The sequence below is a fragment of the Schistocerca piceifrons genome, chromosome 4, assembly GCF_021461385.2.
Source record: "Schistocerca piceifrons isolate TAMUIC-IGC-003096 chromosome 4, iqSchPice1.1, whole genome shotgun sequence".
Classification (NCBI taxonomy): Eukaryota; Metazoa; Arthropoda; class Insecta; order Orthoptera; family Acrididae; genus Schistocerca; species Schistocerca piceifrons.
Genome location: NC_060141.1, coordinates 526,814,795 through 526,886,883, shown reverse-complemented (window position 1 = coordinate 526,886,883; position 72,089 = coordinate 526,814,795). Strand labels below are relative to the sequence as shown.

Here is a 72,089-nt window from a genome sequence, read left to right as displayed (position 1 = left end):
AAATACATGAATGCTAAAAACAGAAGACACACACAAGAATAGTGATGAAGGCATTCGTCGGAAGGCACTGGTTTCAGAAACAAGGTCCACAGTGCGCACAGACGAAGGTAATCAGTTTTACATTCGAACAAAGGAGTATACTGAAGACAACAATGACGCACAGAAACGAAGAAAACACTGTTGCATGAAACACTGGTGACGATCTTCTGCACAGAAAATACTGAACACACTTGACGAGATGGGAGGGGGGAGGGCTGCCACTGGGTGTAGGGGACAGGTAGGGGGGGAAGGAGGGGGGAAGAAGCCAGTGGGAGAAAATAAGGGAGAGGGGAGGGGAGAGGGGAGGGTGAGGTGTGGTAGCCTGGGGAGGGGTGGAAGGAAGTGGGAGAAATGGGAGGGGTGAGGTAGAAAGGATGGCGAGAATGAAGAGAGAGGGTGCCCTGGAGGAAAAGTGTGAAGGGGGAGAGGAAGGGGAAGATTAGATCAGATAGGAGGGCTATATGGAAGGAACGAGGACAACATCAGGGAGGGGGAGTTGGTGGAAGCCACCTTGGGCAAGGGTATGGAGAGTGTGAAGATGGAGAGCAGGTGGGCTGCAATGGTACAGGCATGGCAGTCGGGTGGGGTGGGAGAGGATGAGAGAGACAAGTGGGTAGGGAGGATCAAGCTTGCAGGAGGTGTAAAGGACCCATATCCGTTCAAGGAAGAGGAGGAGGTGTGGGAAGGGAATCAAGTAATATAGGATCCATGTGGGGGATGGGAGACGAGTGCAATAGGTGAGGCAGAGCACATGGTGTTCCAGAGTTTGGGGAGACTTGTAGTAAGTGGGAGGGGCGGAAATCCAGGTGGGGTGGGCATAGCAAAGGATGGGGTGGATGATGGATTTAAAAGTGTGGAGGATGGTGGAGGGGTCCAGGCCCCATGCATGGCCAGGCAGGAATTAAGGAGGGGGAGGCAGGTACATGCATAGGCTTGGACTGTCCGGAGATGGGGGTCCAGGCAAGGCTGCAGACGAGGGTGACACCAAGGTGCTTGAGGGTGGGGGTTAGGGCGATGGGACGGCCATATATGGTGAGGTCAAAATCCAGGAGATGGAAGGCAGGGACACTGTTGCCTATGATGATTGCCTGAGTTTTTGAAGGATTGACCTTGAGCAGCCACTGGTTGCACCAAGTGGTGAACTGTTCAAGGTGGGATTGGAGAGGGCATTGGGAGCGTTGGAGGGTGGGGGCGAGGTCAAGGAAGGCAGCGTCATCGGCATTTTGAAGGAGGTGGATGGGGGATTGGGGTTATGATATGTCCACCGTATAGAGGAGGTAGAGAAGAGGGGACGGGATGGAGCCTTGGGGCACGCTGACAGTGGATTGAAGGTATAGGAGTCTGCACTGTGGAGGGTAACATAGGAAGGACGATGAGAGAGGAAGGAGGCGATCAGACCGACGTAATTAATGGGAAGGGCGAAGGTTTGGAGCTCGAAATCCTCTGAAGATAGACGCCAAATACCCCGCAGATCTACTTACAAGAAAAAGTACGAAATGAAGACTCAAGGAACGTAATTCAGCCCCAACATATCCCTAGAGTAGGTACCGCGAAGACAAGATTATACAAAGGTCGTTCAGTAAGTAATGCAATAAATTTGTTTCTGGGCCGTTTTCGGATGAAAAAATGCAGAATTTGTTGTAGGACATCGTAGAATATTCCAACTTCAGCCCCTATGGTTTCATGAAGCTCCGATAGGTGGTGGCACTATATGTACCGTTGAAAATGGCGTCTGTGACGGAGGAGCGTTCCAAGCGGAGAGCTGTTATCGGGGTTCTTTCGGCGAAAATCCAGAGTATCGCTGGTATTCATAGACATTTACAGAATTTCTATGGAGATCTGGCAGTGAATTAAAAACTTGTCACTTCTCCCGGGTGCCTACCTGCCACATACAGGTGTGACTCCGACGATGTTGAAACTGACACACACTCTCATTCTAAGTGATCGATGGATCACAATCAGACGCCTCGCTGCTCAATTGGACGTCACTGTTGGTAGTGCTGACCCTCTCATCCACCAGTTGGGGTATTCGAAGTTGTAGCATACGAAGACCGTGTGCTGGCCAAAGAATCGTGGACGCGCCAACGCAAAATTCGAGAGGCGATGGAAATGTTATGTAACCTAGCAACATCAGTAGCGAAGACGGCTACAAACTTTCGGTGTCATGGATGCTAGATATCCGACTTCAGCGGGCCGTGAGTGGTCGCTGGGGCAGAAGCCTCACCGGGCACGCGCGCGACAGCCCAAACAAACAGCTACAGGGCAATTGTCAACGCATTTCCGCGCACACCAAGAAGAAAACTTGTCCATCTAAAAGCCGTGCGCTGATTCGCAGACGGTCGCCAGTCATTGACATGCCGGATACCCCACCAGCAGCTTCTTTCTGACCCTCCTCCTTCCACCATAACCTATTATATTTTAGGGACAGTAAAGTTTCAAAAATATGACTTATTGACGCCGATGGTCTAGACTAAATAGAGTCACCTTTCCTCCGCCAAAAACATTCTTGCCCTTGAGAACGGCCATGGAAATAGGGTCCAAACGTTTGTTTTATGTTTATAATTAAAGTATTTTATACAATAATGCAGTGCAACGTCCAGAAGAATTTGAAACATCATGAAACCGGCCTATGTTGCTATGTTCATACGCGTGTGTTACTGTTCTAAGAATGAGACTGGTCTGAGATCTTCAGTAACATTACCATTCTTGTTCCAAAAGCTGCACTGAAGAGTGCTTTCTTTTTTTTGGATCATCAGTCTTCTGACTGGTTTCATGTGGCCTGCGACGAATTCCTCTCCTGTGCCAACTTCTTCATCTCAGAGTAGCACTTGCAACGTACGTCCTCAATTATTTGCTGGGTCTATTCCAATCTCTGTCTTTGTCTACAGTTTTTGCCCTCTACAGGTCCCTCTAATACATCGGAAGTCATTCACTGATGTCTTGACATATGTCCTATCATCCTGTCCTTTCTCCTAGTCAGTGATTACCACATACTCCTTTCCTTTTCGATTCTGCGTAGAAGCTCCTCACTCCTTACCTTATCAGTCCACCCAATTTTCAACATTCGCTTCTAGCACCACAGCTCAAATGCTTCGATTCTTTTCTGTTCCTGTTTATCCACAGTCCAAGTTTCATTACCATACAATGCTGTACTCCAGACGTGGATCCTCAGAACTTTCTTCCTCAAATTAAGACCTATGTCTGATACTAGTAGACTTCTCTTGGCCAGGAACGCCCCCTTTTGCCAGGGCCAGTCTGCTTTTTATGTCCTCCTTGCTCCGTCTGTCATTGATACTTTGTTGCCTAGGTAGCAGAATTCCTTAACTTCATTCACTTCGTGACCATCAGTACTGATGTTAAGTTTATCGCAGTTGCCATTTCTCCTACTTCTCTTTCATCGATTTACTCTCAATCCATATTCTGCACTCACTGGATTGTTCATTCTATTCAGCATATCATGTAATTCACTTTCACTGAGGATGGCAATGTCATCAGCGAATCACATCATTCATATCCTTTCGCCCTGAATTTTAATTCCACTCCTGAACCTTTCTTTTATTTCCATAATTGCTTCTCCAGGGTACAGACTGAACAGCAGGGGAGCAAGACTACATCCATGTCTTATACCTTTTTTAATCCGAGCGCTTCGTTCTTATTGTACTTATTGTGTATTACCCGTCTCTCCCTATAGCTTACCCCTATTTTTCTCAGAATTTCGAACATCTTGCACCATTTTACGTTATCGAACGCTTTTTCCACGTCGTCAAATCCTAGGAACGTGTCTTGATTTTTCTTTAGTCTGGCTTCCATTATCAACCATTGCCTCTCTGGTACCTTCACCTTTCCTAAAGAGAAACTGATCGCCATCTAGCACATCCTCAATTTTCTTTTCCATACTTGTGTACATTATTCTTGACAGCAACTTGGATGCATGAGCTGTTAAGGCGATTGTGCGATAATTCTCGCACTTGTCAGCTCCTGCAGTCTTCGGAACTGTGTGAAAGATATTTTGCGAAAGTCAGATGGTACGTCGCCAGATTCACACGTAGGCCCTACTACAATTCAACGTGATTATTCGTTTTGTTGCCAATTCTTCCAATGATTTTAGAAATTCTGATGGAATGTTATCCATCCCTTCTGTCTTATTTGACCATAAGTCCTCCAAAGCTCTCTTAAATTCTGATTCCAATACTGGATCCCCTATCTCTTCTATATCGACTCCTGTGTCTTCTTTTATCATGTCGGACAAATCTTCCCTCTCATAGAGGCCTTTAATGTACTCTTTCCACCTATTCTCTTTCTCCTCTTCATTTAACAGTGGAGTTCCCGTTACACTCTTAATGTTATCATCCTAGGCTTTTTTGAATTTCCTATATGCTGAGCCAGTCCTTCCGACAATCATTTCGTTTTCGATTTCTTCACATTTTTCGTGCAGCCATTTCGTCTTTCTTCCCTGCACTTCCTCTTTATTTCATTCCTCAGCGACTTGTATTTCTGTATTCCTGAATTTTCTTGAAAATTTTTGTACGTCCTTCTTTCATCCATCAAGTGAAGTGTTTCTTCTGTTAGCCATGGTTTTTTCGCATTTACCTTCTTTTACCTATGTTCTTTCCAACTTCTGTGATTGCCCTTTTTAGAGATATCCATACCTCTTCAACTGCGCTGCCTACTGAGCTATTCTTTATTGCTGTATCTGTAGCCTTAGAGAACCATGCGTGTCTCGACATCCCTTAGTACTTCTGTACCCCAGTTCTTTGCGTATTGATTCTTCCTGACTAATCCCTTGAATTTCAGCCTACTCTTCTATTACATTGTGATCTGAGTTTATATCTGCTCCTGGGTATGCCTTACAATCCAATTCGATATCTCTGTCTCACCATGATGTCATCTAACTGAAATCTTCCCATATCACCCGGTCTTTTCCAAGTATACCTCCTCCTCTTGTGGTTCTTGAAGAGAGTATTCGCCATTCGCCATTACTAGCTGAAATTTATTACAGAACCCATCTAGTCTTTCTTCTCTCTCATTCCTTGTCCCAAGTCCATATTCGCCTGTAACGTTTTCTCCTACTCCTTCCCCTACAAGTACATTCCCTTCCCTCATGACCATTAGGATTTCGTCTCCCTTTACTTACTGTATTACCCCTTCAACATCCTCACACACTTTCTCTATCTCTTCATCTTCAGCTTGCGACTTCGGCATGTGTGCAAAACTATCGTTGGCGGTGTCAGTTTGCTGTCGATTCTGACAAGAACAAACCTATCACTGAACAGTTCACTCTAACACACTCTTTTCCCTACCTTTCTGTTTATAACGAATCCTACCCCAGTCGTAAAATTTCTGTTGCTGTTGATATTATCGTATACTGGTATGACCAGAATCCGTTTCACTTTACTGACCCCTCTCTATCTACATTGAGCCTTTGAATTTCCCTTTTCAGATCTTCTAGTTGCCCTACGATGTTCAAGCTCCTGACATTCCTCGCCCCGACTCGTCGAACGTTATCGTTTCGTTGGTTATTCAACCTTCTTCTCGTGGTCACCTCCCCCTTGGCAGTCCCCTCCTGGAGATCCGAATGGGGAACTATTCAGGAATCTTTTGCCAATGGAGAGATCATCATGACACTTTTGCAGTTATAGGCTACATGTCCTGTGGATACAAGTTATATGTCTTTAATGTAGTGATTTCCATTGCCATCTGCGTCCACACTCCGTGTATCATTGCTGATTCTTCCGCCTGTAGGGGCAGTTTACACTCCAAGGGCAAGAGTGTGCCCTGAACCTCCATCCGCTCCCACGCCCTCTTCATTACGAAACATAGAAGTGTAACTGACAAATGTAGTTAGGTAATTGTGCCACCGAAAGTGGCGGATGGCAGCAGAAATGACCAAAAGATGTACTGCTTTGCTTTCTTTTTTCAGTTGTGGCGAGAGGCGGAGATGATAAAAAACGATATAATCGTCGGACATGCAGGTGCCTCAACTGGTACACATCGACGAAATTTCGGCTCAGTGCGTCTCGGACATTATCAAGTACTAACTACCTGCCGGCGTCTGGTTGCTTGTTGCGTTCGTACATAGCTGTGGTGCCGCTAAGACGCCACCGAAGTGCAGTCCGTCTCCCTACGAAGCAACATTTCCATCGCGAGTTTGCCGCGCCGTTTGAACCTCGCGATGGTTCAAATGGCTCTGAGCACTATGGGACTTAACTACTGCGGTCATCAGTCCCCAAGAACTTAGAACTACTGAAACCTAACTAACCTAAGGACATCACACACATCCATGCCCGAGGTAGGATTCGAACCTGCGACCGCAGCAGTCGCGCGGTTCCGGACTGCGCGCCTAGAACCGCTAGACCACCGCGGCCGGCCGAACATCGCGATGGTCGTGTGCTGTACTCAGCTGCAACTTGCCTTGTTATTGACGATGTAATCAAATGGTCTGATGTCTATAGATTCTTTAATTACGCTATCCCACGAACGGTTGGACTTCTCGTTCTAAGAAGTGTCACTGAACGTAGTTATATGTCTGATGCTGATGCGCCGGCCGTTGTGGCCGCCCGGTTCTAGGCGCTTCAGTCCGGAACCGCGCTGCTGCTACGGTCGCAGGTTCGAATCCTGCCTCGGGCATGGATGTGCGTGATGTCCTTAGGTTAGTTAGGTTTAAATAGTTCTAAGTCTAGAGGACTGATGACCTCAGGTGTTAAGTCCCATAGTGCTTAGAGCCATTTGAATTTTACTGATGCATGTTTAGCTACGGCCGATTTCTGTGGACTCTTTAGAAACAAACGTGTCTCATGTTTGGTATGACGTTGTCTCTCGTATGTACGGCCTGCCTGACGTAGTACTGTCCATATTTACGAAGTAGGTCACGTAATGCAGCTGTCAGAATGTTACCATAACATGTTACGCAAATGTGAAATGTGTCTTCGACGTGGATCACGAACAGTGCTTTTTGTACAGTTTTTAATCCCTAGTACTTTGTATTTTTTTCCACATTCTTCGTAACATCAGAGATGGCTTAAGAATTACAGGTCTCATAAGTGATCTCTGGTTTTAATTCATCTAACAGAGATACTATTGAGCAAAGAAAGCAAATAAATTTCATTCTCTTCCCCCTACTTTTTCCCTAAAGGATGATGCTCATTAGACTTTCCACACTCTAATCACAATACAGTCCGCCGGCAGTCATTGCACAGAGCAAGCATGCATCAAATCATAGCCTCATAGGACACCAACATCACTCAGCACTACCTAACTTTTTGACATCTATCAAGAAAGTATACACAGCTGTAAATCAAATTCTCATATTGATCAAATATCATGATCAACAACATAAGAAATTTTTTCAACGTTTTCTATACTCTGCATTTCTACGTAAATACGTTTAACCTAAAATGGCTTTTGATTTCGACCGAATGTTAACTTTGTTGGTTCCTTCATAGTGCTGTAACATTTAATACATGTCCTATGATCTACTGTTATTAGAATAATGAATGGCGAAATTGATATAGAGTCATGTGTGATTGTGTACAGTTACGTGTCTTGTTCTGTAAATCCTTTCGTGAGCGAGAGTCTCCAGGGATGTGGTACAAGTAAAAGGCTGATACCATTACAAACCGATAAAATAAGTTAAGAATGCTGCAATTATCTGTTGCTTTTGTGCTCTCGTAACAAGATGGTGTGTACGTATGGAGTACGTGACGAGTGCTGAAACAACCCGTACAGGCTCATGCCACTTTTGTGCAGTTTATTAATTTTGATTGCTGCTGGAGTTTCAGCATGTGAGAAATTTTGTACATTCTTAAACCAGATTTTTCATGGATGTAGTGTAAAACACATTTTTGCCAATGGTGTGTCTAACCTTTACGTACGTGTTAATTGCAGGTATAATCACTTGACAGTGACATAAGGTCGAAATTTCAGATACGAATATTGTAATAAATATTACAGTCGATGTGTCTATGACATCATTTAAAAATTCCACGAGACTGACCGCGCAACAGATACAATTTTCTGTTACCGTGTACTTAATAATAGAACTAAGCTTCATGAAGGCTAGATTGATTTTAATTTGTGCCAAAAGAGTTCTTCCTTTCTTCATTACATTTTTAAACGTATATTAACGTGGTAGCAATCACACTTACGTACACTACTATTTTCACAAACATGTCTGCCATTTTAGTAAAATAAAATAAATGAAAATTTTTACGCTATCCGAAAGAACCGAGAATTGAAGAAGTGCCTCATCTGAAACGGGTGCGCTGATTGGTAATATTAATTCAGCTGATGCGTTTGGGTCACAGTCGTATATGTTAAACATGATTTTTATCCTTCAGCATCAGTTGAATAAACGTTACTTTTCAAAACAGTCGTTTACTAGAATTTTAATATTGCACAACGGCTCCCTCTGTTAATACGTGATACAGTTTCGGAATTAATCTAACGAGTGGGTCTCCCATGAAACCTGTAATGCTGTTATGGTCTTCAGTTGCTATACATCCTCTTTTCACGACAGAAAAATATGAAGTGACGAATTAAACTGGTTTTAACATTCAAAATATGGATATCTTACAGAAATCCTAAAATAGTTTCAGAAGCATTGTATAATGTCTACAAAATATGCAAGCAATCAATGTCGTGCTTTTGTTATAAATATATTATATATATAAGAAAAAAAACTGTATCTACTTGATGTAAATTTACGTTATGATGAAACAGTTTGATGCTAGGCGCTGCATCGACTTTTTTCGATAATGGATTATGAAATTATATCACATTTTCTACCTGTAAGCTTCCGCAGAACATAAATTTTGGACATGGTCGTCTAGCAGTTAAAAGTTTTCCTGGAAAGCGAAAGTTCCCGGGGGTCGAATCGCAGTCGGACCATGGATTTTTCAGTTTGTGTTTTAACCTAGCTTTTGCCTCTCAACGATGTGAGGAGTCGTCAGCAACGAGACTTGGTTCAAATGGTTCGAATGGCTCTGAACACTACGGGACTTAACATCTGAGGTAATCAGTCCCCTATAACTTAGAAGTACTTAAACCTAACCAACTTAAGGACATCACACACATCCATGCCCGAGGCAGGATTCGAACCTGCGTCCGTAGCGGTCGCGCGGTTCCAGACTGAAGCGCCTAGAACCGCTCGGCCACACTGGCCGGCAACGAGACTTGGTTCGGATTCCACGTTAAAGTGCGGGTCCTCTTCCCCCGGCTGAATAACTGGGGAAAATTAGGGACAGGCAAGTCGCCTAAGCGACGTCTAGTTGAAAGACTAGCGCCACGTGATTGAACACTAAATTACTATTATACGCCATTAGGAAAAACATATTCTGTAGTGCTATGCATGAAAGACTTCAACTGCAGTGATCTGTCTAATGCGAATTCATTAGGCTCGGACTGGGCAAGAATGGACAGAAAAGTGAACACAACTAGGAAGCACGATGTAAATTCATCTGCTCTTGGCACCTTGACATGATAGTAAATCCATGGAACGCTTTGAAGAAGGGGCACTAGAAACCAACAGGTTAAATCAACGTGTTTCTGACGGTACTTGGACGATGCTTCTGTGGTATGACCGTGCTAGTGTAACAGAGAGAAAGACGGTTACAGAGCTCTGGAAAGCAATAAAGTACGCGACGACATACAGCTTCTAACGCAATACCCGGACATCAAACGATATCCATACGCTCGAGGTATTTCTTAACCCCAGCGGAAAATAAATAAAAAAGTTTAGTAAATGAAAAGTTGTATTTAAAATATTTTCAGGCCGTGATCAAATAGTAAACAGTAGGCGTTACTGAGCACTGCTACAGACTGACCTCATGCATGCAACAGTTCGATCCAAATACGTCTTGTTTACACACGAGACGTCATGTTCATAAACGGCAGCAACTCCGTCGCATCCTTGACTTCTTGCGAAATCGCTATCGTATCTTCGGGCCACTGAAACTGGCTCTCCGAGATGACAGACTGACCACGGAGAAGGAAGGTCGGTTGGCATAACGAAACAGGCTTCGAGGCCAATAGAAAACTTCGTTTTCTGCAAGAATGTATGATCTGGTAGAGCAACACATTAACTACGACATTTTATAAGACGGCTACCAGAACCAAGTGAATAGTTCTCTCAGCCTAACGACAGAGATGGGGTTAGTATCAATAAAAAAATTTGTCTTATTGGTAGTTCCTATCAAATAACGTAACTTAAGTATCAGTTTGATACGAAATCTAGTTCTGTTTACGTGGATTTTTAATTTTGTTATGTTGTGTGCTTAGTTCAAATGTCAAAATTAAGCAGTGTGCAACCACAAAACAAAGTGAAAGTCGTGAATATACTCGACGCGTCTACATTGCTTTCATTCAAAATCTCGCTAATGTACACCCACATACCGACTGAAGAAACAATCAAAAAATTGAAAGACTAAGGCAGACTAACATTAAACTACAATTATAGACATAAGAAGTCTCAATCATAATGAAAGTAATCGCAGGGCAAAATTATTTCAAATTTAAAGATGGATTCTACATCCAGCTGAAAAAATCTCCACGGGATCACCCATAAGCAGTTAACTGGCCAATCACTTATACAATCATCTCGAAAACAAAATCCTTGAATAAATAATAGAACGCAAACAATATAATTTAATACGTTCGTACCAACTTGTTGATTACTCAAGTTCCCTGGCAGATGAAACACATGAATAAGTACTTCAGTTACACAGAGATATTAATACAGCCAACCCAAACATGCACTTCCTACTTGGAACCGAAACCGGCAAAAAAATGACTTCCTACATATCATAATAGAAGACAAACAACACAAACACAGACTTTCAACACACAGAAAACCTACGCTGATAAGTACACTAATACACAACAGCACTCAGCAAACAGACCAGCTTCAGATACCTCACACACAGACTGAACAGAATTGCAGTGGATAAAGAAGAATTAAAGATTATAAGGCTGCCACAGATAATGGTTACATAACGAACACGTTAGACAAATTGAACAAAAAAATAAAAACACAATTGACATCAAAAACACCCAACAGTATTACAGCACAACACACTAGTAATGATCACACAACAGAGGACATAGATAGTGCACAAAATGAAGGTACCACAAACAAGAGGCAAACATGACACACACTGAAATTTTACATCAAAATATCACACAGAACAGGAAACATTGTGAGAAAACAAGGACCACGTGTGGTGTACAGAACAAATAATGCACTGCGGGCAAGTCTAAAACACCCAACGCCAGAACAGATAAACTCAGAAAAGTAGATATGTACCAGTTAATCTGCAAAGATTGTGATTCAGTGTGTGCTGGACAGTCAAATAGAAATTTCAAAATAAGATAGTTGGAACATTTAAGAACACTGAAAAGCGACAGCAATCACTCCGCTGTTGCCGCTCCAACCCACTGAAAGCAACCTCCATCCTAGCGGCATAGAAACACTTAAGACCTTAAAACAAGATAATTATCTGTAGCAATTATTAACAATAAAAGAAAATTACCACGTCGAAAAAGCTATCATACAGGGTAAAAAAAGTCATGAATGGTCAACAGTACTCTGCAAGAAAATGTTATTCAACGTTATAAGCGATCTATCAAACAACACACAATTACACCCACTCTTTCACACACACACACACACACACACACACACACACACACACACACACGCACGCACACATACACACATGCACATTCACATACTCAAAATGAAAACACATCGATACAAATTAAATTTTCGTTGCTACCAATCAAAAGCGCATCTGAAACTTAACTTATGTAGTGAAACTTGTGTCTGAATCACAGTAACGTAATATGATCCATAATTCATCGATGAGCTAAAAAAACGTAAGTAATCTCTGTTAAAACACGCAACACAATGAATATACCACGACAAATAGTTCTTGATACTAAAGTCTCTCAAAAATTTTATCCATGTTCAGAGGCCATTTTAAATTAAAAAAAAGAACAACTTAAACAAGTTTAGCGGGTATATAAAAAGCAAGTACATCACAGAACAAGTCAAATGCAGCAATGGTAAACGTAAGAAAGAGGCATATACCACTGTCTTACCGCAATACATAGTTTAAAGGTTGTACATTAAACAAAAATTCAACGGAGGAGATTTGTGTTTAAAATCCCATTGAAAACAAGGTCATTAGAGACGGAGCACAAGCTCGGATTACAGATTACGACAAAGAAGGAAATCTACCATGCCCCTTCAAAGGAACTGTTCCGGAATTTGCCTTAAGCGATTTAGGGAAATCACGGAAAACCTAAACCAGGATGGCCGGATGCAGGTTTGAACAGTCGTCCACCCTCTGTGCTACCTCGGTCGCTACAGAAATTCAAATCCTACTATGCCATAACATACTTGTGTTTCAGATGTGTGGTTTATCAATTTAGGCCCGCAGATGATATTATGATTTATTTATTTATTTATTTGCAGGCACCGAGTACATCTAAATTAAAAAAGGTAAGTACATATCTAATTTAAACAACAATAAAATCTTCTGTAACATGGTACTAGCACTCCGTCTTCAGACCGCAAGTGGCCCACCGGGGCCATCCAACCGCCGTGTCATCCTCCGATGAGGATGCGGATAGGAGGGGCGTGTGGTCAGCACACTGCTCTCCCAGTCGTTGTGATGGTTTTCTTTGACCGGAGCCGCTACTATTTAGTCGAGTAGCTCCTCAATTGGCATCACGAGGCTGAGTGCACCCCGAAAAATGGCAACAGCGCATGGCGGCTGGATGGTCCACCCATTCAAGTGGCAGCCACGCCCGACAGCCCTTCGGTGACCTCACGGGAACCGGTGTACCCACTGCGGCAAGGCCGTTGCCTGTAACATAGTACTAAGCTACTTAAAATTTGTATGTATACCTTTCATGAGCAATAAAGGGAAAAGACGTACTGAGGATGCCACGGCTATGGTGAAACGTGTTTGTGTATTAAACAAAACAAAAATTCTGTTCTTGCGGAAAGGCGGATCCTATTTAATTTATTATTATTTAACGTACAGAACTGCAAACAGACCTGTTACAGTTGCGCTTTCGGGAAGAGCATATGTGATACCGCTCCAATATAGTACAGGGTTCTTCACGAACGACGGAAGTGCTGCCTCTGGCGCTGCGCGAACACCTGTATCCCTGCAGGCAGGCTCCGATAACCGCATGACGCTGCGGCCCGCTGCTCGGGCAGGTGGTTTTCCAGTTTAAGGTGGCGAAGCCTAGACGAGTTAGGAGAGGCTTTGGGAAGAAGTCCGAGAAAATCGTAGCGCCATTTCGCACTTCAGACTGATAAACGATTTCGCCAACTAATCAAGAGGATCTGAACCATGATGGCGACCGCATAAGATTGGAAGACGGCGGTCATCTACCCTATGCACAAGAAACGTGACAAAGTAAACTGTACCAACCACAAAGAAATCGGCCTCCTGAACGTCTGCTGTAAGACCTTGCCCAGCTGTATAATGGATAGAAACCAGTCGCTTCCGCAAGAAGTGGCTGGTGAATATCATGACGGTTTCAGAAACGGCCGTTCGACTACGGGCACCTATTTACTGTGACAGCTCATCAAGAAGGAGTGGGAATTTGACGAAGACCTTCAAATGCTTTTCTAGATTTTAAGAAGACTTAGACCCTACGACTGAATTTCATGGAAGAGCCTTTTTAATTGCCCAACCCAGTTTGAAATAAGAAACTCGTTAGCTTAGTTATAGTTTGTCTCGTTTATTCAAAAGGCAAAGTGCAGCTTGGGAGCCAAGTCATTGGGAACTCTAACATAATATGAAGGCTGAGACAAAGATCTGCGATGTCACCAATAATTTGTTCAACTTAACGGTCGAAAAGCTAATGAAGGAAGCTTTCCATAAGAATTTCGAAGGGATCGAGGTAGAAGGACGAGACGTCGTGCCCTGTTGTCCAGATCCAAGCAAGAACTGATGTGGATAAGTGACAGCGTGGGTGCGTCAGTGAACGCTGTCTGTTCCCTCGCGTATGAATCGAAGACCGAATATCTGTTAATGGGCTGGACCCATGCCTTTTCAAGAAACTCTCCATCTTGCGTGGCCGGAATCCGATCCTAAAAACAGGTTCATAATTTTAAATATCTGGGAGTGGGAGTGATGTTTGCAGAGGACGCATCATGTGGGGCAGAAATCAAATTGAAAATCAAAGTCGCAAACCGACCGTACTTCAGTCTGAGTCAGCTTATTAAAAGGCTTAGTCTCTCAAGAAACTTAAAGCCCCAGCTGTACAAAAGATTGATTCAATTTGTAAGGCTCTATGGGAGCGAAACTGCAAATAATTTTCTCGTTTTAGAGTGCACAGCCTTAAGGATTTCTATAGTGTAGTACGAGATCGTTGGGGAATGCAGGATCTAGCATAACTGCGAGCTGGGTGAGACGTACAACAAATTAAATATTTTAGACCTGATGAGAATCAAACGGCTTATGTGGGCAGGTCATGTCGCTCGGGTGTATAAATATCGATGGCCTTTGAAATCCATGGATTTTACTACTCACGGAAGAAGACCACTAAGTAGGCGAAAGAAGAGGTGGAGAGATGTAATCCATGAGTACTCGTTGCAGATAGGCATGGAAAGGTATTGACGGCAGGAAGCAGGAAACAGAAACCAGTGGAAGAGGGGCTTGATAGCGTTAAGAACAGTAAGAAGCACTGTGCACAAACTGAAACTAGAAACCGTATGATGTAATCGTAGAGCGTCGACTGACCGGCACAGATGTTCATTGTATGAATTCGCGAATTGTGAATAAGTGCAACCATCAGCTATAGAATGGAATGAAGACAATGAAACATCGTGCCGGACGGGGCCTCGAACGTGGATTTCCCGGTTATCGCGAGCGGTCGCCTTTCCATTTGGCTTTCCGTGCAAGACTCACTGCCACACACAAACTTCCACACGGAGTCTACCATGCGTCTACAGATATTGTTACTCCACGTCAGTACTGCAGTTGGCTATTGTTGACTGTGCACTATGGACAGGTTGCTCCTGAAAAGCTCTTCTTTTCTGATGATGCGTGGCAGTATTTATCAGCCTACCCGATTTCATAGAATGACGAGACAGTTCTGAAAATCCCTAACTTCGGATAGCCATGTCGTCAACATGACACAACCTTTTTTCAGAGAAATAACAGCCAACAAAAATACCTTCGTCTATTTCGTGCAGGTCAATGTGAGAGCACACAACGCCAATGCTTCTACGACAACATTACGAGGGGTTTTTGTTGATGAGAACTACTACCTGCCTCATGTAGAATAGCAAACTACGCTGTCATATACCGTTTAAAACCACATTTCCTCTTTAAATCAAACTAACAGCAGTTAATCTTCCACGCAGACTATTCGTATTGAACCCATCTGTGTGTCTCACAAGATAAACCTCTGAGCGAACACTTGTCAATCTACAACATTTCTTCGTTCACGGTTTCAAAATTTTTTATCAGCGATGCTGTCACATTTTAACAGATAAATTTTACTAATTAACTGGTTCTATCAGTCCAAAAATTTCACATATTATCCTTGATACAAATCTGTCGATTTGAAATGACGAGCCCGATAAAAGTGTACTGCATGTGACATCTCATTATGTTGTACATCTTTTACCAGTAATCGTGATAACAGCGTGCAAGAGGAAATTACTAACGACAGGCTGAGTACCCGGCTATGTATTTATTTCAATGCTATTAGTCGATCTTCGCCGTCCCCTCTCTCTGTCCATCTCCTCTGATCTCCTCTCTATCCACATTCTTGCCTCCTTCTCTCTCTTCACCTCCCTCACTCCCCATTCTCTGTCCACGTCCTCCTCCCCTCCGACTGTCCATCTCCTCTCCTTCCTCTCTACGTCCGTCTCCTCTTCCCCCTTTGCCAGTACATCTCCTCCTCTTCTTCTTCTCTGTCTCTTTCTTCTCCTCCTTTCTCTGTGTCGTACCTAAATAGGTTGCGAATAGAATTAGTATCAAAGTAGTAATAAATTCAAACGTCATGCGCGATGCGAAAGTTTTTCACGCATCTCAGTGTTTATGTCCTTATATCTCCTGAACTGTGTGCCATACAGTGATATAATTTTGCAGGTATATTCAGTGCTGTATGTGAACGTTATCTGCAAGATGTGTCGTGAATACAATTTGTAGTAAAGAAGTAAAAAGACTGAAAGGTCATACCTGATGCAACAGTTTTACTGCATGGACAGCAGAAAGTAGTAAGCGATAAACTATTTTCATTTCATCTTTTGTAGGAGTTGTGAGCGACAAAAATTTTGGTAAAGGTTTGAAACTATGTGTAAATTTTGTTGCAATTACTGAATAGTGTGCATAGTCGTTATACATTATACAATGTGTAAATTATCCAACAATAGTGCGGAAATATGGATTAAACACATTGAAGATTGTATACGCGTTGTATTGAGAGTACTTTCAACAGTATCACGTAGCAAATATCAAACAAGAAAAGCATTTTCACAAGTATGTCAAAGACTAAATGGATTTTTCAAAGAGTAAAGGTTTTCCACTAATTCGTGTTCTACTCTTCAAATCAAAAAGTATCTAATACTCCGCAATTTCTAAAGTAGCCTATGTTCTTCCTCGAGTCTCAGGGTATTTCCTTACCAAATTTCACCGAAATAGGTTCAGCGGGTAAATAATAATAAATTTAAACATCATGCATGATGCGGCAGTTTTTCACGCATCTCATAGTTTACGACGTCATATACTATATGATGAACTACGTGTCGTGAATGATATAATTTTGCAGATACATTCAGTGGTATATGTGAACGCTCTCTGTAAAATGTGTTACGAATATACTTTGTAGTAAAGAAGTAGTAAACTGAAACGTCATTCCTGAAGTGAAAATTAACGAAAATGTAGTAAGCGATAATCGTTTTTCCTTTCATCATTATGTGGGGGGTGTCAGCGAGAAAATGTCTCGTAGTGGTTCGAAAATATGTGTAAACATTTAGCAAGTCACTAAGTGGTCTCGTTCTCAAATACTGGATGAATCAACCGTGGGTATTCGCGAGTCTTGCCCTACACTACTTTTTCATCCCCATCCTTACCTGTTTGATAGGTAGGTTGTTCTTACCTGTACAGCGTTTCTTCCCAGACTGAAAGTGATATGTGTACAAAGTTTGGATGATATCTGTTAAGCGGTTTCGGAGATGTGGAACATACTCGTACATACATACACCCCAGAATACAAACATTTTTATGACATGTATGACGACCTGTTTTTGGTGATATGATGTTAATTGACTAAAGCCTACATGGTACCACAAGCCATTCTCAAGTTATCTGCGAAAAGCCCATGAAAATTCGTCTAGTAGTTTTGGATATTAGCGTGTTCGAAGACGAACAGACAGCCACGACTGCTGTACAGATTTATTATTAATATAGATTATAATATTAACCAGCCAAGTTAGCCGAGGGCGCTAATGCGCTGCTTCCTGGGCTCGGATAGGCGCGCAGGCCCCGGATCGAATCCACCCGACGGATTAACGACGAGGACCGGTGTGCCGGCCAGCCAGGATGTGGTTTCTAGGCGGTTTTCCACATCCCATTAGGTGAATACTGGGCTGGTCCCCACGTCCCGCCTCAGTTACACGACTCGCAGACATTTGAAAACGTTCGCACTATTTCATGGCTTACACTAGACGCAGACAGCTGGGGCGCACCAATTCCGTACTGGAGGGCTACAGGGTGGCGACAGGAAGGGTATAAACCTATCGGTAAAATTTCTCTGTCGCTAAATTCGTTAGCTTGTCACACAAATTTATGACGAACGTATCTTTGTAGCGTAATCAATATATTAAAATATGAAAATTAATACTGATTAATTCAAACTGGTAATGTTTGCTTTTAATGTTAGGTGATAATACCATAAATGTAGGAATCGTTCATTTGACAGTGACATTTTTGTAAACTATTTGTTATCCGCAAAAATACATTGCTGTGTATTGGTATGTAGTGTTTGCCGGCCCAGTGGCCGATCGGTTCTAGGTGCCTCAGTCCGGAACCGCGCGACTGCTACGGTCGCAGGTTCGAATCCTGCCGTGGGCATGGATGTGTGTGATGTTCTTAGGTTAGTCAGGTTTAAGTAGTTCTAAGTTCTAGGGGACTGATGACCGCAGATGTTAAGTCCCATAGTGCTCAGAGCCATTTGAAACATTTTTGTGTAGTGTTTCGCGAGATCAGAATCGGTTACAGATACAGTATTTTATTTTCTAAACATTTTATTGAGTAGCCCACTCCTGTAGCATCTGTTCCAAACGACCAAGGGCGTTCTAATCTTGATAGTGGAAAATATTATCACCGCGCCCAGGTATGGGATTCGCCGTTGACATATTCTGATTGTCATGTGCTGTCTACCTTACCCTGCACAAAATGTTGCAGGAAAGATGACTGGAAACAAGTTCACTCCAAGGAGCACGCTTGGTATCCACCGTTCGAACGATACTTGAGTATTGTTTGTTACTCTGGAACTTTAGCAAATAGAATAAGTAGAGAAGATTGACAGAAGAGAGACGCATTTTGTCATGAACTCATTAATTCAGAACGAGAGCATGATAGACACGGCCATATAACTTCAGTGGCAGCTGGCAGCCACTATAAAATAGTCATTGTGCGTCACGGCAAGGTTTACTGTTAAAATTTTGAGAATACACTTTGCAAGTAGAGTTTGCATCCTACACACATCTCATGAAATGTCCATGATAGGAAATTCAGAGAAATTCGAGATCATACGCAGGAGGAAGCTGAAGAAGTGACAATCGTATGCGATGTAGCTACTCTGTCGGGAACACCAAATCCAGCTTATTATGTGTGAGGACGGACGATAAATAAGAGTTATGAAGTATCTGGAGTGTACTGTCTGCTGGTTAGATAAAGGAAGAAAAAATCAGTATTCCATGAGTGCTCAACGACTCATATAAGCAGTTTAATAAACTGCAGCACCAGCCCTTCAAACAACTACCGGTTGTTCAATACAGTTTTCATACTCGATGACGCAATTAGAAGACGCTGTCACATTAATTTATGCTGCATGCACATTTAAGGTAGGCTAAATGGCTAATGAGTCTCTGTAAAATTGTGCAGAGAATTGAAGCCTGGCTGGACACAAGAAATTAGCTGTATCTTCCACGAATCATGCCGCAAAAGTCACAAAACACATTTGCATGGAAACTGGCAGTGAATGACCTAAATCTCGCAGTGTAGAATTAATTTATGTCATATACGTGTCTGCAGATTTCGCACAGGTAGGTTCATACGCAAAATTGCGGTTAAGAAATCTGTGGCGCTTACATAACTATTAACTCTTCCTCAATTATATTAGTCAGCATCTACCATACAATATAAGTGCGACGACAGTAGCCTTTCGTAAGAGAACCATGATATGAATTTTGACAGAGTTGTAGCGAAGAATGCCCTCTGAATACTCAATTTTGATGTTTACGGGTGGTCGAGTGATTTTCCTCTTCCCTGTAAATTGAAATACTAAGCGTTTTCGGGGATACTGAAATCCAGTGCTTTTTGCGAATCTGGCCGATTCCGCTAAGGTGATTTTGATCGCTGGAAATTATTTCGCACAGACTTTTGCTAAGTTTATGTGTGCAGCAAAAGAAAAGGCAAGAGAAAAATCTTCGCCCATCAGGGAATAAACGATGCGATGGATGTAGCTGACGCTACACACTTGATTTCTTTGAGCGTACTTCCCACGCCACTGATCTTCTCACCAAAGTGTCACCATTCATTTCCAACTTTCAGAGAAGCGTTTGTAGGAAAACGGTCTGGTTATACGCTCTTCGGTACAATAGGTAGCAAAAAGAGACGAGCTGCCGTTTCATTTATTTTTAATATTCTCATTATTTAACATGGGTGCTTCAAAAATGCACCTCCGTAATGGGTGACTCGGTGAGATGGAGAAAAAATTTAATTGCTTTTGCGGAAACGGATTTTTTTTTTCAAGTGGTGTTTCAGAGACGCTGACGGCATAACGTAATAAACCTAAAACCGGAATATCGTAGCTTAAGTGTTCAAGTCCACATGTCCTTCCTAAAGACCTAATTCAGCGATAAGTTGTGATTAAAATCAACGAACATATGGCACAGAGTGCTAGTTTAGTATTAAATGACCAAACTCAGTTTTTTCTGCTCTGGTAAGTTATATTTTATTTACAAATAAAACTAAATCCAAACTCCATCCGAACACGCTTCTGAAGACTCAACGGTACTGCCCGGCCGAGGTATCATCCTCAGCCTATAGACGTCGCTGGGTGTGAATAGGGAGGGGTATGAGATCAGTACACAGCACTCCCGACCGTTGTTAGCTTTTGTGACCAGCGCCGCTATTTCTTAATCAAGCACCTCCTCAATTGGCCTCACAAGAGCTGAGTGCTCTCCGCTCCCCAACAGCGCTCGGCAGATGCGGATGGCCACCCACCCAATTGCTAGCCAAGCCCATAATGGCACTTAACTTAGGTGAATTGACGTGAACCGGTGTTACCACTACTGCAAGCCCGTTGGCCTTACTAACAAGTACTAGACTGAAATTATAAATTCAGCTTTATTCTTCATCATTGTTAAATCCATCTCCATATTGCAACTATCTGTGTGACACTTTCCTATGTGATGTCATCATTTTAATTGTATCTTTTGTACCTTCTGTATAAACCACATCTCCGTAAGTCGCAAGTCATTTTATCTGTTTTTGCGAGATTCAGTTGTGAGGCGAAACTGGCCCCAAAAGACGAAAGTTAGTCAGTGACCAAATAAACATAATTTCTCAGAACTTTAGGAAGTGTTTCCTGTTAAGTGCTAGCCTTTGCCCACCGTCGCCTTCTGGGGTTCCGCAACTCAGTGGTAAAAACAGAACGCTCACACGATCACTTTGTAAAAACTTTGTTTCTCCTACCCAAGATATCAAATATAACTGAAAACTATCAAATGGTTCAAATGGCTCGGAGCACTATGGGACTTAACTACTGAGGTCATCAGTCCCCCAGAACTCAGAACTACTTAAACCTTACTAACCTAAGGACATCACACACATCCATGCCCGAAGCAGGATTCGAACCTGCGACCGTAGCAGTCTCGCGGTTCCAGACTTTAGCACCTAGAACCGCACGGCCACTCCGGCCGGCAACTGAGAACTATCGAAAGAAGTATAGTAAGTTTTAATACTCAAAGCAAAATGTTCTAGCCAAGTAAATTCAATAAGTTCAATGTTAGTTGGTAATCACAAAGATAACATTGTGCGCTTAATTCTGTCACTAACGGTAACTTTCGAATATACTTTTAACTGTGAGGTAGAAAAAATAACAGCGCCATCTATTGGCTCTTTGGTGTAGGAAGCTAACAGCGCCATTTATTCCTTCTTTGGTGTACTACGCCGTCATTAAGGTAAACATCCGAACTACTAAGCCGAGCAGACTCCTAAATCTTTGTATTACAATACAATGTTTTTTCGTGATCGGATTTAGGTGAAGTAACGCCTATATGTTACACCGAGCCACGTTAAAGCTACCTGTGAAACCCCATGAAAATCTATCTAGTAGTCTTGGAGGTCAGCGTGTTCACATAGACAGACACGGAGGTTTTACAGTTTTCTTATTAACGTATTTTTAAATTATTTTCTTCAAGTGAAGCAATAACCTGTCGTAACTTGGATCTCGTATTAATTGGTTCGTTTGCCGTATCACAATGGATAAGCAAACACCAGCGAAGGCGCCACACTTTCGAGGGAGAAAAGGATGGCAATGGCAAGAGTCCTTTTTTGAGCGATGTTTCGGCAATATCTCTGCTAATGATCAGTAACTTGATGAGCATGTTTGATACAGTATTTGGTGCATGTTTGACCACCTGTAGAACAAACGTGATCAATCATGTGTACTGTAGAAACTGCTTGTGGTATGATCGTTTTTCAGTTACGTAACTTAGGGCAAGAAGAGCAAAAAGCACATGGCTGAGCGTATGTGCCAAATTTGTGCAGGTTTGTGCAAGCAAACGTCAGCAGCGAGGCAGACTTTGTAGCAGCACCATATCGAGCGACCTGAGGCAAATCAGTCGCGAATTCCCGAAGGAGTTTATCCGAGTATATGAAAACCATCTCTGTCTCTGTAGAATTAAATCAAAGGCCTATCACTATCAGCCAAATGGGGATGTCATTTTCGAGCAGCAATTGACCATGCTCCCGAAAAATATATCGTTATTAAAACTCAAGTGCCTTTTAGACTAATTACATGAGGAAAAACTAGAATATAAATCCAGAGATAGTACAAATGAGGTAAGTACCCATCAGTAGTATAGATTCCTTTACAAATGTATTTGAGGTCTCCATAGTTCCTTCTGCCGGCCGCTGTGGCCGAGCGGTTCTAGGTACTTCTGGCCGAGCGGTTCTAGGCACTTCAGTCCGGAACCGCGCTGCTGCTACGGTCGCAGGTTCGAATCCTGCCTCGGGCATGGATGTGTGTGATGTCCTTAGGTTAGTTAGCTTTAAGTAGTTCAACGTCAAGGGGACTGATGACCTCAGATGTTAAGTCCCATAGTGCTCAGTGCCATCTGGATTTGAATAGTTCCTTCTAAATGTGAATCATCGCTGTGTTACTGTCAGTTTCTCGTGCTTGTGGTGTTGCAGCTTTACTCACGATTCTGTTGCGCTTTCTGATCAAAGGACTTACAAGTAACAGAGACGTTCCTTCGTTCATTATGACATAATTGTGTTAATCACATACAACTGATTGGGTGAATGAGGGATTACATATTTCGTTTCGTTAACTTGTCTCGGCACCACTTATTGAAGGTACCAGGATTTTCTCAGACAGTGGCGCAACATTAACATGGTATCTGCAACAAGATCCTGTCTCACTGGGGAACTTCATAACGATCCCAGTGCGGCCGATGTGGAGCAAAAGAGCAAAAGATCGCTCACCTGGCCGTGGTTTGCCCGCGATAATTCTTCAGGGTGCGTTACAAGGGAGCCACGACCTCACAACCGATGCAGTCGAATGTCTGGCGCACAGTGACCTGCGTTTGTGCAATGTTCCTTTAGTTTATATTTCCAGTAGTTACTGTCATTTTTAATTTATTTGTCGCAATGTGTGTAAGTTCATTAGAATATTGTAACGGTGCTGCAGGGTAGGTTGTGCTGAGAAACAGTAGTTAGGAAAAATATTCGATACGTTTATTCCAATATAATTATCATTGAAGTTAGCCAGTCAGGTCGTTGGCCAGGTTGTTGCGCGTGCAAATTCGATTAGTGTGCCGGAGACAATGACGTCAAACGCGATCTTCGGCTGTTGCACGTGCTAGCAGACGGCAAAAAACCAACCAGAAATTGCCACCACTGATGATGCTTTACTTCAATAAAGCGAAATACGACTGAAGAGGAAAACACACATTTTCTTGTAGTTGTAACGACGGAACAAAAATACCCTTAGGATTTGCAAAGCAACTACTGACATTATGGCCACACAACGTGGAAATGTTCAATCGAATGGGCACGTAAAATGTCGGTATAAAAACCTTTCCCTCGTAACAGGAAACAAACCAACGGTTTCCATTGGCTCTGGCCGTCGCAACAAAATCGCTGAGTCATATTTGTTTAGGTTGACTCCAGCTACACACTGCAAAAACTAAATTGTAAATATCCGGCGAAACAGCATAGAAAATTCGCTTGACGACCCATAGGACGGAACACATATATATTTACGTTCACAGTCGGTTTTTATTTTAACGTACGTTTGCATCACTAACAGATACCCGGGCAAAGATAGTGTATTGTCGTCATCAGGTACCAACGTATCTGGAACACAGGCTGATGCTAATAGAAGCGTGACTGGTGTATGTGAGTCGAAGAGGTTTGTACATACACGTACAGAATAGTTGAACAGTTATATTTTTCATACTTACAGTCACGCATGTGACCACCTTATTCAACCTCTAAAACACTCTGAACACCTGCTTGATAGCATGTTGAGCCACCTTTGGAACGCAATACAGCAGCGATTCTCGTGGCATGGATTTCACATGTCTTATTAGATTTCTAGAGGTATGTGAAATCAGATGTCTGCACACTGGCCACACAGTTCTCATACTGGGGGTTTGTGGGAGCAGCCTGCTCACTGCAGCGCGAGTCTGGCCTTGTGACATAGAGAGTTATCCTGCTGAAAGATGCCGTCGCCATCAGTGAAAACATCTAGCCTGAAAGGATGCAGATGGTACGCAATAATGTTCACGATGCACAGCTGTCCTGTCGCCTTTGATTACTATCACAGGTTCTTTGGAACCCCGGATGAATGGTTCAAATGGCTCTGAGCACTATGGGACTTAACATCTATGGTCATCAGTCCCCTAGAACTTAGAACTACTTAAACCTAACTAACCTAAGAACATCACACAACAGCCAGTCATCACGAGGCAGAGAAAATCCCTGACCCCGCCGGGAATTGAACCCGGGAACCTGGGCGTGGGAAGCGAGAACGCTACCGCACGACCACGAGCTGCGGACCCCAGATGAATGTCCCATTTAGAATAAGTAGGGGAAAGAGGCCCATAATGAGACACTAAAATGTAAACTGTCTTTTATAACTCATGTAGGATAATTAAAATTAAAAACAATTTTACATTAGACAGACATTGTAGAATAGGATGTGCGTAAAGAATTCAATATAAAATAATTAGTTTCTCTATGAATTCACAGTTTAAAAAATGTTGTAAACTTGTCATTTTGGCTACCCGATGGGGCAAAATTACACACCAGTTCTCATAACAGCATTATTCCTTTATTTTTACTATTGAATTGTTTGTTTAAGAATAAATTATAACTTAAACATATATTATACCTTGAATAATTGTTAGAACTGTAACCCTAACAAATTAAAATCGTGCATTCATAAAATATACCTAAATTTATGGCAAATTGTTTCCAGAAACTTAAAATCTTAGAACTCCATTATAAAAAGTAGTATCTGTTGTTGCTGGTTACTGTATTACTTTCTAATAGCAGTTTTTGCACTGAAGCGCCAAATAAACTGGAATATGCATGCGTATTCAAATACAGAGATTTGTAAACAGGCAGAACACGGCGCTGTAGTCGGAAACGCCTATAAAAGACAACAAGTGCCTGGTGCACCTGTTAGATCGGTTACCGCTGCTACAATGACACGTGATCAAGATTTAAGTGAGTTTGAACGTGGTGTCATAGTCGCACGAGCGATGGGGCACAGCATTTCCAAGGTAGCGATGAAGTGGCAATTTTCCCGTACGACGTTTTCATGGGTGTACCGTGAGTACGAGGAATCCGGTAAATATCAAATCTCCAATATCGCTGCGGCTGGAAAAAGATCTTGCAAGAACGGGACGAACGATGACTAAAGAGAATCAAAATGTTTCAAATGGCTCTGAGCACTATGGGACTTAACATCTGAGGTTATCAGTCCCCTAGAACTAAGAACTACTTAAACCTAACTAACCTAAGGACATTACACACAGCCATGCCCGACGCAGGATTCGAACCCGCGACCACAGCAGTCGCTCGGTTCCGGACTGTGAAGATAATCGTTCAACGTGACAGACGTGCAACACTTCCGCATATTGCTGCACACTTCAATGCTGGGCCATCAATTAAGTATCAGCGTGCGAACCATTCAACGAAACATCATCGATATGGGTTTTCGGAGGCGAAGGCGCACTCGTGTAGCCTTGATGACTGCGCGGCACAAAGCTTTACGCCTCTCCTCAGCCCGTCAACACGGACATTGGACTGTTGGACGTGTACGGGTATGCAGACAACCTCATGAATCCATGGACCCGCTGTAACCATAACTGATGATGTCGTTGGGTCAACATGGGCCCATGTAGGGATGGTCCGCTGGGGAGCGCCACGTTCAGCAACATGGACTGGATAGTGTGCTTGCGCCTCAACCAGAATTGTACTCCATAATGCGATCTATTACGGATCGCCTGTATTCTGCGTTCAAGGATCAGTTCATGTCCTATGACAAGGAGGCAGACATCCAATTCCTTGTTAGCTTCTCATGGTTTCATCGCCCTTCAGCCACTTCGCATTTGTGGTCTCGACAGTAGGACGCGAACAGCGGACCAGCTTCGCCGTTTCCGTCATGCTCGTTCCTTGCGCCCCGTAACGTGGCTAGAATGATTCCACATTCGATCTGCTCCAGTTATATACGAGGTGTGTTTTTTTTAAGTAAGGTCCGTTTTGTTGTAGACACTATTAGTTCGCTTGCATACCGCAACGAACGCGTGCGTCGTGTACCGCCATGCCTCGAGAACAGCTCTGCTCAGTTTCAGCTCTGTAGCTAACGTGTACGGTTCTGTTCTGTGCTTTCAAAATGTTTAAGACTATCAAATCGCCCACCGCGTTTGAGGTTCGCTCAGTGATACGGTTTTTGTCAGCAAGGAAACTGTCTGCTGTAGAAATTCATCGACAGATTTGCGAAGTGTACAGTGAATCTGCTATGAGTGAAAGCAATGTGCGTAGGTGGGTACGAGAATTCAAAGATGGTCATGACACCGTCCATGATGAGAACCGCTCCGGTCGCCCTTCTTTGATTACAGATGATTTGGTGGCTTCAGTTGAAGCGAGGATTCGTGAGAACAGTCGCTTCACAATAACAAGTCCCTCAAAAGATTTCCTGGCGTGTCGAGATCAGTGCTTTACAACATTGTTTCTGAGCATCTAAAGTTTAGGAAACGGTGCTCCCGTTGGGTCCCAAGACTCCTAACAGAGGACCACAAAAACCAATCATTGATTGTGCGATCAAGTTCTTGACTCGTTATCACGAAGAAGGTGACGGCTTCTTGAGTGAGATAGTAACTGGAGACCAAACATGGGTATCGCATATCACGCACGAAAAGAAACAACACAGCATGGAATCGGGACACACACACTCGCCTGTAAAGGTGAAGGCCAAACAGACTCTGTCTCAGCGCAAAATCATGTCGTCGGTGTTTTGGGATAGGCACGGTGTTTTGTTGGTCGACTTCATGCAATGAGGAACCACTATCAATGCAGAAGCATACTGTCAATCCCTGAGAAAGCTACGCAGAGCAATTCAAAACAAAAGAAGCGCCATGCTGACAACAGGAATTGTCCTTCTCCATGACAATGCAAGACCGCACACTGCAGGTCAGACCCGCGATTTATTAGACAGTTTTGCCTGGGAAGTTTTAGACCACCCACCCTACAGTCCTGATCTTGCGCCGAGCGATTACCATCTGTTCCTCCACCTCAAACAACACGTCAGCGGCAACCGTTACAATGACAACGACGACCTGAAAACGGCAGTGAACTCTTGGTTATCGGAACAGGCGGCAAGTTTTTATGAAGAGGGTATTTTAAAATTGGTTGACAGGTATGATACGTGTTTGAACAAACTTGCCAATTATGACGAAAAATAGAGTGAAGTATGTAATTTCTGAAAATAAATTTACTTTTTTGATATAACCTTTCGTTGTGTACTTATGTTCAAACAGACCTTACTTAAAAAACACGCCTCGTACTTTACTTGCTGTATAACGTATCCGCAATGGCAGCACGCGGCATTCAGTGTCGCCTTGGGCAGTGATCATAATGCTTCAGCCTATCGGTGTGTGAGATTAATTCTGTTGAACTGCAGTTCGACGCTGCACTTCTCGCAATTCGTACTCGCTTTCCTTTCACTGCACATTACCAGAATAATTCATTCATGCATGTAAGCTTTCCTGTAGTGATTGTGAGGCGGCAAGACACTGGACTACTTGAGCATCTCTGCTGTCTTCATTGTCCAGAGACCAACATTTATCTGCATCTGCTTACTCCGGAAGCTGTCTGTATGCTCTGTCATGGTGGGTACTAGTCAACTAGTATCATGTTCCCCCCGCCCCCCCCCCCCTTCTGATTACAGTCGTGGGCAGCGAGCAGGAAGGCAGACGAACAGCATGCCTTCATATACCCAGAATATCTGCAGTATTACTGCCGTGGTCTTGTTGCGAGACATATGCGGGAAGGAATAATATTATATGAACGTGTGATATCTGTTCTTTTGGACATGTCTGGAAGAACAGACACCACTCTTTATATATTTGATACACCTCGATGGTATATACATCCACACCAGTCAGTGTAGTTGCACATTTATGTTCGACCACCAGTGGGAATCTAAAATTAGAGAGCAAGGAGACATGGCTGGAGATTACAGTTAAGTGGTGGCTCTACGTGGGAATGTGGGTCGGCCGGGTATCGGCCCGAGATAATCCGCGCATTTGCTATGAGCACTGTGTCTGGGTGCCGCAGTGGTTAATCCAACTGCCTCGTAAGCCAGAGATCCCATTTTCGAATCCTCGAATCCGAGTGCGGCACATATTTTCAGTAGCCGCTGCTGATTCCACTTAAAGTCCCGATGCAGCTAATATGATCAGTACCTTCCTCATCCTTTCTTTTCTCTCCCCTCCACCTTCGATTTACATAATAAAGGAATAAGAACTTCTTGACATTATCAATGTTGTTACATTGGCATGAGTGCAGTTGTTCCCGGGTCTATGTTTGTTAGGGTTGATCGCTTGTTTCTTTGTCCTCTGCCCGCCCCTTTCGTTTGTGCTCATTATAGTCAAACAACTTGTATACTACTGACGCTGTATTTGAACATGACGGGATTTTATTTCCCTCTCATTTGCATTAGCTTACATATTTCCACATTCAGAAAAAGCTGCTATTCATCATGCCAAATAGAAATTCTTTCCGGCTCATGTTGCAACTTCATACAATCAGTTAACGACGACTGCTGTTGTAAAACTGCCGTAGGCTACGGTAGTCTATGGTAAGATATGGCACACTACGGTAATTTTCCTACTACCTTAGGTCACTTAAGATCGCAACCACGTTACCTGTACGTTAGATGGGATGCAGATCTATCGGGCGTTACTTCATTTCGATCGCTTTGTTTGCGTATGCGATCAGTCTCCTACTAGACTCCCCCAGAAAGCGGAAGCGCTGAGGCGTCTAGAAACAGTGAGGATATATAAGGCGCCACGTAACCTGAGGAACATTTTTGTTCTACATGGTTATCCAGCTACCCGTTACTTAAAAATAAACAATATTTATAACAAAATGGGAATGGTCGATTTTTAATTCGGGTTTTGTTCGAAAATTGTTGTTGCGCAACGTGAAACAGATGGATGTTGGAAAAATAAAAAAAATAAAAGTACAGATTTATCATATAGCGCTTGAAAACGCAATTTCCTGAAAACAAAGGTTAAAATTAAAGACAAGAAAAAAAACACAAAGAAAACGTATCAAACATCGCTTCTATATTTCCTCGAGCTTATATAAGACATTTTTCTGTTATCGTTGAGCAACTTTCGCACTTGTCTTTAAATATAAAAGGCAATGTTCTGACTGACTGGCTGACTTACTGGCTCACTCATCATCCCCCTGCCCAAACCACTCAGGAGAGAAACAGGAAATTTGGAGAAGGTGTGGATCTTGTACTGTACGCGTCGTTCAAGAAGGGCTTTTTCGAAATTCCAACCCGAAGGGGTGAAATAGGGGAAGGAGTTTTTTTTTTTAAAAAATGTCGCTATTAAGGCCGTTTCGATGCTAGACCAACGAAAATTAGTATTTGGTTTCTTGGTCAGAAATAAAGAAATACCTGTTTCGAAATTTAACCCCATTGGGGGTAAAATAGTGGGTAAAAGCGTTTTTTTGCGAATATGTAATTATTAAAGAACTACTAAAGTATTTTTAAAGCTACATCTATGAATAATGGCATTTGACTTCTCGCCTACAAATAAAAAAATCTGTGTTTCAGTGATTTTAGAAAATGAACACCTAAGCGAGTTAAATAGGTGATGAGACCTTTTATGACAATATTTTATTACAAATGCATTTTTGAAACAAAATCTATGAAAATTTAAATTTGGCTTCTCAACTAGAAATAAAAAAATTGTGTGTTTCACTGTTTCTGGAAACTCAACCCCTAAGGGAGTTTAAAAGTTTAGAAAGTATTCTGTAATTGGAGCACAGCGATCAGTATAAAATGCTAAAAATCAAATAAAAACAGTCTCGATAGCGTTTTCTGAATTTTTATTTGATAGCAATCGGTTACGGCCCTTTCCTTAGATCATCTTCAGGCTTTTGAACGTCATTATGGCTGCTGGTTGCGGCGGATGGAGCGAAATCCTTAGAAATAAGATTGTCAACCTTACTTCTGAGGATCTCCCAAGATGGTCCGAACGGCCGAAACCAGTTGCTAACAAATAAAACATCTGAAACTATGATCGAGACTGTTTTTATTTGATTTTTACCTTAATGGAGTGCAACAGGGAGTGAAAATTTTTAAGAAAATATTTCTTTACAACATCAAAATTTTTAAAGGTAAACTTATGAAAACTGATAAGTTATTTCTCGGTTAGATATAAAGATATATTTCTTAAAGGATGAAAGTACAAATTAAAATATCTACACAAGAACACAAAAAGCATGATTAACAAAAACTTCGGACTCAGCTGAGAGAAAAGACAATGCTTATACGGCATTAATTAGCGTGAAAAGCTTAGGAAGTGTTTCACCTTGTAAACAACATAAAAATTCGATTAAACGAAAACAAAACAAAAAAACTCTGCAGGCCATACAATCTATGCGAGCGAAGAAGTTGGTGCTAAGCCAGTCAAGAATAACAGGAAACTCGTGCCTTTGATGATGATGAAGAAAGTTCTCTTCAGTACAAAATAACAGCAATAGTTTTTTTGTTTGCGCGTCTAAACTGTATTTGCATCAAAAGTGATTGCTTTGGTTACATAAAATCTCAGGAGGTACGCGAGCAGCTAATTTTTATTACTTAAAAAATGCAGTTTGTATTTTGTTGGCTACTAAAATACGCAGCGGAGTAACATCGAACGATGTGCAGTTCTAATTATGTGCAAAACAAACAGATTAACAAACAAAAAACAATAAGAAGTCTTCGGCTCCCTGTTTCTCCTCTACACATTCATTTATGCTTCTTTCCTTACTGATACTGTCAATACTACCAGTATTCCTACCGTTCATTTCGTCATTTATGTACTCCCAAAACCGTAGTTTTGGCAGAGCGCAACTCTAACTACACATACCCTGTACTGTAGCGTCAACGACAAACAGTCGTTGCCTGCTGCTCACCCTACACAGCCTCATTATTAGTGAACCATGGCTGTCACAAATATCAGATCCGTTAGCCAAAAAGAAAAAAAAAAGTGGGGAAGGGGACGTGGGTTTTGGGATAAGGGTGCGACACACGAGAAGACCGTGTCAGGTGACCCAGTGTTTGTGAAGTGTAGAGACAGAGGCAGGGGCCGGAAGCGGGAGGCGGCGTCGGCGTCGGCGTCGGCCCGTGGAGCACCGCTCGAGGGCGCCAGCGGCGTCAATCAATGCGCGCCACACCGCTGGCGCCACGGAGCTGGCGCCACCGACAGCGCCCCACCGGGCTCGACGCTCGGGGCGCGGGCGTGCTTTCCAGCCCAAAGCGGCAAACGTTCAGCAAGTCACAGCCGTCGATCGACTTCCTCTGGCGCTGTGGCCACTGCCGCAGGTTCGTAGGGGACTGCACACAGCCACGGTCTAAAAGGCCGGGGAAACGGCTCCCACATCTTTGCCGAGATAGGGCAGAAGACGGATTCTCAACTCGACCTATAGTCACTACTCTTGTATCCACGAAAGGAGGAATAAGTACAACAACTGCGTTGTCGCTGTGTTTATAGATACGTAGTTCACTAAAGTCATTCTCAATGGAGAGAAGTCTTCCTAAGTAACCGTGATTTCAGATATGCCGCAGGGAGTGCCGTAGGACCGTTGCTATTCACAATATGTATAAATGACCTTGTGGATAACATCGGAATTCACTAAAGATTTTTGCGGATGATGCTCCAGTATATCGAGAGGTTGTAACAATGGAAAATTGTACTGAAATGTAGGAGGATCTGCAACGAACTGACGCATGGTGCAGGGAAAGGCAGTTGAATCTCAATTTAGACAAGTGTAATGTGTTGCGAATACATAGAAAGGAAGATCCTTTATCATTTAGCTACAATATAGCAGGTCAGGAACTGGAAGCAGTTAATTCCATAAATTGTCAGGGAGTAGGCCTTAGGAGTGATTTAAAATGGAATGACCATATAAAATTAATCGTCGGTAAAGCAGATGCCACAGTGAGATTCATTGGAGGAATCCTAAGGAAATGCAGTCCGAAAGCAAAGGAAGTAGGTTACAGTACACCTGTTCACCCACTGCTTGAATACTGCTCAGCGGTGAGGGATCCGTACCAGATAGGGTTGATAGAAGATATGGAGAAGATCCAACGGAGAGCAGCGCGCTTCGTTACAGGGTCATTTAGTAATCGCGAAAGCGTTACGGAGATGATAGGTAAACTCCAGTGGAAGACTCTGCAGGAGAGACACTCAATAGCTCGGTACTGGCTTTTGTTGAAGTTTCGAGAACATACCTTCACCGAGGAGTCAGGCAGTATATTGCTCCCTCCTACGCATATCTCGCGAAGAGACCATGAGGATAAAATCAGAGGGATCAGAGCCCACACAGAGGCATACCGACGATATTTCTTTCCACGAACAATACGAGACTAGAATAGAAGGGAGAACCGATAGAGGTACTCAAGGTACCCTCCGCCACACGCCGTCAGGTGGCTTGCGGAATATGCATGTAGATGTAGATGTATCACAAATCACACTTCTGCTACTGAAAAACTTCACAAATCTCTAATTTTTGAGAACACATCTGGTGGAGAAAGAGCGGCTTGGCTAAAAGTAATTTAAAAATGTATTAAAAAGGAACCCGACCGCACTAAAACATTTGTTTACAATAGTTGTCGGTTTCGGTCGAATGTGATCATCCTTCAGACAATTTATACCGTGATGATAAGCGGTGGCGGTGGACGGAGTGACGTTCGTGGAGTTATGACACCTGTGCTGTTCACCGCCACAGCCTACCTCATGCAATAAATGGTCTGAAGATGGTCACATTCTGATACAAATTTATTATCACTGTAAATAAGTGTTTTTAAAATTAGCTAATCTAGCGTGTAAATAAGGCAGCGCGAATTGGACTCAATTCATTACAGCATCGCATGTAACGATCGTGATATCAATAAAAAAAATTAAATACTGACCAAAAAAGAATGCGAGGAATCGATATACGTCGATGAAAAGTGAAAAAAGAGCCCGACGCAAAATCAATATGCATTGTAATTTGAAAGACTCTTTTTTCCCCTGTGTTTTATAACCTGTGATCTTGAAACTATAGGCGTCTTCCCAGTGCTGTGTGTTCAACTTTTGTACCATAACGCTATGGATCAATGCATCGCTAAACCGAGTTTCACCTGAATAAATTTTTCCTTCCAGAATGAATTTTCGCTCTGCAGCGGAGTGTGCGCTTATCTCATACTTTCTGCCAGATTAAAATTGTGTACTGGAGCAGGCGTCGGACCTGGCAACTTAGCCTTTCGCGGGCAGGTTCTTGGGCGACCGTACTGGTGAACAACAGAAATCAGCCTGAACTTGCCCGTGAAAGGTAAAGGTTCTAGATTCAAGGCCCAGTACGGCAAACACTTTTAATATCCCAGGAAGTTTCAAATGTTTTCTTCTTCACAGACCAACAATCACTTCTAGTGAATCCTAACAGTTTTCGCCGGCCGGAGTGGCCGAGCGGTTAAAGGCGCTACAGTCTGGAACCGCGCGACCGCTACGGTCGCAGGTTCGAATCCTGCCTCGGGCATGGATGTGTGTGATGTCCTTAGGTTAGTTAGGTTTAAGTAGTTCTAAGTTCTAGGGGACTGATGACCACAGCAGTTAAGTCCCATAGTGCTCAGAGCCATTTGAACCAACCTAACAGTTTTCAATTAAAACAGGTTACCTCCCTGAATAGGATTTCCTGTCACACGGTTTATCTCACTGGTCTCAATATACTCGTACAACACTCAATACGCCAGAACGGACACGAGACGCCAAAATTCGAGCTACGCTCGAGTAAATGCCTTTTAAAGGCATGTGACCTTACAGGTGTATAAACAAAGAATACTCCGGCAATTATACGGTTAGTATTCCATTTCCCCTAATACATCAGGATATACATGCCGATAGAGACGAGATGTATCGCTAAACTATTGTACCATAAGAATAATGTTACATGGCCTAGACAGGGAAATTTACTGTTCGTCTAAAATACCGGACGCACTCATGAAACAGTATCGTATGATGCCAATTCCGCGCATTTCCGGACGGAAACCGTTACAGCCTGTAGTCGTCACATGCGGCATTCAAAGAATGTTTCTTAGCTCCTACAGCGAGTAATTCTTACGTGTTATTCCAGTCACTTGGACTTAGAAGAGAAAGGCGCTATTGATTGTCACATATGCTACACTTTTCCTCGTTTATCACTCAACCGTTATTGATCTAGAGCGCTCTTTCAAGTTTGTGGATGCGTGCTTTTAGCGTATGGAGTGGAATAAATGCCTGCGCTTTCGTGTCTCAGATCTAGTTGCTATTACCGCCACTGTGTAGTGTTTTCTTGATGGGAGTAGAACGCCGCTCGTCCAACCTCGGAAAGACAGTTAAGGAGTTACTTGTGTGAAAAGACACAGCCCCGCCTCACAGTGACTGCGACATTCGCCTCATTACTGACCTCTCACTGTGCCTTTAGCAAAACATTAAGGAACGTCCGATCTGCCGCGCCTGATTCCCTGCATCTTTCCAGAGCTCACCTCATGGAACAAGCCGTGTTTTTTTGAAGATGGCTCAGCAACGGAAATGGAAAATTTCCAACGTGTACTCGTCGACGGCTTAGTAGCTTCCGTGGTAGTGACTCATACTACGTAATCGGAAAAGTCATGTGAATCTAGATCAACATTTATACCCCGTACGCCTGACTGCGCGTGCGACGTGTATCACTACCACTTTCGCCTCTCTCCTCCGCCATTCACGAATGATCCACGAAAGAAGAGAAAAAAGAAACATGACTTTTGGTAATCCTCTGTGTAACCTCAAAATTCGCTGACTTTACAGTCAAAATAATGTCATGAGATATCTGTGGGAGGATGAATTACATTGCTTGACTCTTGTCGGAACGAGCGCTTACGTAATGCACAGTAACAAGCCTACCCGTAAAGTGCAACGCGCTGCTCTGGCCAGCTATTTTAATTACTTTTCCCCGCCTTTACTCTAAATCAATCCAGCAAATACTGTACGGTTTCTTCGGTGGGTAACGGCCCTTTGCCTTTCGGCTTTATTGTCCGGACTGCGTCTCTGATGGAATCATGACTCGAAGACAAAGGGTTTGAGGAGGAAAGTGTTGCAAACCACGCGGCGAAGTATCCCTACCTGTGTTACAGCCGGAATAGTGTGTCACGGAATTATATCGAAAATATAATACGTACCGTAGCAACTTCAGTAAAAAGTCTTGATCGCAGTGATCATTTTTACTTCGTTACTGGTTTCGGCGATTAACAGAACATCTTCAGAGCTTTACTATTATAGTTACATCTGTAATGTGTCAATCTCTCTTTGTTAGTGAAATACAGAACTGTGAAACGCTCGTCGATAGATTGATTTTGTTACAGATTTTCAGTAAGAGTGGATTTCAGATCCCATTCTGACGATGCAGATTTCAATTTTCTGTGATTTCCTAAATCGTTCAATAGAAATCCACGGCTGTTATTTTGAAAAGGTCATGGCCGAATTCCCGCCCACCTTTTTCCACTCCGTACTTGCACTTTGCTCTCCGTTGAGTTCGTCGTGGACAGTATGTTAAGTCGAGTCATCCTTCCGCTATACGATGGGGAACGATATCTAAACATAACCAACTTCCTGTATTTCTACCATTTCAAAAATTTCAGACAGTGATTTTTGCTCCTGACAGATAAACCTGATGATACCGCTGTGAAAGCGCCAATAAAGCACCTTCATATATCTAAGCGCCTTTTGAGAACACCTCATCAGTCTTGGCTTTTTAATTTTTATAATCTTTTTGGTAATTTGACGGTTATTGAGTACTGAGTTTTGTTATTACAACGGTGTGTGAGCTTACTAAAAGTTTAAACGAGCTATGAAATAAAAATAATCACTGGAAATTAAGACTGTTTAGAAATCTAATAAGTGCAATCCAGAAACTGATGACACTTACTGGGACATTAAAATTGTTTGCCGTACCAGGAATCGAACCTAGTGCCTTCATGTTCTACAACCAATTCTCTCACTGACTGAGATATCCAGGCACGCCTCACAGCCAATCCACACAGCTTTGCTACCATCAGTACTGCTCCCCTACTTTCCAAACTTCACAGAAGTTCTCCTACATATCTTGCGAGACTAGCAATTCTGGAAGAAAGGACATTGCCTGTGGGCGCATGTCGTGAGTCGTGCCCGGATAGTCCGTCGGTAAGAGCACTACTCACGAAACGCAAAAGTTCCTGGTTCGAATCCCGGTCCAGCACTCGGTTTCAAATTGCCAAGAAGTTTCAAAACATCGCACACTCCGCTGCAGAATTCTTCAATAGGCGTGATGTCGACCATCGCGAAGAGTGAGCAATGTAAGAGCTGATCACTTGGTTAGGGATGTGAAAATGTCCAGGGTCGGAGCCGGAAACTGGACAGTGGCCAGTGGATAAGGAGGGCATGAGGGCCACTGGTTGCACAGTAGACGCCTCCCTCTGGAATGTATCGCCGGCAGCGGCGCGGCGGCTGCTGCTCGCTTGCCGCAGCGCGGAAGCCCCCGTGTGGCGCCAGCAGCGGCCGCTGCCGCCCCCGGCAAGATGGCCGACGGCGGCGAAGCTAGGCGCGGCGCGGCGCTGGAGGCGGCTGGCTTGGCTTACTCGTTGTGCGGGATGTCCTCGTCCTGCTCGAGGGAGGTCCGCGCGAGCACGGCGAGCACGAGCAGCAGCGCGGGCGCCGGGGAGCGCGCGGCCGCCATGGCGCGAGACGCGGAGAGCGGCGGCGGGGGCGGCGGGGGCGGAGGCGGAGGCGGTGGCGGCGGGGGCGGCAACGGGCTGCCGGCGTGACGTGTTCTGCGCGGGGGCCGCCGCTCGACTGGCGCTGCCGCCGCCGCCCGGGACCGCCGCCGCCGTCGCCGCCGCCAGCCAGCCTCCGCTCGCGCGCATGCGCAAGGGCGCCCCTTCCCACACTTCCTCTATTGTCATTTTACTCCATTTCTTCACTTATCCTTCCATTTACATTTACATCTGCACGCCGTAAATCACTGCCCCCGTGCGTGGCAGAAGGTACTGGCCGCCGATATTCTTCACTGCTTGTTCTGTTTCAGTGGCTATTCCGGGGGTGGAAAGAGAGAATGTCCGTTGTCTAACTGCGCCCTCTTATTTCTCTTGCAAACACAACCGCTTCCCAGAGAAAAACACATTGTCATTAGACGTTTGAGGTCCACTACGTAAGTGGATTGTGCGTGCAAGGACGCATGGGTTTCCGCAGCTGTGTGTGTGTGTGTGTGTGTGTGTGTGTGTGTGTGTACGACGGTAGAAGGCTACGTAGTGGAATAGTTAAATTAAATAATTAATTTTCAAAACTGTTTATTGCTACCTCTGTTATCTCGCTATCTCAAGTTAAATTGTTAATCTTCATCGTAATGGAATTTTAAGCTCTGTTCCCGTGCTTGTGGAATATAATAATGAATTAAAGAGTATCCTCCTCTTTCCAAGAACACAGTTCTTGTTTTGCTTAATACTCAAATATCTTTTTAAAAAAATGGTTCAAATGGCTCTGAGCACTATGGGACTTAACTTCTTAGGTCAGCAGCCCCTAGAACTTAGAACTACTTAAACCTAACTAACCTAAGGACATCACACACATCCATGTCCGAATCAGGATTCGAACCTGCGACCGTAGCGGTTGCGCGGTTCCAGACTGTAGCGCCTAGAACCGCTCGTGAGACATAAATGCGGCCTAGGCGACTGGCTGAGCGGCTAGTAAGGTATGTGGGTCCAGGACGGTCACCATACATTTTATTCCAAGTGTCGGTAAGAGCCAGATCTCGAATCATTAGCCGAAGTTCTTGAGAAGTCGAGAAATGTGGGACTTGGTCTTTGGGGTGGAGCACACAGTTAAAGGCAATTCCGTCACACACTAGTACTGCCGTACCGCCGGTGAAATATATGTCACATAACCGTAGAAGACTGGGAGGGCCGCTATATACACTTCTTGCAACAGAACAATGTCAACATCCGAAGAACGAAGCATCTCACGCAGCAACTGGATCTTCACTGCCGTTCTTATCGTATTGAGATTAATCGTGGCGATACGATACGCTTGTTGTCGAACCGCAGGTGCTAAGTTATCCATTAAAATTGGAATTGTCTATGGAACATTCGATTGTATCGGCACCTCTGCGTCCCCCAAAACCTCACCTGCAGTCGTTTCTCGATAGCCGGCGCCAATGGCGTTGGCCCCGTTGGCGTGACTTGCGTGGTGCCGTCGTCGTCGTGGTCATCCGCCCACACCGAGGAATTCAGAGCAAGATCGGCTTCCCTAGCTGTCTCAGGACATGGCATGGGTGCCTGCACTCCAGAATGGGGTGGGCAGCATCTGTCCGGCATATCGGCATCCGATTGTGCCTCTGTAGACATGTGTGATTTGTCCTCATTTGTGTTCGGTGGTGCCACACTGCAGCAAGTGGCGGCTGCCTCTGTGGTAGCGTCGTCATTGAAGGTGGAGTCGTCATCCTCTGGAGGCTGTGTCGCATCCCGTTCGGAAGTTGCTCTACGCCTCCGCTTCCGTCGCTTCGGAGAGCTTTGCTTCCTGGTGTGTCCTGTGTCAGACGATGGCAACGACTCACGACGTTCCGGCACAAAGGCCGCCGTTGGCACAATAAGCGAGTCTACTGCCATGCTAGCGTCATGCCTCGCGTCATCCGTATACGGGGGCGGCTCCATCGGAGTTGAATCCGTAACTTGTAGAACAGATGTGTCGTCATCGCTCTGTATTGGAGGGTGGAGCGGCGACTCAACAGTGTATATCGGCTGTCGTGGTAAAGTGGAAGCGGTAGTGAGGGCTGCTATGTGAGTCACGGGAAGTAACGTCGGCTGCGATGGCTGGTCCGCGTCAGCCGACGGCAGTTGAGTGATGCGACGTTGGATACATTCGGATCTGAGGTGTCCCTCCTTCCCACAACCAGAGCAGGTCTTCGGTTGCCCGTCGTAAATGATGATGGCACGGGAACCACCGATATTAAGTTCTATTCGGACCTGGCGGACTCCGTTCAGTACAGGATATGTCTGGAATGGCGTCCATTTTTCCGCAATATGATTATGAACCGTACCGTAGGAGCGCAGCGCGGCCACGACGTCCTGCGCCGGTATTTCGAATGGAAGTTCGAAAAGTCTGATCGTGCGGAGTCCCATGCCAGAATAAACGACGTGCCCAGTCTCCATATTGCCATCAACATGGCAGAAACGGAGGCCCTGTTTCGTCTCCCAAAGGATCAGTTCACATGTTGCGTTGTTGATGATCTTGACATAAACGATGCTACTCACAATGGACAAGTGAATGCCAAGAATGTCGGTCGCCGGGATTTTGGCCTCTTCTCGTAGGAATCGTTCTACTTCAAGTGCCTTGGGTCGTGCAAATTCGTTTCTGTATTGGTGCGCCATGGTTCAAAAATGGTCCAAATGGCTCTGAGCACTATGGGACTTAACATCTGTGGTCATCAGTCCCCTAGAACTTAGAACTACTTAAACCTAACTAACCTAAGGACATCACACACGTCCATGCCCGAGGCAGGATTCGAACCTGCGACCGTAGCAGTCGCGCGGTTCCGGACTGAGCGCCTACAGGTGCGCCATGGTGATCTACATGCTGAGTACGGTACGTGCGAAACGGCCGAGTACGATGTAAACAACACGAGCGCTCGCTCCGCGGCAGGAACACAGCGTGTCCTTACCGCAGCACGGCCAAAGGCCAACTGCCACTCAGCTACCGGCGACGGACACAAGCAGAGGTGATATTGTGGCTCCCTTAACAAGGTCAAACATTCTACGGTGATGGTGTTAACAAACTGGTCTCTCCTTGGGAGAAGTGCGCTCATCGCCATCATAACTATGGTGATAAATAAATATGTAGACATGTAAGAACAAAGATAAAGAATGTTAAGAACGTTTGATTTACTTAAATGCCTTTAAGAGTTTTGACATAAAAAAATCTGTAGGCATTACTTTTCAGCATGCCCTCTTAGAATCTTAATTTGCTGAGGTGGATCTCTAGCAATTTTGTTTTTCTCAAAACAAGGAAACAAGACCTGGTAGCTAATTGCATTCGTAATGATTACATCTGCGTAACTAAAACGCGCAACATCTTTGTTAACGTTACGTATATTCTGATATTTAACTGTTCATACAACTTTTTCACTCATCATCACCTTCGCTGCCACCTTGTACCTGAAAACGAAACAAAGTATGACGACCACGTTAACGTAAATTGATGTGATCGATGGTGGGTTCAAATGGCTCTGAGCACTATGGGACTTAACTTCTAAGGTCATCAGTCCCCTAGAACTTAGAACTACTTAAAACTAACTAACCTAAGGACATCACACACGTCCATGCCCGAGGCAGGATTCGAATCTGCGACCGTAGCGGTCACGCGGTTCCAGACTGTAGCGCCTAGAACCGCACGGCCACCCCGGCCGGCCGATGTGATCGAGAGGGCAAGAGTTAATATGAAAATAAAAGTGCCTATGACAAAAGTAATGGACTGCGATTAACAGGAGCAGAGCCATTTAGATGATAAAGGTACGGATCAATATTGAAATCGACAAGCAAAAAAGTCCTCGGGGAGAAGAGTAAGGTTTTAACTTCTGAACCTTCTTTTATCAGTCTTCTGTATGGTTTCATGTCGCCATCCACGATTCCCTGTCTGTGTCATTTCTTCATATCAGAGTGGCACTGGAACCTAATAGCTTTCAATTGTGGAAATCCTTCTAAAATGTATTACTCAAGAACTTTGGGCGCTATAGAGGACGCAGTTTCCGCACCAAATACCATTCCTTATAATACTCAACTGCTGTTAAACGTTTCTTGAGTATTATCTATTGCTGAATGCCGCGTGTCCTATGAGTCCACATGCCCACACAGGATATGGTGAATGAAGGCAACGTTGACGTTCCAGCTGTCCCAACACCATGACATTCAGCAACTACGGTCAAAACTGTACACGCGTTGGTGTCTGGTCGTCTGGTGTTGTTGGAACATTTTGGTAGACAACATCCATGACTGTTTCCTTCAGAAAAAAAATCCAGCGCTGTACAGCCCGGAGAATCGGGCAGGCGAAATAACTGGCTCCCATGTCAAATCCAGCTGTCAGAGTATTTATGATCCAGAATTCGTCGTGTTCCTAAGGCGTTATGTGCAGGGCAACCATCATGCAATACCACCACCCCCTGATTCAGAGGTACGGCGTCCAAGAGAACGGAAAGAGTGTGTCCTAAAAATCTGACGTATCGTCTGCCATTTTGGTTGCCATTTACAAAGAAAGGTCCGACAGCGGTATCACCATTAATTCAGTACCAAACAATAACGTTCCATGGCCGTTATGCTCCATCTGTCAGAGCCATGGTGGACTGTTGATGGCCAATAATGCACATTCTCATATTGACAGTTCCTTTATTCCTTTCTTCCTTTCTTGGAGGGCACCGAGCGAGGTGGCGCAGTGGTTAGCACACTGGACTCGCATTCGGAAGGACGACGGTTCAATCCCGCGTCCGGCCATCCCGATTTAGGTTTTCCGTGATTTCCCTAAATCGCTCTAGGCAAATGCCGGGATGGTTCCTTTGAAAGGGCACGGCCGACTTCCTTCCCCATCCTTCCCTAATCCTATGAGACCGATAAGCTCGCTGCTTGGTCTCTTCTCCCAAACAACCAATCAACCAACCTTTCTTGGAGAATGACTCCTAGTCGGTAAAAGGAACATCTGAGATGAAATTAGGATTAGTCAGAAGCTGTTGCTGAGCATGCTGACAAAACTGAACCTTGTTGTTGAAGTCATTTCCTCGAAGTTCTTGGTGTAAATGAACAAGGTAAGAATGGAATTTGTGACGTTGCAGAACGCGATGTGCACTTGCTTTCGAGAAATCAACTTCATTTTGAATTCGTCGTGTGCTGACTTGAGGATTCACGGCTACGGCAGCGAGCCAAGCGACCTCAGCAGCTTCGTCTGTTTCTTTTTCTACAATGGTTTCGAGTTCTTGCATTTGAACTTCCCGCTTCACGTAGAAGGGAAATGAGACGATCAAACATCCATCTGGAAGGCGGTGGCTCGTCAGGGAATCGTCTGCAGTGCAGTAGTTGTGCCTGAACGGAATTTCGCCCTCCTACAGCAAATTACAGTACAGGTACGTACAGTAGAGTACAAGACAAATAACATAATAATCACAATGTTCGCTAACAGTACTGAACATAAAAATGCAAGTTACTAGATTATTTCCTGTCAACGTACTTTCTCCGTAGATCAGCAGCATTTCTACCTTGTCGTCACGCGTGTGCGTCATACACCGTTACACAACAAAAATTGTAATCTCAATATGTACTACCGCGATGCAGTTATTAAGTTACTGTGATGCACAACTACACTGATATGCTGTGTACTGCACGCTAAAGTAACAAGAAATCAGGTGCATGGGGGGGAGGGGGGGGTCCAAGAGCGTGGGGGTGGGAAGAGGAGTACCTGTGTTTACAAGAACAGCAAATCATAAACAAAACCCACATCTCAATTACAGCACTACGTTGCGTATGTAATGTGTACAATCGGGGCAGTAAACAACTCGCTTTATTCACAATCTGTGTACTCTTTATCATTTGCAAATCTACGTGTTATTGACAAAAATGGTACAGTGTGGTACATTTTTGAATGTCTCTTGAATAGGGTATTACTGAATAAAATGTACATGGTTCCATTTAAAAAATTTTACCTCTACCCCAAATCTTCTACAAGTGTGGAGGTACCTAAAGGGTATGCCCTCAACGAGAGCTACCCAATGATATCAAAAAACACTGGCTCAAACTATTTTTCGTTTAACGCATCAGAAAGAAGTTATTATGGGTAAGCAGGATAAATGGGACACCGCGTATGTGACCTAGGTAATAATGTTGAAAGCCTCGTGATGTTGCTCTCGAATGATGCTGTTGTATATAGAGAAGTTTCAACGCTAAAAAATTGCAACCAAAAAGTTACGAAAAGATTTACAGAGGATTGATACTTGGTGTAGGGACTGGCACTTGGCCCTCAAAACAAATAAATTTGACGTACTGCGCATAGAAAAGCTAGAAAGGCCCCATTACTGTATGATAAAACGATTGCCGAACAATCAAATGGTTCAAATGGCTCTGAGCACTATGGGACTTAACATCTGAGGTCATCAGTCCCCTATAACTTAGAGCTACTTAAACCTAACTAACCTAAGGAGGATATCACACACATCCATGCCCGAGGCAGGATTCAAACCTGCGACCGTACGGTCGCGCGGTTCCAGACTGTAGCGCCTAGAACCGCTCGGTCACCACGGCCGGCGCAGAACGATCACTGGTTGGTTGTATGGATTTAAAATTGTTGCTTGCTAAACAGCGAAGTCATCGCCGCACTTTCTCAGGATCACGGTAGGGCCATCACGTGTAGTGCCAACAGTCAAGTACAAAGGAGATGGTGTTACGTTATGGAGCTTTTTCTTTTTAGGGTGTGGCCCCCTTATTGCACTTAAGAAAACACGAAATGGAGAAGAATATGAACACTTTTACGGCATTACGTGGTGTGTACATTAATACAACTGTTCGGAGTCAATGATTATTTGTACCAACATAACAAAGCAACCTGTTATAAAGCGGCTTCTGTGAGCCAATGGTTTGTAGATAATAACATTCCTGGAATGGACTAGTGTCCCAGAGTCCTACCCTGAACCCAATGGAACGTCTTTGGGATGAGTTAGACCGTCGACTTTGCTTCACTCCCCAGCGTCCGACATCATTAATGTCTCTCATTTCGGCACTTGAGCAAGGTGCCTTTCTCCCACAGACATTCAGCCACCATTCACATCCAATTGTATCCACTCGTCCAGGCCACTTTTATTTGCCCCACCCTGTAGATCAAGTTTTGCATGGGAGCCCATGTACGGAAATGTCATCCAACGACGCTGCAGAGTGGCAAAGTTATAGGTACCGACGCCTCTAAATGTATGTACACACAGGGTAATTCCGTGACGATGTTACAAACTTTCAAGGTCAATGGAGACGAGTAAATGTATCAATTTGAGATAAGGATCCCTGGTTCAGAAACTAACGAGTCGAGACTTAAGAGCAAAAATCATCTGACGGTGGAATCCATGTACCGATACTATTTTTGCTAAGGATTTGGGGTATGCAACTTTCAGAGAGCAAGACAAGATAAAATTTCCAGTAAACATGGGCTCAGAAACGCTTACCTGAGGAGCTAGTGTGAAACACATCCCTTCTATTGAACAAGTGCGCATAGCGTTTTAGATGTGGATTTTAGAGCTCACGTTTTCTAGACTTTTTTCATGTTTGGGTCATACTACCGCATCGACAACCGTAGCCGTACATCTATTCCACTGTCAGAAGTATCAGAACGATTTTCGTTTAAAACCTTATGATCTTAGATGTTAAGTCCCATAGTGCTCAGAGCCATTTGCTCATAACTTTCGACTCTTTCGTTTCCGGTACAGGGACTCTTATCTCAAATTGATACATTTATTCTTCTCCATCATCCTCGTAAGTCTGTAACGTAATCACGGAATCACCGTGTACACACTCGTACATATACAGGAGCGCACGTGCCTGTAACTATGACGCTCAGTAGCGTCGTTGGGTGAGTTGCCGGACATGTGTTCCTCTGTAAAACTTGATCAACAGGATGGGTCAAATGAAAGTGACTCGGATGAGTGGATACGATTGGAAGCGAATTTGTGGCAGCATTAACTGAGGAGGAAAAGACCAGCAGGTACTTCAAACAGGATGGAGCAACTGCCTATACAATCGGCCGATCATGGAGCACATTTACATAATCTTCACGGCTGACAAAGGTTTTAGCAAAGGTCATTCTGATCGCAGTCCTAGCTGGCTACCCAGGTCACCTGAACTGCCAGTGTACGATTACTTCGTGTGGCAGCCCTAAAGTCTAAAGTGCATCGCAACAACCCCCTTAGCCTTCTAGAACTACAGCAGAACATTTCGGATGAGACTGCAGCAATTTCAGCAGTCCAGCTTTGATACGGCTTCATCAACTTGCTGACCATGGCCCAGAAGTGTCAATAGATGAATGATGGTATTTTCAACATCTGCTATAGTCAGATTAGTATTGTATTTCCTTTCCCCTGCTGTGTTTCTTTGTACCCCGGAACTCTGACATTCGGACCACTTTGATTTGCCCCTCGACAACCTCTAGAAATGTATAACATGAATCGTAAAATACCCTGTTTGTACAACGTGTGCATTGTATATGACTGTAATTTCATCGTCATGGTCACCACTTTAAGCTCTACATGTAACTTCCTGTAGTTACAATGTAATCGTGCGCAGAGACATCTACATTTACATTTACATTTATACTCCGCAAGCCACCCAACGGTGTGTGGCGGAGTGCACTTTACGTGCCACTGTCATTACCTCACTTTTCTGTTCCAGTCGCGTATGGTTCGCGGGAAGAACGACTGTCTGAAATCCTCCGTGCGCGCTCGAATCTCTCTAATTTTACATTCGTGATCTCGGGAAGTATAAGTAGGGGGAAGCAATATATTCGATACCTCATCCAGAAACGCACCCTCTAGACACCTGGTGAGCATGCTACACCGCGATGCAGAGCGCCTCTTTTGCAGAGTCTGCCACTTGAGTTTGCTAAACATCTCCGTAACGCTATCACGTTACAAAATAACCCTGTGACAATGGTGCAGATGTTGGATAAGCTGGCTTCATTGTGAATATTTCTCTCAATTTTATCATCACAAACACTGCAATCATGTGTGATCTTAGTGGACTATGACTCGATAGTGTCCTTGATTAGTTGTGTGTCTCACTACCTGATACACGCCAGAAGTAGCAGCGTGGTCGACACAGTATTCGCAGTCATTTGGTTAAAGATAGAATCTGTTCTAAGCACCAGACACAAATTTTTGATGTTCTTCTATCCAATTGCGACTTTCGTCACACCTGCAGATGCGATCAGCCTGGTGTTTACGTGCAGGGGGATGGTTGGAATGGGAGCCTTGCTCGTAGCCATACGTGCAGGAAATTGTTCCTGATCGTCGTAGCTCTGGGTGAAACATTGGTCTTACTTTGTGAAGTGTTCTCCATGCTTGCAGTAATAGCTGTCAGTCTGATGCAGCGTCTCAAGCGTGGTTACTGCCCGGAAGTAGGACGATGAGCACACGTACTTTCTTTGGCTATCGGAACCAACAATGACACACTGCGGACACTTCACATCCAACGTGATTGGCTGTAATTCTGAAGGACTGTCCAGCATAACAATGGCCCACAATATAATCTCGGTAAACGCTGTTACTTGTTTGAAATTGCGTCCTGCGATGTTTACTGACCTAGTACGATGTTCGAAACAAACCACCATTTTGCCTAGTGGAACTCTATTGCTATTGCTCTGGTATTCCCGTGAATTTTGAGTGGTTACGCTCATTGTCTCATATCAATGCCCCAAACTTCTACCTTCTCAGAGTTCACAAGTCAGACTGATAAATTAGTGGGAGATTCTGATATTCGAGTCCTATGCTCACAGCACAGCAAGTGTTTAAGAATTTGTCTCCTGCAATTTTTTTTTGAAGGATGTAGCTGGTGAGTGAACAGTGTTCCAGTAGCCTCTACGTGAGGTACCAAGTCTCTTGATTGCCGCTCCTCTAAAATCCGAGATGATCGCTATCCATATTACCTGCACCGATGGCAGTCTAAAGTGTCACGTCAAGAATGCCTTGACAGAACGGTAACACATTGATTTCCATGCCCGTGGGGTATACCGTTGGTACTGGTGCGGAGCTTCCCAAATTTTCGAAGAGAACTACACGTATATACTGGGTGGTTCATTGATCGTGACCGGGCCAAATATCTCAGGAAATAAGCGTCAAACGAAAAAACTACAAAGAACGAAACGTCTAGCTTGAAGAGGGAAACCAGATGGCGCTATGGTTGGCCCGCTAGATGGCGCTGCCATAGGTCAAACGTATATCAACTGCGTTTTTTTTAATAGGAACCCCCATTTTTTATTACATATTCGTGTAGTATGTAAAGAAATATGAATGTTTTAGTTGGACCACTTTTATCGCTTTGTGATAGATGGCGCTGTAATAGTCACAAACATATGGCTCACAATTTTATACGAACAGTTTGTAACAGGTAGGTTTTTCAAATTAAAATACAGAACGTAGGTACGTTTGAACATTTTATTTCGGTTGTTCCAATGTGATACATGTACCGTTGTGAACTTATCATTTCTGAGAACGCATGCTGTTACAGCGTGATTACCTGTAAATACAGCATTAATGCAATAAATGCTCAACATGATGTCCGTCAAGCTCAATGCATTTGGCAATACGTGTAACGACATTCCTCTCAACAGCGAGTAGTTCGCCTTCCGTTATGTTCGCACATGCATTGACAATGCGCTGACGCATGTTGTCAGGCGTTGTCGGTGGATCACGATACCAAATATCCTTCAACTTTCCCCACAGAAAGAAATCCGGGGACGTCAGATCCGGTGAACGTGCGGGCCTTGGGTATGGTGTTTCGACGACCAATCCACCTGTCCTGAAATATGCTATTCAATACCGCTTCAACCGCACGTGAGCTATGTGCCGGACATCATAGCCATTCTGTCATGCAGTGAAACATCTTGTAGTAACATCGGAGAACATTACGTAGGAAATCAGCATACATTGAACCATTTAGATTGCCATCGATAAAACGGGGGCCAATTATCCTTCCTCCCATAATTCCGCACCATACATTAACCCTCCAAGGTCGCTGATGTTCCACTTGTCGCAGCCATCGTGGATTTTCCGTTACCCAATAGTGCTTATTATGCCGGTTTACGTTACCACTGTTAGTGAATGACGCTTCGCCGCTAAATCTGTAATCGTCCCGTAATTCACTTGTGCACAGTAGCAGAACTGTACACGATGTTCAAAGTCGTCGCCATGCAATTCCTGGTGCATAGAAATATGGTATGGGTGCAATCGATGTTGATGTAGCATTCTCAACACCGACATTTTTGAGATTCCCGATTCTCGCGCAATTTGTCTGCTACTGATGTGCGGATTAGCCGCGTCAGTAGCTAAAGCACCCACTTGGGCATCATTTGTTGCAGGTTGCGGTTGACGTGTCACATGTGGCTGAACACTTCCTGTTTCCTTCAAAAACGTAACTATCCGGCGAACGGTCCGGACACTTGGATGATGTCGTCGAGGATACCGAGCAGCATACATAGCACACGCCCGTTGGGCATTTTGATCACAATAGCCATACATCAACACGATACTGACCTTTTCCGCAATTGGTAAACGGTCCATTTTAACACGGGTAATGTATGACAAAGCAAACACCGTCCGCACTGGCGGAATTTTATGATACCACGTACTTATACGTTTGTGACTATTACAGCGCCATCTATCACAAAGCGAAAATGTGGTCCAACTAAAACATTCATATTTCTCTACGTACTCTACGAATATGTAATAGAAAATGGGGGTTCCTATTCAAAAAACGCAGTTGATATCCGTTTGATCTATGACAGCGACATCTAGCGGGCCAACCAAAGCGCCATCTGGTTTCCCCCTCCAAGCTAGACGAGTTTCGTTCTTTGTTGTTTTTTCGTTTGATGCTTATTTCGCGAGATATTTGGCCCGGTCACAATCAATGGACCACACTGTATATATATATTACTTATAACCAGATCTTCGGAAAATAGAATGGTAAACATTAAAATCAAATTACAAATGCGGATTTTAAAAATCATATCTCTTCTACTAGGTGAAGTATACATTAAAATAAATTATGGTCTGCACCCATGGATCAGCATATGGTACGTGTAACGTACACTGAAGAGCCAAAGAAACCGGTACACCTGCCTAATATCGTATAGGGCCCCCGCAAGAACGCAGAAGAGCCGCAACACGACTTGCCATGGGTTCGACTAATGTCTGAAGTAGTGCTGGAAGGAACTAACACCATGAATCCTGCAGGGCCGTCCATAAATCCGTACGAGTACGAGGGGTGGAGATCTCTTCTGAAAAGCACGTTGCAAGGTATGCCAGATGTGCTCAATAATATTCGTGTCTGGGGAGTTTCGTGGCCAGTGGAAGTGTTTAAATTCAGAAGAGTGTTCCTGGAGCCACTCTGTTTCAATTCTGGACGTGTGGAGTGGCGGGCTGTCCTGCTGGAATTTCCCAAGCCCGTCGGAATCGGCAATGGACATCAATGGACGCAGGTGATCAGACACGATGCTTACATACGTGTCTCCTGTCGGAGTTGTATCTATGCGCACCACGGGCCCCACATCACTCCAAGTGCAAACGCCCCCCACCATTCCAGAGTCTCCACCAGCTTCAACAGTCCCCTGCTGACATGCAGGGTCCATGGATTCATGAGGTTGTCTCCATACCCGTACACGTCCATCCGCTCGATATAATTTCGGACTAGACTCGTCCGACCAGACAACATGTTCCCAGTCATCAACGGTCCAATGCCTGTGCTGACGGGCCCAGGCGAGCAGTAAAACTTCGTGTCGTGCAGCCATCAAGAGTACACGAGTGCGCCTTCGGCTTCGAAAGCCCATATCGATGATGTTCCGTTGAATGGTTCGCACGCTGACACTTGTTGAAGGCCCAGCATTGAAATCTGCAGCAATTTGTTGAAGGGTTGCACTTCTGTCACGTTGAACGATTCTTTCTCTTCCATCATCGTTGCTCCCGTTCTTGCACGATCTTTTCCGACTGCAGCGATGTCAATGTTTTGCCGTGTTCCTGATATTCACGGTACACTCATAAAATGGCCGGATGGGAAAAATCCCCATTTCATCGCGACCTCGGAGATGCTGTGTCCCATAGCTCGTGCGCCGACTATAGCGCCACATTCAGAATCGCTTAAATCTTGATGACCTGCCATTGTAGCAGCAGTAGCAACTGCGCTAGACACCTGTTGTATTATACAGAGTGTTACAAAAAGGTACGGCCAAACTTTCAGGAAACATTCCTCACACACAAAGAAAGAAAATATGTTATGTGGACATGTGTCCGGAAACGCTTACTTTCCATGTTAGAGCTCATTTTATTACTTCTCTTCAAATCACATTAATCATGGAACGGAAACACACAGCAACAGAACGTACCAGCGTGACTTGAAACACTTTGTTACAGGAAATGTTCAAAATGTCCTCCGTTAGCGAGGATACATGCATCCACCCTCGGTCGCATGGAATCCCTGATGCGCTGATGCAGCCCTGGAGAATGGCGTATTGTATCACAGCCGTCCACAATACGAGCACGAAGAGTCTCTACATTTGGTACCGGGGTTGCGTAGACAAGAGCTTTCAAATGCCCCCATAAATGAAAGTCAAGAGGGTTGAGGTCAGGAGAGCGTGGAGGCCATGGAATTGGACCGCCTCTACCAATCCATCGGTCACCGAATCTGTTGTTGAGAAGCGTACGAACACTTCGACTGAAATGTGCAGGAGCTCCATCGTGCATGAACCACATGCTGTGTCGTACTTGTAAAGGCACATGTTCTAGCAGCTCACGTAAAGTATCCCGTATGAAATCATGATAACGTGCTCCATTGAGCGTAGGTGGAAGAACATGGGGCTCAATCAAGATGCTACGTACTGATGTGCTTGATGCTAGTACTGTAGAGCAATGAGTCGCATGTCAACACAAGCACCGAAATCAACATTACCTTCCTTCAATTGGGCCAACTGGCTATGAATCGAGGAAGTACAGTACATACTGACAAAACTAAAATGAGCTCTAACATGGAAATTAAGCGTTTCCGGACACATGTCCACATAACATCTTTTCTTTGTTTATGTGTGAGGAATGTTTCTTGAAAGTTTGGCCGTACCTTTTTGTAACACCCTGTATAATCGTTGCCGACCGCAGCGCCGTGTTCTGCCCGTTTACATATCTCTGTATTTGAATGTACATGCCTATACCAGTTTCTATGGCGCTTCAGTGTACATAAGATGCATAGTCATTTTAACAAAAAGGCCACGTTACATGTATACAGGGTGAACCAGAACTCCACCACAAAATTTCGCAGGTTGTCCCGGGTACAAGGGACCAGTGGTCTCCAGTACTTCGTTACATAGTATTTACATTTTGTTTGATGTAAAATTTGTAAATTTGTGGTAAGATATTATGGGACCAAACTGCTTAGGTCATGGACAACACACACATCCCTCCTACCCGAAGGAGGACTCGAACCTCCGACTGGTGGAGCCGCGCGGACCGTGCAAGACGCCTGAGACCGCGTGGCTACCCCGCGCGGCTGCTTGTTTGATGTCTTAAACCTGTGGTCCGGTATTGGATTGAAAATATCTGCACAACAGCGAAATAGTCGACGGTATGTGCTGTGTGTCTTGCGTGGAAACGAACTTGTTTCATTCGGTCAGTTCCATTCTCTCAAGGTACTTCCTGTTGACAACAGTAAGGCCTACTTTACTCTTAGTCCACTAGCTCACATTCAGTAAGGGTCGCTCCAGTCTCGGCTTGGTTTTTGTGAAAGTGTTGGTTGCACATTAACAGTGATACACCGGTTTAGTGATCAAAAATCGGCATCCCGCAAGAAACTTGAAAATTTGGTCGATGGAGTTCTTCTTGTGTAAGTGAAATGAATTGAACCTAGCTTCTTCTACCAATCCTATTGCTGTGTGTTCGCGACCTCTGTAGTGACAAAACATGAAAACAATTTCTTTATAACAATAATTCTACGATTATTCCCACAGTACGCAAATCGCTGTGAGAGGTATGGCGGACGGTACTTATTGCACCAGCTATAAAGATTAGTTATCGTTACATTCGCGTATGGGGCCCGAGAAGAACGCTTAAACGCGTCATTGGGCGCTGTAATTAGTCTAAATTGTCCTCACTATCCTAGGGGACCGATACTTGGTGGTTGCAGTATATTCCTGGATTCATCATTTAAAGCTGATACTTGGAATTTATTAAGGAGGCTTCCTTCGGGTAGTTTGCTTCCATCTTTAAGCATCTGTCAGTTCCGTTTTATCAGCATCTGCGTGTCTTTTCGACTAGTCAAGCAAACCTTTGATCATTAGTGCTGCCTTTCTGTTTTTCGTTGAATGTCCCCTGTTCGTGCTATTTAATAGGGATCCCATACACTTGAGCAAATTCGACAATGGGTCGCACGGGTATTTTGTATACGGTATCCTTTGTAGACTGATTGCATTTCCAATGAACCAAAGTCTGCCTCCTGCTTTACCTAAGATTTAGCCTATGTGATCGTTCCATTTTATATTCCTACAAAGTATTACACCCAGGTATCTGTACGAATTGACTCCAACTGTGACCCGTTGATATTGTAGCCATATGACAGCACGTTTTCATTTCGAAAAGTGCATAATTTTATATTTCTAAACATTTCAATCAAGTTGTCAATCTTGTCACCACTTTGAAATCTAATCAAGATCTGAGTATTCGTGTAATTTCTTCCGACAGTACCTCGTTATAGATAACTATATCATCTGCGAAAAGTCTGAGGTTCCTAAAAGATTGTCTACAAGGTCGTTACTACACAACGTTAACAGCAGGTGTCCCAACACACTTACCTGGAGTACAGTCGAAGGTATTTATACATCTGTTGATGACTCTCCACCCAAGATAACTTGCTGTGTACTCCCTACCAAAAAATCCTCAATCGAGCAGTAAGTTTCGCTTGATACCCCATACGACCATAAGTTTGATAGTAAACGTAGATGTGATACTGAGTCAAACGCTTTATAGAAATCTAGAAATACTGCTTATACGTGACTACCTCGGTACACGGCTTTCAAAGTGTGATGTGACTAAACTGAGAGTTACGTTTCACATAGTCGATGTTTCCGGACTCCATGCTGTTTGGCTTGGATGAGATACCTCACTAGGTTTGAGCTCAGAATACGTTCTAAGATTACACAACAAATGTATCTTAAGGTGGCTGGACGTTAGTTTTATGTTCCGCTTCTGATACGCTTCTTGTAAATGGGTGTTATCTTCGTTTTCTTTCAACCAGTGAGCACCGTTTTTTGGTCAAGGAATAAGTGGTAGATTACGGTAAAAATGGGGCTCACTAGACGGAAATGTGGTAAAGAATCTGATAGGTATTCCATCGGGTGCTAAAACTCTGTTGCTCAACATCACATACACTAATATCTGTATCACTCCTCTTTGCAGTGGCGAGAGAATTACGTATGAGAAGTACACCTGGATAATTCTGCATATCATTATCGTTATTGCAAGGTAGAAGATGTGTTATGATAAAGTTGTGTATTAAGACAGACACACTTTAAAAGAACATATTATTCGTCACAACTTAGGTAACACCATAATTTAGGTAACAAAAGGACAAAATTTTCTTTAGGTAAAAAAGCATAAAGATTTTTTCTTTTAGGACAGAATATGAGTGGTAATGTTACCGATGCAGTACCACTAAAATCGTATTACTACGTATGGTTTTCCGAAATTCCTTCACCAAAAAATACAAAGTAAATGTTCCAGAATGTAACTCAAAATCTGCTGCCACCTTGAGTAGCTTAAAAGGAGGTACCTTCGTGTAGTGAAACAACTCTAATCACTTAATAAATGCAAGTCTTCCGCTCAAGATCGTATACCAATTAGATTTCTTTCGAAGTATCCTGATGTAATACTCCAAACTTAGCAAACATATATAAACGCTCGCTCGACGAAATATCCGTACCTAAAGACTGAAAATTTGCACACGTCACGCCAATATTCAACAAAAGGAAATATGAGTTAGCCGCCAATTACAGTTCCGTTCCACTGACTTCAGTTTTTCAGTAGGGTTTTGGAACATATACTGTGTTCCAACTTTGCGAATTACTTCCAAGAAAACGATCTATTGACACATAGTGAACACGGATTTAAAACAATTGTTCTTGTGAAACACAACTAGCTCTTTACTATCAGGGAGTAATGATTTCTATCGGCAGAAGATCTCAAATTTATTCCACATTTCTAGAGTTCACGGAGGCTTTATATACAGGCCTCATAAGTGGCTTCTAATCAAATTGCGTGCCTCTGGAGTATCATTTGTGCGACTGGATCCGTGATTTCTTGTCAGAACTGACAGAGAAACATTTAGTAAAACGGAAACAATATCTGGCGCTCCCCAAGAACTGATACAGTGCATCTACTGTTTTTAATCCATGTAAATTATTTCGGAGATAATCTGTGTAGCCTTCTTGTATCGTTTGCAGATGATCCTGTCATTTACCGTCTTGTAAACTGATCGGAATATCAAAACCAATTACAAAATGTTTTAGAGAAAATACCTGTATGGTGCGAAATGTGGCATTTGTGATCCTAAATAATAAAAAAATTGCCATTAACATTAGTACTAAAAAGAATCGGTTAAATTTCTGCTACACGATAGATCACACAAATATAAAGGCAGTCAGTTGAAGAAAAATCTAGGGATAAGAGTTAAGAACAACTTTAGTAGGAACAATCACACAGATAATGTTGTGAGGAGGTGAACCAAAGACTGCGTTTTATTGGCAGAACACTTAAAAGATGGGCTGATACCTAAAGCGACTGCCTACACCACACTTTTCTGCCCTCTGCTAGAGTACTGCTATGTGGTATGGGATCCTTACCAGATCGGACTGATGAAGAACATCGAAAAAGTTCGAAGAAGGATAGATCCTTTCGAATTATCGCGAAATTGTGGAGAGAGTATCAAGGATTTGGTACGTACTTTGAAGTGGAAATTGTCAAACCAAAGGCGTTCTTCATTGCGACGAGACCTTGCCACGAAATTTCGATCTCCAACTATGTCCTCCAGTTGCGAAAATATTTTTGAAACGCCCTACTAAACCCGTAGGACAGGACAGGTAGTTGGAATTGTGGAAAGGGGCCAAAATGAACGGCTGTCAGTTACACTCGAACACATACAACTTTATTTATTTGATCGAACATTAAAGTACAAATTCTTGAACTTAGTTATCGGCTGAATACGCCACATTATCTTATACCTTAAGGGCACAACCACTTAAAAAAACGGCTAAAAGCCATTAACTCAGAATTCAGACGATAAAAAGAATATTATAAGGCAGAAGGCCTCACGTTAAGTAAGTTCTATAATTTGGCTGAAGGCCCAAAAATCTAACACTTGAAAAGCAACAACCTTAATTTAAAGACGGCTGAAGGCCGATGATTTAAGACTCAAGGTAAAATTAAATTAAAAAAACACAAGGCAGAGGGCCTTATCTCCAATTAGGCTTAAGACCCCAAACAATCTGATGCTCGAAAGACCAAAACTGGCTGTAGGCCCCATGACTTAAAACTTAAGGTAAAATAAATTTAAATAACAAAGCCTTATCTTAAATTAGGCTGAAGGCCCAAACAATCTAACACTTGATAAGCAAGGAATTTTAATTTTAAAACGACTGAATGCTCATGACTTAAAACACAACTAAAATCATTTTTAGTAGGCAGAAGGCCCAAGGTTTTATCTTTAAATAATATTTTAAATCAGGCTGAAGGCCCAAACAATCTAACACTTGAAAAGCAAGGAACTTAATTTTAAAGTGGCTGAAGGCTCATGACTTAAAGCACCACTAAAAGCAATTCAACTTTAATTCAAGACCATCGGCTATGAGCCATACAAATACACACAAAAGAAAATAAGAAAAGGCAGTGCAGCTAACGGCGATCAGAAGTTTCGGGGCTCAGCCAGCAATTTAAATACTAACGTTCACTTAGGTGAGACAGGTAGTCGGCCCAACCATTCTCGATCCGATGACAACCCAACCAACAGACAATCAACAGACCCACCGACAAGGTAACTTGCGTTCCACTCCACCAGCACACAACCGGGAGTTCAATGCAAACGTAAAAGGCATGGACGCCCACAACCAAGCATACATTAAGCTGTCGACTACACACCGTTCTGGACAGCGACAACACAGTGAGGAAAGGACACTGCCTAAATTTACGTCAATGGCCAGGGCAGGTAACTGGAACGTTAACGGCCATGAGGCAGAAAATTCCGCTGGTGCACTTCAATAGCAAATAACCAAATACAGTTAGACTCCACTGGACGGTGGCTAAACGTTTGCCAACTCGAACACATACGTTGTTGCTCGCGGGAATATCCCAACAGCCAACAACGAGAACCAAACAGCACAATGTGAACAGTCTTGACTTGTTGGTAAATTAAATCCAAACTCAACTTTCGTGTCCAGGGTCGGTGAGCCACGGACATAGTAGCAAGGGAAACAGCCCCACACACTCCGACACTGCGTAGAGACCGCCAGCAGGTCCGGCCAAACAACGTCCCGCGGATATTTCCTCGCTGCTCCACGCCAACTGACTGACTCCCACACATCAGCACGGAGACAGCACTAAAATAACTGAGCAGTCGACATCACAAGCTACACACAGTTTCACAAGACGACCGACCGACGACCAGCCAAGGTGGTCCGCACTCAAGTGATATGAATCGGCAACCGTCGGGCGAGTCACGGCTGTCCAGACCTCACTGCCGCCGCGCCCCGGCTAAGTCGAACACTGCCAGGTCCGAACTTCACTGCTAGCGCCTCCCAACTCACTGGCAGATCCGAACTAACTCGAACACACGACAACCGGGAAGTATAGCAGTCAGCAAAGATAATACGACAGGGCTTATATCGATAAGCGCCGCTACTGCCGCTCACTGGCAGGCAAGGTGGCAACTCGGTGACACCAGCAATTGAAATTAACATAACGAGGTGGTAGTACAGTAAAAACAGGATGTCAAATGAGATATGGCACGAACACGAGCCACGCACGGCCACATAGGGAGAAATAATCATCTCAATAAAATAAGAGAAAATATAGCTTGCACGGAAGGACTGAAGTGTTTGTTCTTGTCGCTCGCTGTGAGACAGTGGAACAGTAGAGAAATGTGAGTGTTTGGCGTTGTCGAAGTTTCATCCTCTACTGCTGGTGGTGGGCTGGAGCCGGGTTCGCGGCCGCAGACTATATGTGCCACGTCCAAGAGCTGCTCCTCGTTTATTTCAGGTGCGGTTGTCCTCTTGCTACCTGCAACGGTCGTTCTCTGCAGCACAGGAAGCTAGGAACCGTTTACCTTGAGGCTTTCTTCTTTCTTGTTGAATCTACCCCTGTGGTTGTTTATTTCTACAGCGCCTCTAAACCAGCGGGTGCGATAGCTCTTCTCTACAGCCAGAAATTCCCTGTCGGCGAATTTTACCACGTGATCGGTCTCACACAGCGCGTTCTCTGCCACGACCGAATTCTCCGCTTGAGCGAACCTGCAATGTCGCTTATGTTCTGTGATCCTGTTGTTGATTGATCACAGAGCATGTGAGACACAAGAAGGAAAAGTAGGGTACGAAGTTGAAAACAAGAAGATACAGTGCAACACGCGTATATGAGAGGGAATATCAAAGAACGTTATGAAGACAATTGCTCTTCTGCCGGCAGGAAGACATTCTACATCTACATCTATATTCCGCAAGCCACTTGACAGTGTGTGGCGGAGGGTACCTTGAGTACCTCTATCGGTACTCCCTTCTATTCCAGTCTCGTATTGTTCGTGGAAAGAAAGGTTGTCGGTATGCCTCCGTGTGGGCTCTGATGTCTGATTTTATCCTCATTGTCTCTTCGTGAGATATACGTAGGAGGCAGCAATACACTGCTTGACTCCTCGGTGAAGGTATGTTCTCGAAACTTCAACAAAAGACCGTACCGAGCTACTGAGCGTCTCTCCTGCAGAGTGTTCCACTGGAGTTCATTTATCATCTCCGTAACGTTTTCGCGATTACTAAATGATCCTGTAACGAAGCGCGCTGCTCTCCGTTGGATCTTCTCTATCTCTCCTATCAAGCGTATCTCGTACGGATACCAGACTGGTGAGCAATATTCAAGCAGTGGGCGAACAAGTATACTGTAACCTATTTCCTTTGTTTTCGGATTGCATTTCCTTATGATTCTTCCAATTAATCTCAACCTGGCATCTGCTTTACCGACGATCAACTTTATATGACCATTCCATTTTAAATCACTCCTAATGCCTACAGCCAGATAATTAATGGAATTAACTGCTTCCAGTTGCTGACCTGCTATATTGTAGCTAAATGATAAAGCAGAGCACATTACACTTGTCTACTTTGATATTCAATTGTCATTCCCTGCAACACGCGTCAATTCGTTGCAGATCCTCCTGCATTTCAGTACAATTTTCCATTGTGACAACCTCTCGATATACCACAGCATTATCCGCAAAAAGTCTCAGTCAACTTCCGATGTTCTCCACAAGGTCATTTATTTATACTGTGAATAGCAACAGTCCTACGACACTCCCCTGCGGCACACCTGAAATCACTCTTACTTCGGAAGACTTCTCTCCATTGTGAATGACATACTGCGTGCTGTTATCTAGGAACTGTTCAATCCAATCACACAATTGGTCTGATAGTCCATATGCTCTTACTTTGTTTATTAAACGACTGTGGGGAACTGTATCAAACGCCTTGCGGAAGTAAAGAAACACGGCATTTACCTGGGAACCCCCTGAGTCTCGTGGACGAATAGCACGAGCTGTGTTTCATACGATCGTCTTTTTAGAAACCCATGCTGATTCCTTCAGAGTAGATTTCTAGTCCCCAGAAAAGTCATTATACTCTAACATAAAATGTGTTCCAGAATTCTACAAGTAATCGACGTTAGAGATACAGGTCTATAGTTCTGCACATATGTTCAACGTCCCTTCTTGAAAACAGGGATGTCCTGTGCCCTTTTCAATCTTTTGGAACGCTACGCTCTTCTAGAGACCTACGGTACACCGCTGCAAGGAGGGGGGCAAGTTCCTTCGCGTACTCTGTGTAAAATCTAACTGGTATTCCATCAGGTCCAGCGGCCTTTCCTCTTTTGAGCGATTTTAATTGTTTTTCTATCCCTCTGTCATCTATTTCGATATCTACCATTTTGTCATCTGTGCGATAATCTAGAGAAGGAACTGCAGTGCAGTCTTCCTCTGTGGAACACAGTGTTTACATTGTTCATTTGCATGGCGGCTTCGCCGGACGATGTGGCCGAGCCGTTTTAGGCGCTTCAGTCTGGAACCGCGCGACCGCTACGATCGCAGGTTCGAATCCTGCCTCGGGCATGCATGTGTATGATGTTTTTAGGTTAGTTAGGTATAAGTAGTTCTACGTTCTAGGGGACTGATGACCTCAGATGTTAAGTCCCATAGTACTCAGAGCCATTTGAGCCATTTTGAACCATGGCGGCTTCGACGCGGTTCAGACAGGGCCGCGCAAAACACCATGCGGGAGTAGGGAGCGCGTGAGCGGGGGGTTCGGATCTCAGGTAGGTTGTAAGTAGTGAGCAGGTTGTTTCCAGTACGTTGGGAACAAATTTCACAGATTTTTGGTTGGATGCAAATTTCACTGGGTACAGTTTTCTTGCGTCAAACTTCTGACATTTCTTTATGTCGATCGAACGAGCAGGTGCTTGTCGGCTGTGGTAGCAGACAGCTCGGCGCTACTCGCGGCCGCGGCGACCGACCGCCGTCCTCCGGCCCCGCGCCAGTCAGCTGCTGCCGGCTCCAGCTTCTCGCCGCCAGTGCCTGACTCTTCCGGAATAAACGCCGAGCAGCCACGCCCCGCGGCGCGCCATTGTCCGCACAAGTCCCGTCCCTCTTCACGGCGGATGCTCGGCGCAGCTTCTCAAAATCCGCTGCTTAAGAGCGGCCACAAACCGCAAAAAACGCCGCCCGCCGAACTCGCTTACCGCATGGAAGAGTGACCGCTCGCCTTTGCTCGTCACGGTCGTTTGTGGACTTGTGCGGTGTGGTGTGCATCTGATCTCTCCCCTTACCTTCTGCCGTCCACTTTTTTCTTCCCTTCAAACCACAAAGAACCAGAATGCACCTAGTGATCAAAAAGTCACTATAAATTTGAAAACTTAATAAACCACGGAATAATGTAGATAGAAAGGTAAAAATTGACACACATGCTTGGAATGACATGGATTTTATTAGAACCAAAAAAAAAAGTTCACAAGATGTCCTACAGATGGCGCTGGACAGCAAAACGTCAGTGACTGTGCATGACAATCGTGTATAAAAGGACCTGTAATGAGAGAGAGAATCCCCCCATGCGGATCCTGTACCACCTCATTCCGTTCCCCCACCTCCTCCTTTTCCTTGGACGGATATCTATACTCTACACCTCCCATAAACTCGATGCTCCTCACCGACTGGTCTCTCCCATCCTCTCCCTCCCCCATTCACTGCCTCACCTGTATTTCCACGTCCCACCTGCTCGCCTCCATCTACCCCTCCTACGAACTTTGATGCTCCCTCCCTCTTCCTGTGTTTGTTCCTATGGGCACCCTCTCTCCCTTCTCTCCCCCTTCCCTCCCTCCTCCCTTTCTCCCCACTCCTCCCCCGGGCTTCCCCTACCCCCATACCTCCATTCCTCCTACCATCTCCTCTGCCACTGGCATCTTTGCTCTTCCCTCTCCCTCCCCCACCCCCTTCTTCCCCTCTTGGCAGGTCCCCGGACTCGCACACGTTACGTGGACATACGCGCGCCGGAGATCAGCGCCTAGTGCAGGGCTTAACAACTGGCCGATTTTGAGCGCGAGTACTCGCATCTGCTCAGGCACGTGCTCGCGAGCAGGTGCAAGGTCGTGGAGTAGGGAGGGAGGGGAAATGCGCGCGCACGTTTGAATAGGGCCGCAGTGTGCCTATTGAATTCGCGCCGACTGTGTAACGTTTAAAGTACTATGATCAGCTCTAACAGTCACTTCGCTGGTTAAGAATCATATCAAGTCGCCGTTGTGTAACCCCAACAATGCTTTCGCAGTTCAACCCCCATTGGGAGGAATTGTATCTGTTTACAGAAAAAGATGGTGTTGCAAAATGTTTAGTATGTCACAAAACGCTGAATTCTTTAGGAAATTTAATTTGCAGCGACATTATATGTCGTACCAAGCGGAAGACTACGGAAGTGGAAAATGTGATGGACCAGATCATGCACAGGAAGTTATTAAACTTAAAAGGAAGCTATCCGAAGAAGATCAGGACGACGAAGAAAAATCAACTGAGGCAGCTCTCAGAGTGAGTTACAAAATTGCTTTGCTTTTAGCAAAATCCCTGCGCCCCTTCGCTGACGGCGATTTAATAAAATAATGTTTGGTAGCTGCAGCGGAACATTTACGTCCATCTCAAGTTGAACAGTTTCGGATTGTGCCATTATCTAACTCGACCATTATACATTGCACACAGGACATGGCAGACGACGTCCAGAGCCAACTTGCAAATATCTGTAAAGATTTTATGGCGTATTCTCTAGCTCTGGACGAAAGTGTTGATATCAGTGGAACAGCGCAGCTTGCCATATTTATTAGAGGAGTTAATAGAGATTTTCAGGTGAGGGAGGAGCTCCTCGATTTGGTAGCCATGAAGAACACTACAACCGGAGGTGATATTTTAAGTAGTGTTGAAGAAAGTGTTGAAAATATAGGATTGTCATGGAATTCTTTAGTTTCAGTGTCTACGGTGCACCAGCGATGACAGGGAAAAAATCAGGTATCGTTGCGCTGTTGAAGGAGAAAATGCAAAAACTGGCCGTACCGAATGATATAAGGGGCGTTCACTGTGTGATCCACCAGGAAAACTTATGTGCAAAGAGTATCACTCTAAAAAATGTAATGAGTGTTGTTGTTCGTACAACCAATTATATAAGGAAGTATGGGCTACAACACAGGCAATTTAAAAGCTTTCTTGAGGATGTAGAAAGCCACTATGGTAGCCTGCCTTATTGCAGCGAGGTCCGCTGGCTTAGTCGTGGCGAATTATTAAATCGATTTTTTTGCCTATTAGATGAGATAAATATGTTCATGGAAATAAATAACATGTGTGTTCCTGAATTGAAAGAGCCTTCATGTAAATGTGATTTCGCATTTGTAGCTGATTTAACTAGCCATCTGAATGCTTTGAACATTTCAGTACAAGATAAAGATGCGCTAATTACTCATTTCATAGATCGAATACGAGCTTTTAAAATGAAATTGACACTTTGGGTGAGTCAACTGGAAACGGGAAATCTAGCTCATTTTCCTAAATTATCATCCATGCAAGATGTTCACAAAGACTGTGAACGTTATTCACATAGTTTAGTTGCCCTTAAGGAAGAATTTGATCAACGCTTTCAAGATCTGACAGCACTAGGCAGTGATTTTGATCTGTTCTCCTCTCCATATTCAGCGAATATTGAAGATATTCGTCCTGAGCTGCAACTAGCAATTATTGACCTGCAGTGTGACAGAGAATACAGAGACAAATTTCAGAACAAGAAAAACATTTTGGAATTCTACAGACACTTCCCTCAGGATAGATTTCCTCGTTTGCAGAAACTGGCGGCTACAATAATATCAATGTTCGGTTCCACGTATGTTTGTGAACAACTGTTCTCTGCAATGAAATGTAACAAGACGAGCCTGAGAAACGCATTGTCTGATAGAAATTTAAACTGCACGCTGTGCCTACAATGCACAAGAAAAATTACTCCGAACATAGACGCAATTGTAAAGGGCAAAAAGTACAAGATAACCGAGAATCCCACACTTCAGTGGCACCTTTTATTGTGTAACAGTTCACAAATTGATACGAATGTAGAGGCATACACTGAGCTAATAAAATTATGTGGCACGTCTACATTCTCCTTTATTTGTTTCATTTGTCGCAGTAATAATTCGTGAGTGATATCCCTGCAGGTGGCTGCGGATTTACATTGACTGGCGGCAGCTGTTGTGTGCCCCATGTGACTCTCCCCACTCTCTGCTCTGGTCCGGTAGAGGGGGGGAGGGGGGGTAGCGTGCTCGCGCTGCTCCGTGCTCGCGCCGCCTTGCTGCTCACAGCTTGCTCCGCGAGCACGCATGTTGTGAAGCCCTGGCCTAGTGTTTTTGTGTGGCGTCGTGTTCATACTCAAGTGTTCCAGTGTTTATTCGTTTGTGCTCCAACGTTTGCGTGTGCCATCTATCATCTCTGTGCATGTCCACGTGCCTGAACATTCTTATCTTGGACTCTGCGCCCGTGAACGGGTCCGTGTGTTATAATTTTGTATGTCTACGTCTGTATAGCCACCCTGTCTGTTCTACGATTGTCTTCTTTTGTATCTTTAGTTTTATCTGTGGCCGAAGAGCGGCGTAATATGCCGCTGCTGGCTTGCCTGTATCAGGTGTGAAATTAACAATAAAGAAGAAAAAAAAAAGAGAGAGAGAGAGAATCAGATGCGCCAGCAGTCGCAGCATGTTGACGTTACCTGAAAAGGCGCTTTTAGTGAAGCTGTATTATCAGAATGGGGAATGTGCTAGTTCAGCGTTACGATCCTATCGCCATAGGAAGGGGATTCGAACGGGTAAAGGTCTGTTGACAAATGCAGCTGTGGCGAGAATCATTTCGAAGTTCGAAACCATGGGTTGTTTAGACAGTAGGTCCCGTAGTGGCCGACTGAGCACAAGGCGTAATGTTGCTGAGACAGTTCATGAAGAAATGGAGACTGTAGCGGGTTCGTCTATGCACAGTGAAGTCAGCGTTTATGCAGTCGCACGTCGCACCTGCATTCCTTACACTACTGTTTGGTTGGCACTTAGGCGTACCCTTCGATGCTATCTGTACAAAATCCATCGACATCATGAACTGATATCTGACGATTTAGTGAAGCGGAGGGCATTTGCGGTGTGGGCGTTTCAAAAGACGGCGGAAGATAACGATTGGTTGAGTAATGTGTTGTGGACCGACGAAGCTCATTTCATGCTCCGAGGGCCTGTCAACGCCCACAACTGCAGAATTTGGGCTACCAAAAATCCTAGAACTGTCGTGGAAACTGCACTGCACGACGAGAAAGTCACGGTATGGGTTGGATTTACCTCATCTACCGTTATCGGGCCTTTTTTCTTCGAGGAAATGCGTGATTCTGGTTTTCTAACTGCTACCATGACGGGTGAGAGGTACGCCGATATGTTACAGAATCGCATCATCCTCAGTCTGGCTGATAAACACCTGCTGCAACGCACGATGTTTATGCAGGATGGCGCTCCACCCCATATTGCTAGATGCGTGAAAGATCTCTTGCGCGCGTCGTTTGGTGATGATGATCGTGTGCTCAGCCGCCACTTTCGTCATGCTTGGTCTCCCAGGTCCCCAGACCTCAGTCCGTGCGATTATTGGCTTTGGGGTTACCTGAAGTCACAAGTGTATCGTGATCGACCGACATCTCTAGGGATGCTGAAAGACAACATCCGACGCCAATGCCTCAACATAATTCCGGACTTGCTTTACAGTGCTGTTCACAACATTATTCCTGGACTACAGCTATTGTTGAGGAATGATGGTGGGCATATTGAGCATTTCCTGTAAAGAATATCATCTTTGCTTTGTCTTACTTTGTTATGCTAATTATTGCTATTCTGATCAGATGAAGCGCCATATGTCGGACATTTTTTGAACTTTTGTATTTTTTTGGTTCTAATAAAACCCCATGACATTTCAAGCATGTGTCTCAATTTGTACCTCTCTATCTACATTATTCTGTGATTTAAAAATGGTTCAAATGGCTCCGAACACTATGGCACTTAACATCTGTGGTCATCATCCCCTAGAACTTAGAACTACTTAAACCTAACTAACCTAAGGACGTCACACACATCCATGCCCGAGTCAGGATTCGAACCTGCGACCGTAGCGGTCACGCGGTTCCAAACTGAAGCGCCTAGAACCGCACGGCCACACTGGCCGGCCTCCGTGATTTATTCAGTTTTCAATTTTATACTAACTTTTTGATCACACGGTATTAATAGATCTGCTACAGGGAGCCCCACGTTCGGGAGTTGATTCTGTTGGTGTCAATCCTGTGGCTCTCTCGATAGGCGCGGGACCAAAAAATTGTGGATTAATTCATTCACTGTCAATTGAATATGTGCACTTGAGCAGGACAGTTGTAAATAACTAATAACATAAAATGTGTGCGTTGCAGGAATGAAATACAAATTCTAGTGTTAAATCGTGTTGGTAGCATCCGTTGAGCGCCATTCTTTTGTAGTGATACTTTTGCTGGGCTTCAATCTTGTGAAATTAATTTATGTGATGATCAATCCCTCAGGTTCACTCTGAGCAGCTAATCGATGCAGTGATGGCTTTATTAAACTACCCCCATTAAGAAGCTACTTGCATTTTCTATTAATAAAAATCTGCATAAGAAGCGCAGAATTTGAAATCATTAACGATTGGGTCAGGTGCACCAGCTGGAGAGATTATAATAGCTTTTACTGTCAGTAAATGTAGGGTGCTTAAAAAAAAAGTGTCACATTGTAGTATTCATAATTGGAGAAAAGTTCGTGTAATGGTACGTCCGTACACGAATACTTTTTGAGATGTGGGTCAATCTGTTCTCTTATACCCATCTGTCTGTTACGTACAGCTAGACACTATAGGCAGTGCTGCATATGGTTACAAGCATCCTGACATCCTTCAGCCCTCTTTCTCAGTGAGCCATGCACTCTTTCAGATACTCCTGGCGCCATTCTGATTCCGTCACAGGCATTGTCACACGCTCCAGTGACATCCGCACATTGTCGATAGGTTGGGTGTACACCAATGTGCCTTCAAACGTCCCCATATTCAGAAATACAACATATGCAGGTCCGGTGAACAGAGAGGCCGAACTACCAGACCTGCTCGACCAACCAGTTTCTAAGAAACTTTCCGGTGAGGTATTGCTGCGATAAAAAAATGCTCCGTTCCAACAAACCTTGGAAGGCCCAACGGTACCGACCGACCGATCACTGGATGCCGATATGTAGGGGCATGTGGTCAGCACACCACTCTCCCGGCCGTATGTCAGTTTACGAGACCGGGACCGCTACTTCTCAATCAAGTAGCTCCTTGTTTGCCTCACAAGGGCTGAGTGCACCCTGCTTGCCAACAGCGCTCGGCAGACCGAATGATCACCCATCCGAATGCTAGCCCAGCCAGACAGCGCTTAACTTCGGTGATCTGACGGGAATCGGTGTTACCATTGCTACTGCCGCACGATCCGTAGAAAATGGGGTGTTACCTCGTCACGCATAAACCACAGTCGTTGTCTTTCTGCATGGGCAATGTTCTCTAATTATCGCCTGTAAATCATCGCGCAGTAATCTGTGATACACAGCATCTGTTAATCCGTTTAGTGAACTGTGAAACCTTTCTGCTTTATATCTCTGTATATGTGCGGTGCAGAGTGCACGAAACCTGTTTTGTGTAGTCGATTGACCAACGGTGTGTTGCCTAATGACACATTGGACAGTTTTCAACATCTCAGAAGTACGCAACAATAAAACCAATAAAAATTACACATCAATTGAAGTACTAAATTTTGTCTGAATAAATTACACAAATTATTTTAACAAAAGTCCGTTGCTGATTTACGTACCTAACTTTCGAAACAAAATTCAGAACACGAAAAGGGTTTCACACACGGATGTATGACACTGTTCACTGAAATGTACTTTGTATAACAAGAAAAAAACTTCCAAACCGAATGTAAACCATCTGATCTAATCACTAATTAACTGTGTAATGACAGTGTTCAGTATGTATAGTGTAACCGCACGACTATGACCCTGAGCTATTCTTTCACTTACCTCGGTACAATAAAGGTTTTCTCTTCAAAATGGGGCACAGCAAGCAGCGCCGCAGCACTAGTAAATTAAAGTGGTGAACTAAAAATGACATTTAAAATCATGTATACCGCCACGTGCATTGCGCACACAAGCAACATTGTATTTCTTGCATGGTAATAATTTTCGGTGCTAATATTCTACAAATGTTATTCTCAAACAATTTTATAGCAAAGAATTACATTATTCCGTAATTTACATTATTCCGTAATTTATTCAGTTATCAATTTTATACTGACTTTTTGATCACCCTGTATTTCAGTCCTCTGGTGCGTGCTGGTCGTTATGGGCTGAGAAAAGCTTACATACAAAGAAGATGTATTACGGCTTATCTCACCAGAAACACGGTAGTTTATAAAATATAAAATCTTCATTAATAGAAAAAACTGAATTGTTTGTCTAAATCACAGCTTTACTGGGGGTCTTAAAATTACTTTTTCTCAAAGAATTTGTTACAAAAATACTAACGGAATTGTACGGGAACACAGGTGAAGATTTAAAAAGAAGAAAAAACCACGTACACAAATAGATACAGCGTTAGCCGCCTTGGAAGAAAAGGTCATCGGGTGGCAGGGAAAGAGCGCCCAGGCTGTTGCACGTAGCTGTTGCGTTGGGTGGAGGCTTGCACATCGCGTGTCGTGATCTCGCGAAATTACGGCTAAAGTGGCTTCAATTATGTTTGCCCACAACGAGGTCGGCGTCTGCCCTCAAAGCGGAGCCTTTAGTGAAAATTCCCTCACGCCTTTGGCGCTTATTTGAGCAGTCCAGCTCCAAGTATACAAGCCGTCGGCAGCCGACGCTAATCGTCTGCGTCGCGCGTCATGGGTAAATCTTCTTGCCTGCTGCAGACATGTAGACGGAGCCCAGCAACACTGTTCATTGCCGAGCTTGTGAATAAAAGAACAGTAAACTAAATGTATGCCTATCTTCACTGATGTACGCAGCGAATATTCATTGTTAGACTTTTGAAGAAACAAGAGAAGTTTAAAGTAAATTTTCAGCGTCATTCCTTCGAAAATGTTGAACGTGCACATCACAACTGATATCATGAAAGAGAAAATCATTCAAAACTATATTACCTATAATTATTGTACACAAAACCACAAATTTTATGGAAGTACAGAATATATTACTTACCAGGGCAATGTAAGGTATTAGAAAACTAAATTTGAAAATTGTGAAACCTTCAGCTGTTTAAGTAAAACTACAGAACACTATTCATTGTCTGTGTAACTGCAGCACCCATAATAATAACACAAATTTAATACTTGCATCATTTTTTAACATTTTATTACATTGTAATGTGTGTCTAATCTGAGTCTCATTACGTCCATGGTGTTTTAAACCTGTAGATTCAAACTAGCTCATAGGTTAAGCATAATAATTCTTTGCAGAGTATTATTCTGTTTATAAAAGATGTTTTTAATTCTCATAAATTAGGTAAAAGACGTTTAATATACAATTTGCACAAGAACGAAGAGGGAACAATAAGGATGGAAGACAAAGAATGTAGTAGTCGGACAAATAAGGGCCTTAAGGAGGGTAGAACGTCAAACGGGCCGACTTGGAGCAGGAGAGGCACCACAGTACGATTTAATTTCCTCTGTCTGTACTTTTACAAATAAATTCATAAAACCTTATCAGCATGACCAGGAAGGATTCAGGACTCACACTCACAGCAGTGGAAGTTCAAAACCACAACAAAATAATTTTTTTTACATGTGAAATTTCATCATTTTTTCACACGCTATTGGCTGCATTTATTGCTATAGATACACTTTTCTTCATAAGTAACAGAGATTCTTCGATGAATTTTGCACAGCATATAAACCGTACTTACAGGTGTATGAAAATCTAGAATTTATTTAATTCATGAAAACATGAATGAGCTTTACATTTTAAACGTTATGTTTAGAAAAAACTCAAATTCTATAGTTAATAATCTCAATTTTTACTATAGTTTTTAATAGATTTGGAAAATTCTAGAGTTTCATACACCTTACTTATGAAGAAAAGTGTACCGATAGCAACAAATGCAGCCAATAGTTAGGTGAAACAATTATGAAATTTTATATGTAAAAAAATTATTTTGCTATGTTTTTGAACTTCCGCTGCTATGTGTGTGAATCCTGAATCCTTCCTGGTCATGCTGAAAAAGTTTTATGAATTTATTTGTAACAGAATAGACAGTGGAAATTAAAATGTCCTGTGGTACCTGCTCCAAGGCGGCTCTTTTGACGTCCTACCCCCCTTCAGGCAAGGATCCAGTCTATCTCCCCTACTGTTCAACCTTTAGATCGAAGGAGCAATGAGGAAAATAAAAAAAAACTCTTAAGGAACCGGATTAAAATTCCAGCAGAAATTATATCAATCATAAGTTTCGCTCATGACGTTATTATCCGTAGTGAAAGAGGGGATGAATTACAGAACCTGTTAAACTGAATAAACTTTCTGATGATAACTGAATATAGGTAGGAAGTAAACCAAAGAAACAGAATACTATTGAGTAGTAGCAGAAATGATATTAATAAAAAAACTTTTCGAACCCAAGGACCACGTAGAAGACGAAGTTTTTGCACCACAGCCTAGCCCACAGTGGTGAACATTTCTAACGTCGATTCAGCTGGACGACGTCATAAGGGAAGAAGCGACTACCAGCTCTGTAACTATCTGCCTCTGCGCAAGAGCGCGTATTTACTACACAAAAACACTTAGTCAATACACTGACACCAGCCAACGTCTCTGAAAGTTGAAGTTGTGACACTTTACAGTAGAGGCACTGCTTCTGGAAAAGCTGTCCAAACAGGAGACTAGAGCGAATGAGGTCATAGTTGCCTCAACAACTACAACCGAGTACTGCCATTGTGGTAACACTAGCAAACCTGGCTCACCTTTATGCCACCTACCTTGCGCCCTCAGTCTTAGTAGTGTTCAGCTCCTCACAATATGCACACTCATGGAGTCGACACTAGCCGATAACCATGTGAAGAAGACTTCTTGCAGTCGAGGTGAACAGCCATTTGCTACCAGCAGACATTACTGCCAATAGCTGCAGGCCTCTGCTTGAATTAAGTCTACATGCAGTCAATTTGGCCCCTAGAAAGTGAAGAACTCCTAGGAGGCAAAATAACGGAAGACAGACGAAGTAAGGATTGTATAAGAAACACAACACCGCAAGCAAAGAGGGCATCTTCGCTAGAAGAAGTGACGCGTCCACGAAATAAAATTAAAGAAATGAGTGAATCACCAAGTAATAAAATTTCATGAACATAAGATAAAATTTCATGAACATATGAATAAGGTTATTAACTGGGAATACTTTCCGTATTTGCTAGTTAATTAATTCCACCGATATATGATCAAACTTTTGAGACCGTGCTATTTCCGAAGATTAATTTACTCACATAACAGTCCACACAGCTTGTGAATATTAAGTTTCTCACCAGTGTCCTTTACGTAGTATAGTTGCAGTCGCGAACGATGGTGTTCAAGATTCGGCTTTTTCTGTGCATCTACGTCACGCATTCTCCGACAGCCAGGGAGCGTTCAGTATTCTTTTGACCGCTCTGGTGTTAATATCGCAGCCAGAGTGAGTATTAAACGTGACTGTAGCGAATTATTTAGTGTATTTTTATCCCATTTGTTGCGAATTGTCGTTTCTGACGGTTATAGTAAGAGAAAAATTCTATGAAAGTAAGCGAGGACATAACTTGTAGGATACTCGCTGTTTTGAAGCTGTCGCTTGTAATTGGCAAAACTGAAATGCCTGACTTGGGCGAATCATATCGTTCGTGGATCAGACTATAGCTCTTCTCTGTTGCTTGGTTGGATAATATGCCACACAGTATAAAATAGACAGCGCTTTAACAGAAATACGTATCACTAACACAATATGAGTGAAGTACGGATTTCTAAGAACAAATGAGATATGCCTGTTGTTACTTTTACCTTAAATTAATCTTCCAATAAATTGCATCCAATCTCTGTAGAATTAATGAACACGTTCCTGAGCATCGTACAACACTGATATGCAGCTCTTAGGCATATAATAACTGTGTAATTAAGAAGAGCATTTGAGAATCGCCTCCTGCTCTTTGCAGTGCCATTTCCAGACAGACTGAGGACCGAAGACTGAAATTTCGTACATGGAGATAGACAAATTATAAACGAAAGTCAATTAGCAATGGGATGTAAAAGGTTCTAGCAGCTTCCGTGCTTCAAGGATCAATAACTGAATACAAATGTTTTTATGTGAAGAAAAAACAGTAAAACAATGGGTTAGTTATTACACTAGTACCAAACATAGACAATTTGAGGAAATATCTGAAAATGTGCGTCTATATTACAACTAGTATTCGAAGTTAATGATGGACTGTGGGAACAACGAAAAGAACAGAGTCGAAGCGTTTCAGTTGTTGTGTTCCAAAAAGATACTGAAAATTCAGTGATCAGCTAACACAAGAAACAGGGAAATTCTCTGCATTACCGGTGAGAAGAGGAGTACGTACAAAACAGTGACTAGAAGAAGGGTCAACGTGATACGACAACAGTTAAGACATCAGGGAATAATAGCCATGGTACTAGAGGGAACCGTAGAAGGTGAACACTGTGGACGAAGACAGAGATAATAACACTATTCAACAAACAACTGAGGTAGTTGGCTATATATGCTATTCTGAAGTGAAGAGTTTGGTGCAGGCAGGCATCGCAGTTTTCCTAATATTTTCTTAACATTAAAACCTTTCCCTACTTGCATATAATTTTTCAGATTTACGTGTTACTGTCCTGTTCCGTCGACCTTTTTTCGATACGTAAAATGCAGTGTACAACGTTAAGTACCTTCAGAGAGTAGTAACGTGAAACAAATATTATTCAGCTTTATTTTGCCTGAGACCTTATGAGAGCTGGATCTTTATCGCCCATTCTAGTGATGATTGTGGACGAACTAGTAACAGACAAAATGTTGAATTTCCGATTCCATATGGACGTCCACACATACGTGTACTCCAAGGTGGACAGTTGTACAGGTATCTGAGAAATTTTAATGTACCGTTGTACAAGAAGAGCATTTAC

The 72,089-nt window shown here is 43.6% G+C and overlaps 1 protein-coding gene across 1 annotated transcript; it reads left to right on the top strand.

The window, feature by feature from the left end:
* Positions 1-31,256: 31,256 nt before the first annotated feature.
* LOC124795981 lies at positions 31,257-60,095 on the top strand. Its single transcript, XM_047260062.1, has 3 exons — positions 31,257-31,638; positions 36,684-36,906; positions 59,798-60,095. Exons 1-3 carry the CDS (start codon positions 31,257-31,259, stop codon positions 60,093-60,095), a joined length of 903 nt encoding a protein of 300 aa, XP_047116018.1.
* The last annotated feature ends 11,994 nt before the right edge of the window (positions 60,096-72,089 follow it).

What these genes read in the sequence shown, in the direction of transcription:
- LOC124795981 (XM_047260062.1), top strand. Translation starts at nt 31,257, where the DNA reads ATGGCTGTCACAAATATCAGATCCGTTAGCCAAAAAGAAAAAAAAAAG. An exon ending in CGCTGTGGCCACTGCCGCAG is followed by an intron (nt 31,639 to 36,683) that starts GTTCGTAGGGGA and finishes GAAAATGTCCAG; the next exon opens with GGTCGGAGCCGGAAACTGGA. An exon ending in GGCGCGGCGCGGCGCTGGAG is followed by an intron (nt 36,907 to 59,797) that starts GCGGCTGGCTTG and finishes TCGAACGAGCAG; the next exon opens with GTGCTTGTCGGCTGTGGTAG.